This window comes from Coloeus monedula, assembly GCF_965178545.1.
Source record: "Coloeus monedula genome assembly, chromosome: 6".
Classification (NCBI taxonomy): domain Eukaryota; kingdom Metazoa; phylum Chordata; class Aves; order Passeriformes; family Corvidae; genus Coloeus; species Coloeus monedula.
Window position 1 is genome coordinate 54471330 of NC_138786.1, and position 60173 is coordinate 54531502.

The 60173-nt window shown below is 38.5% G+C and overlaps 1 protein-coding gene across 1 annotated transcript; it reads left to right on the forward strand.

Annotated features, from left to right (window-relative positions):
* Positions 1-29073: 29073 nt before the first annotated feature.
* TRAF3 (TNF receptor associated factor 3) lies at positions 29074-56216 on the forward strand (the record flags this gene model as incomplete). The annotated part of the gene is made up of 10 exons (XM_082282780.1): positions 29074-29315; positions 32376-32427; positions 34707-34811; positions 35648-35815; positions 39975-40055; positions 42724-42798; positions 44591-44683; positions 49141-49281; positions 54247-54421; positions 55645-56216. 10 exons carry the CDS (start codon positions 29074-29076, stop codon positions 56214-56216), a joined length of 1704 nt encoding a protein of 567 aa, XP_082138906.1.
* Between the last annotated feature and the right edge of the window lie 3957 nt (positions 56217-60173).

The window sequence follows — 60173 nt, forward strand, 5'->3', positions numbered from 1 at the left end:
ATGTCTATGATTCTACACTTGCTCTTATTCCATCCTTTGCACTGTCCTCTTTTCTGTTTAGCACAACATCCTTGAGAAGATGTTGTGCTTGGGAATGTTTTTATCATTATGTCTGTTGTGGTTGAACTTGATTAGGATACCAGTTCTGTATTCGATAGGTGAAGGTAAAGTGCTTGTGGTTGTAAAATGCCATGTTCTCAAAATGCTACCCTTTAGCTGGCAGTTAGAGTAGGAGGAGGTTGGAGACCTAAAACAATGAATACTACTGAGTTGCATGTGTGCAGTCTCCAGCAGTGTTGGAACCCTTTGATGCAGCAGTATTTTCATTGCATTCTAAAATTCAGTGTATCGGGTAGGGGGGATAAAGCATTTGTGCTAACTTCATTTGAAATGAAAGACATGCAGTATTACTTGAAGTCAGTAATATCCTGTTCTCTGTCAGGAGTTGAATCATGTTTCTATCTACAGAACCTGAGCATGCTATAGTTCAGATTAGCAAATACATCTCACTACTGACCCATGGTGTCAATATGTGATGGAAATGTCAATGAATCCTATGCTGTAGTTCAGCTAGTAGATATTGCCGTTGTGTTGCTTATCCTGTTTGGCAGGTGGTTTTTGTAGCTGTGTGGTTTTGAGCATGAACAGAAGAATTCTCTTGCAATCTTTATGAAGATAAAACAGGTTTATTGTAATTTGTGTATTGAATTTCATCAGATATTTTTCACTAGCTGGCACCATACATTTCCCCTATTTCTCTTTCCTTTTTGCAAATTCTTGAGAACTGCACTTTCATTTTGAAAAGGATTATTTAGACATGCAACCTTCAGTATTTTAGCCAGTAAGATTTTGAGGGAATTTTGGGGGATTTACTCTTTTGGCAGTTGGTGTGGTTTGGTTGGTGTTTGGGCTTTGTTGTTGTTGTTGTGTTGGGGTTTTTTTGTTTGTTTGGTTTTGTGTGTACTTCTATTTGCTTTTTAAAGACAGATTTAGGACAAGCAAATAAATATCTACCCATTGCATTCTATATATTTTTACAGAGGAGACTCTCTCAAAATAAATGAGGAAGAAGCTTGGAATTTTCCTGTTTGTGTAAATAAAGCTTTTAGTACATATAGCCAAAGTATGATGCTGTAATTTTGCAGAATTCATTACTAAGATTTTGGTGGTGCGTTTTGGTTTTGTTGTTTTTTTTTTTTTAATATGAACTCTCAGTATATTAGGTGACTGTTTTGAGATGAGGTAGGGCAGACAGACTTTAAAAGTCTCTGAGCTGTACATAAAAAGGCAGTTATTCCAGAACAAGAGTGTCCATATGCTGAGTTAATTGGAAAAGTTCAAAGTAGTTGAAGCCTTACTTAAAATGTTGTGATTTATATAATGAACGCAGAGAACAAAAGGCAATGAGGAAAAAGCCTACTTGTTATGGATCCATTTATACATAAATTCTGTTGTGTATGTTGGCAAGAGATAAATGGTGGAAGTTTGCAACAGGCATCATGCTACACACTTTATTGATGCTTGCAATAAATGGCTGCCCATCTCCCATAGGGTGTTTTTTAGCAGAATTGCAGCATGATGATGTCTGGGAATGCATGACTTCATCTTAGACTGGGGTTTTTCAGTGTTCTGTACACTTTAGAGGTAGTGACATCTCTGTTTTGCTTTCTGAGGGCAAGTTGAAACATGCCTAAGGTGGCTGGCACTGCTGCACAGTTATTGTTATTTGAGGTTTTTAATAAATTTCTAACTAAAATCTTCCTAAAATCTTATCTCCTGGTTAAACAAATGTCTTGTTGTACTTAATAAATTTCTATGTGAATGTAATGTGGTTGTGTGCAGAAAAAAGGACCCTGCTTGTCTATGAAGAAAGGGTTTGGCTTCTCTTGTAGCTAATCAGATTTTATAGAGTATTAATTAGGCCATGTGCTAAAGTACCAGTTGTTAACACCTCCAGACTCAAATATTTGTCATGTTAAAGAAGGGGGAAAAATGGTGATCTCTCCATTAGGTGGTGCTGCTGGGATTGAAATATTTATATACCTAGTGGAAGCAGGCTTCTGCCTAGAACTATTTCCATGCCTGTATTTTTCTTTTTAAGGTCTTCTCTTTATTAAAAAAACTTTCCAAAGGCAGGAATACTTGCTAAGGTATGTGGTTTTTTTCAGTTTGAAGTGATTAGATAGAATACTAAAAACACAGACTGTAGCCATGGGAAGGTATGGAAGGAATCAATCATATGCTTTTTGTGTGGGTGATTTAGATTTTAGCAGCTGCCTCTGTTGTAGCTCTCATCTGTTCAAGTATTGACTCTGTTATGTTCGTACCCTGCTTCTGTGTAGATAGGGATACTGTAGCATTAAAGAAATGCAGTCTCAAGAAATACTTGATTTTAAAATCCAGAAATTAATTAGACTGACCATTACAGCAAAAACCCTCTTGTGAATCTTTTGAGTTCCTGTGATCTCTTTTACACTGTCTACTAGCATTTAATTTTAAAGAGCCGTGTTGACAAGCACATCATGACGGCATCTTTGCCTAAAGCCTGACTGATTAGTGACTTCAGAAAAACCTCAGGGAACAAAGATGGTGCTACACACAGAAGCACTGAGTACCATCTTAAATGCTGTAGGTCCTCCCCTGTGGTGTGAAGTTGATGCTTGGAAAGTATGTGATCTTCCATATGGCTAAACTCTTTATCTGCCAGTTCTACACTTGACTTGGCATCTGGAGTTGTACTAAACACCTGTGATTAGACCCTTGACTCTCTCTGCAGTAGTTAGAGCTGAGATACGAACTAAATTAAAAGTGAATTTGTTAAGTACTCCTTGCTGGTGGGATTGCTTCAAAGACAGAATGAGGTTGCTGAGCTCTTTGAATTCTCCCACACCACAGGGCTGTAAGTAGAAAAAAACCCAAACCCTCATTTTTAGAAATGGTGTTGGCCAAGAGCAATAGAGCTAGTCACAATGGGTTCTATTTTCATTACAGGTAGAAGTATTTTTAGTGTGATTTACAGAATCAAGGTAGCTATAACCAGCTAGCAAAAAAAATTTAGGGGCATTAATTAGCACTGAGCAAGAAAAGCAAGAGGTGCACTTTTTCATAAGAAGCTGAGGACTAATCTCTTTTTCTTTCTTTTGAAGAAGATGTAGCTTGGCAAAAATCCACTTCTTAGAATTGGGAAGTTTAAATCATTTCAGATCTAGCAGCTGGAAACCTAGCTTAACGGAGTTGACCTGAGTTTACCAGCTGTTGAAGTGTTGTGAGAGCCAGTGGATGTCACGTGCAATTTTCTGTTTTCAAAAAGAGAAATTGAGAAGTTTGCAAAATTCTTTGTTGGCTTACTGTAACCTTGGCCAGGATTTGTGGGATTGTCAGATGCTGTTAGTTCCTCAAAATATAGCAGGTTCAAGTAATAGGCAGGGGGATAATTCTTCTTGGTCTTAATAATCTATTTTGGAATAACTCAGTGTGATAACTGGTAAAATGGACAAGCTGTTGTGTGAGAGAACTTGGCCATTAGTGTTTTTATCAGTTTGCTAATAATAACTTAGAGCTTGCTAATAATAACCCTTAAAGGGGCAATTAAAAGATAGCAGCTATGATGTCATCCAGCCATAGAACTTCAAATCAAATGAGAACTTGTCATTCCTCAGTTACATGATTGGCTTGGTGAGTGAGCCAAAGCCGAAGGTGGAAATGAATCAGGAAGGAAGAAAGTTGTGCTTGGTCACCCTGAATAGGAAGCCTTGAACCTGGCATTGTCCAGGATAGTGCACAGAGAGAAGGCTAATAGTATTCTGCACTCTCTTGGTACATACTTAAATATTAACAAAGCCTAGCCTTACCTCTTCCCTCCTACCTTGACTTTCAGCTGGTTAGGAGACTAACTGTGTTTACAGGCTAAGATTTGGCAATTAACAGCATTTGTCACAACATTTTGCTATGCTTGGATTCCAGACTGAGGAATAACTGTTGATCCTGCAGGCAAAATGACATCCAGCAGCATTATCCCATGCTGATACCATGTTGATCAGAGAGGTTGTAGTCAGGACAGTCAGGGAAGAAGTGATAACATATTATAGTGTATTGAGGATGTGCCTTGTTTATTTTTAGGTGAAGAAGGTAATGAGGGGAGGCCTAGGGAGTGATAAGAGCAGGGCTGTAGTACCCCCACCAAAAATGAGTGGGATGGTGAAACATATTTCTGTTTCTTTAAAAAAAAAGTAGTAAATAAAAGATCAAACGTGAGATTTTGCATAAATGAAGGGTTTTCTTTGCACAGGTATCTTTTGAGAAAGGAATACATGTCCCACACACCTGTGCAAGAATTTACTGATACACTGAAAGCTCTTGATAATACATATAGATGCCTGTCTCAAGTTATTAAATGAAATGGTAGAGCCTGATGTTAAGACTAAATGCAATGTGTCAGGCTTGGTGCTGTTACTGACACCAAAATGAAATCATGTATCTCCACCACTTAGAGTGGGCCCAGAACTGCAGAGTACTGGAACTCACTTAGTACCTTTAAACATAGTGTTTGTCACCACTGAACACGAGTTTTATGTTGTATGACAATGTCAAGTGAACTGTCAAAGCCAAGTCATGATTTTAGGTTTGGGTTTGGTTGGTGGTTTTTTGTTGTTGTTGTTTTTTGGGGTTTTTTTTGTTGCTGCAAGCATAGTAAATTCCAAGGAAGAGGTGTGAAGACCAAATAAAGATGTACCAATATCTTAGTATAGTAGTCAGTTACCAGGGCTCAAGCATCAGAGCCTATTGCCAAGTATTACATACACTAAGTGAAATAGAAACAAGAGCATTTAGTGAGTGTTTTAATAATGTTTATGTATGGCCTTGTTCCCTGTTACAGCTCCCTGAACCCATATGACACATTCCTTAAACTGAAGTCTTTCTGTTCTTCTGGTCTCTACTCATTTTCCTGTAAATAGAAATGTTTTTAAGAAAGCTTTAATGTTTACATACAAGTGACTTCTGAGGTGCTATTTCCTACTGCTACTCTACATATCCAGGTACTTACTGCAAGAGTAAAGAGGCTAATGCATGACAGCTGTAAATTAATAGAGAAGAAGAAGAAGAGTTCAGCTTCTATTGCTCTGAGCTCATGGAGGGTATTAATCTGTTTTCACTAACTGGAATAAGTGGTGACTGGGGTCATTCTTTCTGCAGATACCCAGTGTGGTCAGTCAGTCCTCTTTGACAGTATTACAGCTTTGCTATGACTGTGGCAGAACTAGTTAGAAGATCCAAACTAACGAACTTCGGAAAAGCAGGCAGTATGAGAATTGAAATCAGGCTGATGAATTTTCAGCATTACGTTAACTGGTAAAACTGATCTACTGCCGATACCGAGTGAGGGAGGAATGCATGGGGGAAGTAGATGTTGGAGAGTTACACATTTTAAATCAGTAACCACTGCCTGCAGTTTGCCCATATGTAGTTGTTTCTGGTGGCTGTCTAAACACAGAAGGCTTCAGGGTTGTCTCCAATGTGTACTCAGACTCATGGATAGTTGGACTGGAGGTGTGAAGTCTGGGAAGCCAATATTTGATACAGGGGACTTTGCAGGCAGAGCACTGTAGAAAGACACAAGTCTCCATTACAGTAATAGGAGTCTTTCATGTGTGGAGTGGTGTTCTGCCTGCTTTCATCCTCTCCTTTTTCTCATTCACCAGAGGCCTAGATCAGGGGCTGGACTATAGGCTGGAACATGGCTGTTTGCTGCTGCAAGGATTTCTTTTTCTAATTCATCCTTTATCTCTGGTCTAGGTTTTTTATTAGTATTTTATTTCTTGTGTGATTGTTTTGTTTTGTTTGGAGGTTTTTTTCTAATTTGCAATGTGAGTTTTGTGTTTTGGATTACTGTATTGAGATTCTTCCCTGTACCATGTGGAGATACAGCATTAGAAAAGAATTACTGAAGCTTCTCTGCTGTTATGTTCCTATCTGAATCAAGGCAATGGGTTTTATGGTGTGACCTTAGCTTATGAGAGTAGCTCCAAGGGTTCTGAGCTCTGTAGGGCCATCTTGCAAAGTAGCAGATTAAGCTTGCTCCAGCATGATTTCCAGATGTTTAACATTGTAGGAAGAGCTGTGCTTGCTCTTGAGATTTGAGTGGAAGACCTAAGGCAGACCACAAAGCCAGTATTGTTCTGTTTGTAGTTTTTTGGTAAGGCAAATGAGGGGTGAAGCCTGCCAGTTCATGGAGGGTGAAGGCTTATATCCATGTGTGGATAAACATGGGTGAAGTCTGTGTAAGTACAGCACTGTCAAGACTGACCAGAAGAGTCTAGCTGAAGGTGAGAAGCAGTGTTCAGCTGTCCCAAGGAAACAGAGCTGTGGTGCTGTTTGTTTTCCACGTGAATTGATGGACACCTTGGGAACTGTGCTGAGGACCCAAGAGATTGCGTTGGTAATTACGACATAAAAATGTTGCTTTTTACTTGAGTACTGCAGCTGCATTGCTGGTCTTGGTCTGTATGTTCCAGGCATAGAATTTAGGCCTGCAGAGGAATGAGTGCATTGGCAAGTGACAGAAAGAAACGTGCTTTTTCTTTTCTATTCTGCATGTGCTTTTTTTCTCTTTTTCCATAATTACAGGTTGCTTCTGTTGTGCAGTGGAGGCAGCCCCCATCACTAGGTTTCAGTTTAAAAGAAGCATATAGTTACTTGAGTCAGAAGACCTTTCTCATTCATTCTTCTGTTACCATCAACGTGGCTTTTGCTGGCAAATACATAGGTAAAGTAAATTGTCTATGAGAAGAAAAGTGAGATGGGATGTCGATGGGATTCGTGGGGAATGAGAATGTTTCAGCAGGACAGAATGCTTTAGAAAGGAGTTGCATCACCAAAAGCAGTTAATAAGGACTACAGAAACAGTTGTTCATATATTGTGTTATGGAGCACCAGCACTAAGGGTTGGCTGAATATGAACTTAACTGTCTGAATTTAAGCTTCTGATCATGCATGTCCCCCTGAATGCTTTGTGGCCTTCTAGGATAGTTGTATTGTACTATCATGGTAATAGAATTATACGACTTCAGTACTAAAACAAATGTGGTCTCTGTGCTTTTGACACTTCACATAGTAGGCTTTAGTTTATGATCAGCTTCATAATTTAAAGTGTTTTTTAGTACTCTAATCCTGATATTGGTGCATTTGTGATCCATGACACTAATTGAAAATATTTATTGAATTTCCAACTTTCAGAAAGTTGTGTGATGAAAAAGCTTACTCTTAAGTATCATTACAAATATTTTAAAAGCAGCAACTAAAATATCATCTGCATTTTTAAATTGGTAATTTTTAGCAGATTAAGAGGAATAATATAACGTGTGCAATGTTTTAAACTTACTCTTTGGTTTTTAAATACAATCCTTAAACTATTATCGGTCCTCTGAAAACTGAGGAAAGATTCCTTCATTCAAGCTACTTTACTGTGTTGGAGTAAACTGGATTTTATATTATAGTTGTATTGCAGAATATTTTCCTTGTTAAAAGAAGGAAGGAATACTGTTCAGTTCATTACTGACTAATGATTCTTGGCTCTCTTACTAGCTTTTAAAAGTAAAGTGAAAATGGAAGAACTAAGATGGGATCATGCTTTCTTGTAAATACATTCTGACTGGGTCACTAATTCTCTACAAGAATAAAACTGCTTCCTTTAACTACTTCAGTTCTTAGTGTCACAGCTCAGAAATGGCAACAATGTGCTAATCAAAATTTTATGTTTTAATACCATTTGGTGGTAGTCTAAAAGCTACCTCTGTTTCCAGTGTTCACATTTCCATCCTTTAATACCAGAGTGTAAGTCTTTCCTGTGCTGAGTAGGTTGAAGAACAGTAGCCAGTAAAATTAGAGCCGTGTTGTGAAATGGAGCGTGCGTCTCAGATAGTTTCTTTTCTTGGTTTTGGTTTGGGTTAACAGAAGTATCTTTACATCTGCAGTTTCTGGAAATTTAAGAACACTGTGAATCTCTGGCCAATAAAAATTTTCCCATTATGTAAAACATTCTTGTAGATATGCTTGACTCACTAAGTGATGGTGGTGGTGACTTCCTCCATGAAGTACACAGACTTTTGCAATGAGTTTTCTTGTGAACTAGTAAGTCTCAGTGCAGCTTTTTGATTTGCTATAGTCTGTAAGGGTTTGGTGCAGCCTTTACCTACTATTTCTCTTTTCTGCCTTCAGTCTTGTGAGAACTGTTTCTGTATATTAATAGGAGATGCTTGAAACCGACTTGACTTGTTTGTTTCCCGGCAGGAAAGCCTAAGTGCTTAGGCTTTAACTGAATCAAGACCAGCTCTCAGCAGTGGGAAACAATATATTAATCTGTTGGAAGCACAGACTGCAGTCTTGTGTGTCACTGGGGTTTGTGTTGTGAATTTTTTTCATGTAAACAGGTACGTAGGAACAATCCTTCTGCTGTGTATGCTTTTAATGTGTATGTTGAGAAACCTCATGACAGTTGTGTGAGTTGGGGTTTTTTTCTTGGTGGAGGTTTTTTTTTTTGTTTTGTTTTGTTTTTTTGGTTTTTTTTTTCTTTTTTTTGTAGTATTAGTATCATTGCATGACACTGTGAAGTACCGTGCTCTCCTTTGTGTTTTCACATCTTTAAGTTGATGGTATTAATTTAACAAATCATCTTCAGTGCCTGGGCTCGGTTTAGTTATGAACGAGGGTGATACCTCAAAAGTTAAAACAAGTTTCATTCTCATTTCTATGAATAAAAACCCTCTTGTAGCATTGTTCTATCTCGTGTGTCTTGCACACAATCAGAATGGACTATCTGGCAAGTTCTGCATTCTGCCTGATGGACTTAAGTTGCATGATAGTATATGGAGGCTTGGTTTTTTGTTTCATCAGTTGTATTTGCAAGGAAGGTAAGCAAATTATTATCTCTATTTCACAAAAAAATATTACCCTCAGATGTTTGATTTCAAATAGATTAAAAATATGATTAGAACTCATAGGTGGTAACCAGCTTCCTCAGTCAGCCACAGCCTAATTTGGAAAACTGCATTTAACCTTAGTTGCAAGAGGAGAAAGTGTCCTTAATCCTTTAGAACAGTACCTTAAATATGTTTGGGGTTGTGCTTTCCTTCCTTGTTTCACTTTACTTTTTCTGGAGTTTAAAAAGAAATCATGCTCCTTAAAAAAAAAGTTAGTCCTCTTTGCCTTCAGTTTAAGCTTTAAATTAGGAATGGATAAAAGAAGTGAAACGTGCTCCTTTCAACTTCTTGACATGAACATAGGAAATTCATCAGTCCTTCAGGTGAGTGATGGGGGTTGTGTCTTTGGAGAGGAGCAGCAGGTGATGCTCTGGGACTATTCTGTGGCTTTTTCCTCCGAACAGGTACAGCTTTATAAAGCTGGAAGGTAGAGAGGCTCTTTCAGAATTCTCTGTGGAAAGGGATAAAAATTAAGCTTTTTTGCTAAACTGCTACTAGACCATATGTTAAGCACTGTGACCAAGAACTTCATGTCGGTAATAAATTATGTGAATTAATGATGCTGTTTATATACAGAAGTTCATGTTCGTGTCACAATAAGTTATTTTTGTAGGTTCACATAACAGTATAACAAGTCCTTTTTAGGTTGTGATCTAGAAGCAACATCTGAAGGGTGCAGGAAAAGGAAGTAGTGTGCTGGAATAATTGGACACTCTTTTGGCCTTTTCTCTTTCTCTTTTACCCTCCCACACAGGACCATGAATAATTTATGAAGCAGACTTGCTATCTTTCTGTAAGATGGTTTTTTTTCCTTGGCCACGTCTTCTAAGTTGGTGCTAGGTGTTTGGTGGTGTTTTCCTAAGAAATGCTGTGTGCCTCTGTGCTGGTGAGTAAATGCCTGCCAGAAAGCAACTAGGCTACACATGGTTGTCCTGAAATAATTTTCACTGTCCTGAGAGTGTTAAGGTTAAGTGTTAAGGTGCTAGTCTTAGACTAACTGCAGAAACAAAAAAAATAATTAAAGACCTTATTTTACTATGTATATTAGGTTTTTAGGGGAAAGGGATATTTTTGGTCCTTCTTCTCCACAACTTTGCCAAGATGTAATTGTTTTATTGTTCCTTATTTCTAGTTATTTTTGCATTTTTGACAGTTCCCAGCTTAAGACTGGAGTCCTATTATACAAGGTAATACATATGAAGAGATGGGAACTTGGTAGGTGTCCAGGTAAGATTAGAGAAAGGGGATCTGTTCCCCAACAAAGGAGAATAGAAATATACCGAAGTGCTCTAAGACACGCAGAAAGTCTTTGATAGCTTTTCTGATCTTTTTTTCTGTTTCAAAGCCAACAGGCGTCTCTTTCCCCTTTTCAAATTTGTGATCATGTTTTTAAAATGTTGTATGTCATGTGGTCTGCAAACCAAGGAAGGGATTTGAAGCTGAAGATGACCTTTAGTGGTAAATTATTTTCAAGAGATAAAAGTTTAAAATAAAACTAACTAAAACTTTGCTTGGGAGCCTAAACTGGGTATATATTGTCCACTGCAGAAACTGCAAAGTTAACTAAGCCATGTTAGAAGAAAAATAGTAAAATCACTGTTTTAGTGCATGGGAACTCAGGAGCCCCTGCGAGGAGTAAGCAAAGGACTTGTGCACAGCTTTGAGAATTTAATCTTCCTCCCATCTGTTGGTGGGGGAGCGGGTAGTAGTTGTGTTCATTGTACCTGAGTCTGTACCTTTGTTACCCATTATATTGGCCTTTTAAAGGAGAGGAAAACTTTGAAACATGCCCCTAAAACCAGCCAGCCTTTGCACTGCTTTGAGCCAAACCCCCAAAGGATGCATCTACGTCTTAACTCTCCCATTTCCTTTCTGCTTATCCCCATATAACATGCTCTGATTGCTGGCTGCTGCCCCTCTCCTGGGGGCTGCAGAAGCTGGAGGCGTGTGCTGAAGGGCTGTGGAGGTTTCTGAGCTTTCCATGTCATTGCCAGCATGAGATCAGCTCTGCCTAATGTTTCAGTGAGGCTGAACCAGAGGAGACTGGGCAGGATGCTCCCCCAAGGAAGACCTGGATCTCCAGGAATAATAGATTGCTGATGGTAGGCAGCTGTGATGAGCTAAAAGATCTGGCCTTGAGCCTGGCTCTGCAGGATGCAGAGGGAAGGAGGGGTGGAAAGCAGTGATGAGCCTATTGTTTCAAATGAGCCAACAACTGGCTGATTGACACTGAGGGCTCATGGTTGCTTCCTTTGCTCTTAAATGCAGCTGTGGAGAGTGGAGAGGAATGGAGGTAACTCAAATTATAAATTAGACTTCGTGTCCAGAGAGGCAGTGGGCATAATTTAAGAGAAAAAAAGATAAAATTCCGTCTGAATACAAGAAAAGGTTTTGACTGGGGGTGTGCTCAGACACTGCACCAGGCTGCCCAGGAATGGTGGTAGAGTCACTCTCTGCAAATACTCAAAACCCGATGGGTGGCTGTGCTTGGCAGCTCTGCTTGACACTGCCTGGACAGAGGGGCTGGGCTGGATGGTCTCCAGATGTCCCTTCCAGCCCCACCCCTTCTGTGAAAGCTTCTTTAATATTTGGATGTATTCGTTTGCTGCTGTTGTGGAACACTTGGGGAATAATTACAAATGCCCCTGCTGGGCACTTGTCTCAGAAATGCTGCTGTTGTGTAATCATGGCAGTTTTAATTGTATAGGGAATGCATCCAAGTGCTAAGTAGTTAATTGACTAAACTCCCCAATTTAAGCAACAAAAGCAAAAAAAATCCACCAGTATCTCCCCTTCCCTGAACCGAGAAGACACCAAAACATCCTAAACGTTAGAAGACTTTTTGGTTTTAATCTCTTAAAATATTATGGTTATGAGAATAAAAGGTAGCTTTATTATAACAAAACTGTTTATTATTTTCTCCTCATTCCCTATAGTTCTGCTACAAATTACTCTCCCCAGATTATCCTGTGAAAAATGAAGTAAAAGGTAGGCAGGAACATGAGAGGAGGGGCAGCAGAGAGAATCCTAAGAGATCCCACCAAACTCTGCAGTTTATGCCTTTCAGCCCCCAGCTAGGGGGACATGAGATGATTCGAAGGAACTTTCTTGTAGCTGTGTTTCTTTGCTGGGCTCTTTCAGCCCTCCCCTGATTGCATTTTGCACAGCCCTCAGAAAGACTGCAGTGCAGTAGTTGGCAGGGAGGGAATTACTAGGAGGGAAAATTAAGCTGTGGTGGCTTCTCTTGCAGTGTGGTGTTGCTGAAATCTGCATTTTGAAGGAGGTAATGAACGGCTGCCTTTGGGTTTCCAATTCGGAAGTCTGGAAGCTTGCAAAAAAAAAAGGGATGTGGATAAGTTTTCATTAAATGTCCCTAGAGTGTGCATGGCATGCTGGACAGCCACTAAGCTTATTGATGCAGTGGTTTGGGTTTTTTTCTTGGTACAAAACACCTGCAGTTTCTGCCCAATACTTTGTTTTTAATCCTGTGTGCTCAGAGTGTGGAGAAAAAGGTAAGGTACTTTTTGTTGCCTAACATATAAAGGATAATGGAAGTAATTTCTGTATGTTGTAGCATGCGACAATAACTGTGCTTGTTGGAAAGTAAAAGTTTTGATTGCCTTTTTTTATTGCTTGTAATTCATTGAAATTCTTTGTAATAATTTCCCTGAATTATCTAGTATATTCAAGTTGAGAAACAGTTATGTGTACTTCATTAGTATTAAAAGATGTTTTTTTGTAGTCAGTTTTCACTTTGGTTTTGCAATATGATACGGAATTATTCTCAAGAACAGCGTTTTGAGAATGTTCCTCTTTTTATGTTAATCTTAAGAGTTAAATCCCCAATCCTTTCTATGTCTTACCAATATTTTTGGATTTTTTTTTTCATGCCAGATTTTTAAGGGCATAGCACTGTCATAATGCTGCTGTTCAGCTGTGGAGTGCACTTGTTCAGTAAGAATGAAACTTTGGAGGCGCCATAATTCTTTGTGTCTTGGGAGGGGAAGGAGAGGCTGAAAGTGCAAAACTCCCTCCACTAAATTTGGATTTATACCTAAGTATACGAAGGAGCAGTGGCCCAGGGTCATTGATATAATCGGTGTCTGAGCTCCGGATAGGTGCTAAGAGTTTTAGAACTTCAGTTTTTTGCTGTGTTAATATGTAAATGTTTAGTACAGAAATTTGTACTACTTTCAGCATATCTCTAGTATCATGGGCTGACTTGTAATTAATATACTGTTTTGGTGGGGAAAGTGTACAGTTGCAGATTTCCTTTTTGTATGAGTAAGCATGTATTCCTGGAGTTTTCTATAAATCTCAGTGCTGGGCTACTTTTCCAGGTCCTGTGTTTCTAGAATGAGCCAGATTGGGCTTTCCTTGGCCTGTGTGTATTTTGTCAGAATCTGCAACCACTCATTAGCATATTACTTATTATGACTACGGTCCAAAGTAGCATTGCTGCTACTTTGTTGGTAGCAGTAGCCTTTCCTTTCCACTTCCTGAGGACCAAAGGTGAATTGTAGCACGTGACTAAGATCAAAAAAAATCAGCCACAAAACCCCCTGTTTTATAGCTATGGAAGTTTGTGGCATTCCTCCTGACTGGCTAAATGTTATCTTGGTCTCATGTTACAAAGTCCCACACTTGAGCTGTGGCAATGGGAGTGAAAGCCCAGCGCGTTTAGAGTCAGGTAGGCATTTCTGTGACTGTGTGCCCTTCTGTAGCCAGCTGTGTGTAACTGCTGAGGCTGATCCATGTCCGCAGCACTGTGTGCAGGATGACAGCTGGGAGCACGCTGCCAAGCTGGGCCCTCGGTGCCGGTCTGCTCAGTGCCACCCGGGAACATCGCTGCCCTGGCACCACGGAATAGCCGCCCGGCTTGGTCACAGCTCACGGGCACTGTTGGACTCTGGGGTAGGTGGGTGCAAAGTTCACTGGCAAGAGTTGAGCAGCTGAAATTCCTGTAATGTGCTTTGGCTCTGTGTTGTACATGGCCAGGTGAGGTTACTGCTGTGTGCTCACAAAAAGCTGGCCGTGCCGTGTAAAGATGAGAGAGGCTGTGGGGGCTTCAGACTTCGTGTACTGGTGGCCTGGGCATTGTGGTAGTATTTGTTGCATCTGAACTTTACTGTCATGGTTAGGAATGCACATAGAGATTGATGAAGATTTGTATTAATTATGCTTTTGGACCATTTTCTTATTTTTCTCTGAGCTTGTAAAAATTCCAGTATCAAACAGACTTCCCCAAATGAAGTTGCTTGCTTCTAATGACCTCTTGCAATATTGTGACAGGATGGTTTTTTTTAAGAAACACTCTGCAGAGTGTTTCTTAATTACTTCCCCAGAACTGGGCTGATGTTTTCAAATAGAATTTATCAGACTTTCCAGGAAAATGGTGCTGCTTTGAAGATTTTGTACAGTCTGTAATGACACACAATATATTTGGGTGGAGAAGTTTTTTGTGTGCGTGAAAGCAAAATACGTTAGCTGTGATTTTAACTATGCTTGTCCTCCTTGAATGCTATTTTGTCGAGAGTCCTTTGTGAGCAATAGTGGAGGAGAAGAAAACAATGTCTTAAAATTCATGTTGATATGTTTTGTGTAGTGTTCATTATTTATCATATGTTTAGGTTATTTTTTAAAGTCATCATTAAGAATTAGTTTGATAGTCTAATGAAACTAACGAAGTAACTTGATAGATTCTGAGAAGCCTGTTACAGGGTTTTTGAATTAAGGTGATGTAACTCAAACTTTTTCTTTCTTCAGGGCAAAGAAAGAAACCAGACAAACTGTAGCAAAGCTCGCTTTATTGGCAAGAGTAAAGAGAACCCTATCAGAGCATTGAGAAAGCCTATTCTTCTTTCTTCTCAAGCTGCAGATCAAATGAGATTCAAATAAAACAAAGGAAATGTAAGCAATCAGAGAGTCTTCCAAATTTGGGGGAGGGCAGGGTGTTAGTGTGGGAAGAAGAGAAGTATACAGATTTGATCAAGAAACCTGTTGCATGGACTTTGGAAATCAAGAGCTTTTTTTTTAAGCTAACAATTCCCTTTTTAATATTACAGTCTCTTCAGTTGTCTGTGAAGGAGAATTGTTATGTGGGAAGGAACATAAAATTTCCAGACTGATGCAGAGTTTACCTGTTAGCAAGTAATTAGTGAAGAGGTTAGGAAAAGCAGTGAGTAAGAACAAAGGTTGGGCAAGAACTGTAAAGGGTTTAAACCTTTATGCCATTCAGGCAGCAGCTCTGATACTGAAGAGGTATTTAAATGGGAAAGGGTCCTGTCACCTGTTCTTAAGGTGAACCTTTTCTAAAGGTTAGATCCTAATAAAATACATACATTTCATGGAATCGTGTTACTGTGAGTTTGGACACTCATCTTTAAACTTCCTATGCTTGTAACTTGACTTGTTTGTTGCCTGAAACTGTATTCACATATATGGCATGTTCTTTGGTGGCATTGCCACTGCTTTCTGTGGCTCTCACATGGTAAAATTCTTACTTTTCTTTTTAAGGTAAGGATTTTTTTGGCTGCTGGGACAATTCTCACATTTGTCAAGCATGAAAATTGATAGCATTGGATAAACTCTGAAGGAGATTTATTTGGAATTACAGTCTGATGTACTTTCTCTCAAAGGTTTCTTTTGCCTTGTGTTTGAGTGCATGGCTGAACTGGGCTGTACTCAATCCAAACTTCATAAGCTTGCTAGCTGCTGGTTAGGAGACAAATTGCTGTAACATTTATTAAGGATATTGTAATTTTTTTTCTTTTTTATTGTCTTCTCCTAATATTTGGGTAGAAGAGAACATTTTACCTGAGCAGTCTTATTACTGCCTTGAAGTAGGTGCTTGGAAATGTGTTTTCCTTTGGTTTTAGTTCTAGTCATGCACATAATATTTCCTCCTTACGTCAAAAATGTAATACAACCTATTGTGAGAATGAGCATTTATTTTGATGACCTTGGTCTGAATTTTCATGTGCAGTCCTTCCAGCAATTCAGCATTGCACCGCTGGTATCATGAAAGATAGATTTTTACAATATATACTCCTGGCATCTGTGTTGTTGATTTTTGCGTTGTGCATCGAAGTAAAACTTGATTGTGGTAGTGGAGGGCTTGATTGAAATTACTGGTCAAAACTGAGCAGATGAGAGAAAAAAGGGGGCTATATTAAGGATAGTATATGAGTACAAAAGGTTTGTACTAATAGAGACGATCTCTTATGTGCCTATTACATTCAGCTTAGGCCACTTTTTAAAAAAAATTGTCTGGGGATGGTTTTTAAAAAACTGGGTGATGACATATCACTAAAGAGGTAAAATTTTTTTGTGGGAAGTGAGAAAACGTTAGGATTGTCCTCTCTCAGCTGAACTTAAGATACTGTGGATTTGCCTTAATTACAGCTGTTGTCGGCTCTCTCTCTTGTGTAAGTGCACTGATGAAGTCCCTTTTTTCACTGAGACTCAGAGGCTGTTTGGATTGATAACAAACCTAACCTTGTTCCAAAATGGAATAGCCTTCACTGTACCTAATCACAGCTATCACCAGCGCAGCTGTCAGCAAATAAGTACAACTCTGGTGCAGTCAATACCCAGGAGAATAAATTAGCAAAGTACTAAAACTATATAGATAAAAATGCAGTTGTGAGTATGCAGGTATAAACATATACCTAGTTTAATGATTTCTTTTTTTCTCCTGAATAAGTGTCTTGAAAATTGGAAAATTATTTTTAAAAGCCCCAAAACAAAGAAAACCCACTTTTTGACACCATGGCACTTTTGTAACCCATAGAACTCACTATTCTGAGATAACACTAAGAATTTGCTGCTCTTGGCCTCAAAATAATTGCTTGTAACTTTAGCAGATACATAGAGGAAGCAGGAATCATGCTTAGCAGATGCTTTGGAGTTACCTTTTTTGCCCCCTTTTTTTTCCTCTTGCCTACCCACTAGTGTATTGTAGATGCTGTATAATGATGGAAAAGAATCCCAGGAGCTGTTTTGTGCCTGGCCTGATGGATCCACATTACAATATTTTTATTGTATTTTGTGACTTTATGCTGTATTGTAGGAAGTGCTTTTATATATGTTCTGAATTGAATTAAATTTGACACTCCATTGGGATCTTCTAAAGGCAGTCATAAAAGAACTTCCAAAACAATGTGAAGCAGGCTACAGAAAGGATTCTTCATAGAAGCATTTATAATGTTAAGGTGGTAGTTCTCCTTATATACAGAGATGTAGATTTGTCTTTAATGTTACACCTAGTCTTTTCAGATCCTGAAACTGCTTCCTAAGATAGAAAAACATTGGTGTAAAGTTTAGTTGGAAAGTATCACGGGAAAAAAAAGAGTCTCTTATGACACTTAAGAAGTGTGGGCAAGTGATTTCTTTTTATCCAGGCTTCTAGGAGGGTTTAGAGTGGTAACAAATTTTGTTAGAAGAGTCTAAAAATAATACTTCCTACTAATGTAGAATACTCCAGGCCAGGGATGCTATAAAAGGTAAGCAATGTTCTGCTTATTTTACAGTTTAGGGAGAAACAAAGTGCTAAAATCATGTAGCAATTCTGTGAATTGGTGGGGAAAAATATCCAAACCACTGCTGTAATATTGGAAGCTTCATTGCCTAGATACAAGTTATTTGCAAAAAGTGGGGAATCAGCACTTTCCTCTGAAGTGTCATTAGTAGAGCAACATCCTATAAGCTCTAATCTTAGGATTTAAGCCCCTTGCTCTATCAGTGAGTGTATACTTTTAAGTCTGGCATTTGCTCCAGTTGTAAATTATTCTTTGCATTCTGCATATCTAGACTGTGCCTGTGTGAATCTTTATAATGCAAGCAGATAAGTCTTTATGAGCATAAATTCTCCAAGGAATCTCTGGGTATTCTCATTTAGTTTCTAGTGTAACACCTGGAGGCTTTCAGGTTTGAATTTTCAAAAATAAGAATGCATGTTTAAATGTTTGATTGCCATTAATACATTAAACAGAAATGCTTTATTAAGTATTTTTTTGGTAGAGGTGAACATGATTTCATTAATATTAACTAGAGAAGCCCTCAGACGATAAGCATGCAAGAAGAATTTTCAACTAAAACTGTCAACTTTATATTCCAAATCTGAAGACACATCTCTTTAAGGCCTTGTGGATGGTGTGAAATGCACCAGTTTTAATGTGTTTCTGAAGCAGCAACAGCACCGTACAATTTTATCAGAAGTTTCTTTGAAAGGTTGTTATTGCTTGTGTTAAGTTTTTTTGGCTGGGTAACAGTGATAAATGCTTGGTTCTGTGTAGTGATGTGAAATTCGGTAAAAAATTTTATAAATTACTCTTACAACCTCCACATTAAGTATGTTGTAGAAAGGTAACATCCTCATCTGCTTTTGTTAATTCTCTTAATCCAGTACAAGAGAAACCTTCAAAGGGACCTGGGTTTTTTGGTCCTTAGTAGTATCCAGTCTGACCCAGGGCTGTGGAGGTGGCTTGTTCTCAAGAGGTCAATGATATCTATTGATCTGAATCCTCCAGAACTGCAGTTGGTGTAAACCTGCAGACAGCAAATAAAACACTTAAGGCTGGCAAGACAAAATAATAAAATAGTTTGTTACCTGGCAAAGTAATCAAAAAGAAGAGATAGAAACTAGGGGAGAAACTAGGAAATTGCATGCAGGTTTCAGGTGAAAGAGTCTTTTAATGAGACTTTACAGTTAGAATAATGAATACTGTCATACACCAGCAGGCATTTTTGTCTTACATGGACTTAGCTTTCAGTAGCACATTCCTAAAGTCTGTGTTTACTGCAAGAAGAAGCAACATGCTCCTTCCTTTCTTACATTGCTGGGAAGCGTGTTTTGTGGATCTAAGTCTTCAGCTTGGGAAAACAACTTCTTCCAGGAACACCTTAATAAAAGTAAGAAATGCTTTAGATAGCAGTGAATGTGAAGTTGTGATTATTAATACTGTGACAAGTCTGGATAAAGGGTCTGTGACACTCTCCTGAGAACTCAACTTCAGTAATATTTTTTTTACTAGAGATGTAGAAACTGGAATGTATTTTAGTGTACCTAGAAATTCTAGCACAAGTGGTTTAGAGGGTTTTTAATTTTTTTTTGGTGTTTTTTTTTCTTCCAGATTCTATTTACAAATGTGGTTTGGTTTTTTTTTTTTCACCTAATAGAAAAATCTTAACAAAACACCCACATTTTTCCTGAACTCCAAGATGCTGGTCATAGATAATACAATGTAAACAGTGAAGTGTACAGTGTAGGCATTGAGATCACTGAAGTTAAACCTGCTATTGCTTCATTAAATAAGTGGACAATGTTTTTCTTTCACTCACATTCTGATAAATAATAAAATATAGGCAAATGAAAAGAGAGTTACTGTTACTCTCATTTTTCCTTTTCCTTCCTGAATAAGAAGCAATGGATTCAGACAAAGCTGAAGACATTATGTGAAAGGGTGGAAAATTTCACTTAGGATTAATGAGAGGTTGAATTCTGTGCATGAAAAAATATCTTCCATGCAGTTTAGTGTTAAATAAAATATTCTGATGATGTCACATCTAGAGTTTGATTAGTATTTAGGGTAGTGTAAAGTATTTCTTTCTTACCTGTGTTCATAGTATGCCGTGTTCAATGGGTTAAAATGGAAGAGCAGGAAATGTTTTATGAGAGGGAGTTAAATTCCATCAAAGACAGGACAGATAGGTTTGTTTTTTTTTTTTTAGAGTTTTGTATCTCATTTTAGAAAACTTAATTTAGTTAGAGTGGAAAGAATTTCATGTGGAAGTGAGATACTGTGCTTTTCTAGTTTCACAGCACTTCATTTCAGTGTTGAGTTTAAAAAGTGCTGAGCCATACTTGGAGTTGCATTCTGCTTCATTTATCAGATTCCTCTAAACTCTGCTGTGTTCAGAATTTCCTGGGAGGATTATTTTTGTGAAAGATGAGCTGCATTTTAAAATTAATTAAGTAGCATTTTGTGGGTATTCTTGAGAAGGCAGTTTTGCAGTAATTACTCATAATAAGCTTCTTGAAGTGCTTTGAGTTTTTTCTTTTTTTTTTTTTTTGCTGGTCTCTGACACCTTTGCCTTCACATACTTTCTTCTAATTGTATAATATGAGGTACTACCTGTCATATTTTTTTACCTCTGCTGAGATTTCAAGGATGGATTCATTAAGAGACAGCACAGATGCACTGTCAGGAATTGGCAATGCAGAAATACTCTTCATGTACTTGGCAGACAGCAGTGTAGATAGGTAGACTCTGATTTGAAGAATATCTTCTGCTTTTCTGATAGACTTGAAATTTTGTTAGATTTGAAGCTGAGGATTTCTTAGACTAACAAAAAGGAAAAGAGTAGCATTGATTGATAGGTCGTGGTTTAAGAAACAAAAAAAAAAGTTGACAAAAATACTGCAATAATTTTTTGATTCCTACTTGGTGATTTCAAAGATGCAGTGACTTTGTTAAGTTGCTATAATTTATAAGCAAATTGTTCCTGATAAATCATGCAGCAGATTTTTCTTGAAGGCACACCTTGGGAAGAAAAGGGGACTCCAGACTAGGTCACCAGAGGATGAGACATCATTTTCTAGGACTATATGCTTGGGTCAGAATGACTGGGATATGCCATCTGCCTTAACCTTGTTGATCCTTGTTAGGATTTGTCATGGCTGGTTCAAATGTACTGTTGCCCAGTCAAAACAGAGTATTTGAAATGCAAATGTAAGCTGGTTTTTTTCCTAGTTCTCTCTTCAAAGCACATATAAAACCATTTCGAAAGAGGAAACTACCTTTAGTTTCAAATATTATTATTTTAATGGCATTTCTGGGAATATTTTGTCTGAGTATATTTCTTCTGTGGTAGATAGAGCTTTTCCTTTATAAACAGAGCCAGAAGTTAAAAAAAATTAAAATTTCGTAATGTTCATCCACTTCCTCCACATAGGGCTGTCATATGTACCTCAATCATGGATTTCCCCTAAACAGCGGAAAACGAGATTAAAGTATACTTCGTTCTGTGATCATCTGATCATCTTTTGATCTTTCCTGTTCTTTATCTGCTTCTACTAAAAGCCCTGTCTAGAAATACAGATCGCAGCTGGGGGTTAACTTCATAGGTGAAATGCAATAGCTTTGTCTAGGGGGTGCATGAGAGAAAAGAGAAAATGTACAGGAACCTGAATTGGAATTCGAAATGCAGAATACTCATGGCTAGCTTGGACAGCATTTCTCTTATGTGTTGTCTTGTGACACAGGCTTTCAAAGCTTAAGAGGTCTTTTGATTTCTAAAAGATGCCTTTGATTTCTTGCACTTCAGATGACTTTATACTGTATTTTGGTAGCTCAGTCAGATTAGGAAGTAATTACTGAGAGCTGTAGCTAGCAAGTGTAAGTCAAAATACAAACATTTTATTTTTACTGCTGCCTCAGGCTGAATCTTAAAGCTGTTTTGCCAACCCATATGTCATGGTTCAAAGGAATGCTGTAAACTTTCAAAAAAGTAATAGTTGAACATAGTGTCACATAAAAATCAGCTTTCCTTAATTGCACTGGCTTACTTTCTCTGCTGTCTTTTTTTTACGGATAAAATATACTCCCTTTAAAAGATGTGTTGTTTTTTTTTTTTCTCTCATCTGGTGAAATATGTGTTTGGCTAAATATTAATTGTACTCAGCCTATTATTGGATAGTTACTAAAAGTGTCAGTCCCTGGCTTCTTGGGCATTCTGAACTATGTTAATACTATGTTATTATTTATAAATATTACTATTCTAACCTCTTAATGCTGATGCAATTACTTTCCAAATCTGTCCTTTATTTAGAATCTAGAAGTTTGTTACACTGAGCAGGAGGGAGTATATGTTAGAATGCTTTTCACGACAGCACAGTCCAGCAGACTTGCTAAATTGAGATCCCTCGTATTGGGATGCTGTTTTGTTTAATCGTCTGAGACACTTTGCATGGATGTGCAGACTCAGTTTTGAAAGAAATAGAGCCAAGGAAAGTGATAAGTTAAAAGAATGAAACAATGTAAAATGTAACTTACCTTTCATTTTCAGCTGTTCAGCCATCTTGCAAACTAGAACATGGGAAATACACAGTATTTGTGATTCAAGTGACACACATGGTTGTTCTTTTGCAAGAATATCATGATAGCATCTTTTGATTATACTTCTGATTTTCTAGGTCAGATAGGAAAAGAAGGAATAGCCTGTACCTTCCAAACCAAAAATAGTTTTGCTATTTGTTCAGTAGTTTCTACAGGCTAGAGCCTGTGGAGATTGTGGTGAAATATGACTTAATTGCTTGAGATCGTAGCAGTTCATGTATCAGAACAAGTTTTTTTGCTAGCTAAGAATATTGCATCATAATTGCTACAGTAAAAACTCCTCACAGAGTGGTGTTGAGTGCGGGGAGAGGTTGCAGCTTCTTCACCCAGGTAGTTTTGAAAACTCAGCGGTGAACAACCTGACCTGACCTTGAAGATGGTCTTCTCTGAACAGGAGGTTGGGCTGGATGACCTTCAGAGGTGCCTTCCAAGCTCAGCAGCTGGGATACTGCATTGATGAGTGGCTGTGGAGGGCTTGGAAATGGCAGGCACTCAGTGTGTTTCTTCTGTGTGTTTTCAAATGTTTGTCCTACTTTCTTACATCCAAGCACTGGTTTTTCCTGTTGATCTTCATCTGTTCTATAATATGTGTGATTGCCAGGTCTTCTTCACAGCTGGTTTGCATTATTTTATGCAAGGAAGGTCCATGCTTATGAAATCACAGGTCAAAGTTTAAAGTAGTTAAAATAGCCTATTTATTATAGCACAAAGAAAAGGAAGTTTTAAATATTAATGTTGCTTTCATTTCTGTACAGGAATTAGACTTAGTATTTGAGTATATACAAAGGAAGGTGAGGAGTAGTCTGATATTTTTCACTCTGTAAAGTTGTATCTGTGTTGGTGACTGGCAACCCTTCTCTACCCTCCTCAGAATATTCTCTCAGAGCATGTCCTGGAAATACCTAAACCTCTGGTTAGTTGGTCATATATATATGCTCTGGAGAAATAGTAAATAGCACTTCAAGCATGAAAAATGCATTGAGGTAAAAATAAATAAATCAGTAGCTCCCCTGTACAAACAAGAGGAGTGAAACTACCAAGACCTCTGACCACACACAAACCAAATTTGATGGATGGTTGTCTGCTTTCAAATCTGTCACTCAGTGCTGCCTCAGTCATGGCCTGAGTCTTTTTGTGGAGTGATTCAAGCCATTTGCATTTTATTTATCTGTTGTTCAGTGCCCCTGCCCAGACTCAGCAGTGGGGCTTTGCCAGAAGGCCAGGCTGAGGTGTGGTGGATGTTGTGAGAATGATACTCTGCAGTAGGGCACCTTCACACTTGAGCGCTCCAGAATTGAGATTCCCATGGCAGCCTCCCTGCTCAGCTTTATTTTAGTATTTTTTGACATGTGCCCTGAGTAAACTGATAATATGTTGTCACCAATATACTGCTTTCAGCTTTCATTACTGTTTTAACAAGACATCACGGTGTGACAGTATATGTTGCATATCATGATAGCACTCAGAAGCAGAACCAACTCAGAATACTTGTCTAAAAATGGTGAAAGAAAGGTGGATGTTCTTTTCAGTATGTGCTAGGAATTTATTAGAAGCTATAAAATACTGAAATATAAGACAGAGGAAAAAGTTCAGATTGTTTTAATAATTTAATTTTAAGATAAAGATTTCTATGTGCTAACTCGAAGCAATAATTCTTGATGATAGAAAGCAAGTGAGCTGGAAGGACTGAAGATCTGGAAATACCTCTCCTGGTACCTGGTTATCTGTCTCTCTGAGGATATCCTGGGAAATATGGAAGAAAATTCTGTGAAGAGCACTGAAACTGATGAAATCTGCTTTCCTACTAATCTGTTTTCGACATTCCTTTTTTAACCCCTACTTCTCCCTCCTCAAAAAAAAGCCCAAACAACAACAACAAAAAAAGTAAACAAACAACAAAAACAGCTAAATCTCCAGCCCACCCCTGCCTTTATGGTATAGAGGAGGAGACTAAGGCCATGAAGGTTGGTGGACAAGAGTGTTCTTGGCTGGTTTGGATCTGTCCATGCACTGACTGACTGATGGACCATGTAGAGGTGGTGCACTTTTATAGCCTCTTGCTCACTGGGACACTGCTTCAAGTTTCTCTTTCTGTTCCCCACATAGCTGTTCATTTTCATGAAAACTCTGTCCAGTTGGTTCCAGTGTGGTTTTGGGAGGCTGAGAGGAGAGACAAGCGCAATCACAAGCCCTTATCTCATTAAAAGCTAGACTGAAAAAACACACCCCAGGCTACCCAAAAAATGACCTAGTTAGGATGAGATGCTGAAGTTTGTGTGGTTTTGCACGTTTCAGATACAAAATTTTTTTGAAGAGGAAAGGTCACTTTTCTGCTCTGATCTTAAGCTCTCTGTCCCACTTTAGGTTTCTCTTCCAGAGCTTAATTTAGATATTGTGCATGCAGTGCTGTTCTGTTTGAGGAACTTCTGTTCTCACTGCAAATTGTAATTTGATCAAAAAGCTTTGCTGTCCATTAGTAAGAACCAAATTAAACTGTGTCATGCATTATTCTCCTCTAAGGTACTGTAATGAAAACACTTATTTCTATTAGCCTTTTGCTCTTTTTGAATTTTAGAACTTTGGCAAAAGCTTATTTGCTTCATATTGTCAATATACTGAAATGGTCTTCATGCCGAGCTTTCTGTTCCCAATCCCATGGTACCTAGTGCAGTCAAATTTTTAGGAGTGTTTTGGATTTATATAAGAGTTAATTTTTTCTGTTTTCTTTAGGCTGCAAATTTACCTTGAATTTTTATAGAAGCTTTATTGTATTTTTATGTCACAAACTGGATTTATTCCCAAAGAACAAATAATAAAAGGTATGTGGTAACACAGAACACAAGTGCACATTTTTAGGATGTTTGCTTATTGTGCAGTGAGAACAACATCCTTGCTTAAATAAGGAAAGAGCAAAATGCCTTTTGTTTGGGAATTCCCGTGCTTCCTAATTCTCAGAACAACTTTGTGGGTAAACTCACTTTTGCTTCCAGTTTCTAACCCTCTGTATTAATGTTAGTATGAGTTAAGCACCAAAAACTTGTTCTGACCTTTACTGCAGTATATACAGCCTGAAGTGTCAACTGAGGTCCAGCCTCAGTTGCTTGAAGACCACCTGTATCGAAGAGTAGTGACCAGACTGGAGCAAGCAGTGTCACAGTGTCACCCATCTGATGGCCAGAGCAATGTCCACTGGAGTATTAGCATATGCTGGCTGCAGGAGAGGTGGCTGAAAGAAAGCGAGCAAGTGGACAGAACCAGCCTTGGTGACTGTGCCTCTTTTTTTTATGTGCTTATCTGTCCTGAAAAGTGATTGTTCAAGGTTTAACGGTTTAAAAAGACATCTAAAAGTCATATTCTTTTATTGTGATGATCTTTTCCCACAGATAAGAAACTGGAGCGTACGAACTAGCTAGTGATTAATTAGGCATTAAGATTTAACTCGCTGAACAAGAACCAGAGTCTTTGGCTGGATGGCAGCTTGCCATGCCTTTAGGAATCAGAGGCCCCCACCAGAACTAGCCCATCCTGAATGTCTTAGCCAGGCTCCTCTCCCTGCTCTCTCGAAGTATGTTCACTGCCGTAAGTGCAGAGTACCTTACTGACATGTCACTTCAAGGTTGCTTCTTGTTGGCAGTTTGAAACATGATTGTGGGGGAATAATCTGAGTCCTGCCATTAAAGGTTCCTGAAAAGGAAGAGAAGCCATTGCAGATGACACCCTGTAGTGGTATGAAAACCATAACAGAACGCTGTTTGCAAAAGGGAGGCAGCTGAAATGTTTGTATTATCTGCGCTTGTGTTCACCACTGATCCCACATGCAGGTGTAGGAGCATGTAACTAATATGCATGAGGGCAAAGCTCTGTGCAACTAGATAGACATCGCTTCTCCCTATCCCCTTGGTAAATACAGCTTGTTCATTGTAATAAGGTTGTGGTGGTCTTGTGAGATCAGTGCTCTGCTGTATTTTATGACTATACTTCATGAATGGCTTCCTAGTTTTGCTGCGCAAGAAAATGCTGGCATTGAGTACTGTGGAAGAGAATTCCTCCTCACCAGTCTGGCTACTCTGGGGCTGAGCTTGTTTAGCTTTTCTGGTCTGACATACTTCTTCATAAAATAAATACAAAACCCAAGGCATACAAATCTGACTGTTAGGTATATCACATAGTATGTTTCATTTGTCAGTGTGCTTTCTGCTTGTTTTCTGTGACAAGATATCCAACATGTCAATTTCAAAAGCGGAGTCCTGTGGAGCCCTGTGCAGTTTATTTTGGTGTGAAATCTCTCTTGACAGCTGACAGTCCAGCCCCAAGCAGTTTCGTATCTCTGTGAAACTCTCACCTGCTGTTCATTTGGCATTCGGTGCTGTCTGTGTCAAACCGTAAATATTCTCCTGTCACCCCTGCCTGCCTCCTTTTGACTAATTATTCAATTTCCTTGAATAAATCATGCTTTTGGAAGACTTCACATCTCTAACAATCTTTAGCTGCTTTTTGTTTGGAAGAAGCTTAATGGGGAAGCAGACATTCAGTAGTTGTGGCCTGTGACTTGCAAGTTTGGGAACTTTGTGCTCTTTCGACTTGCTAATTCTCCTGTCAGCATCTCTTCTAGTGCCTCTTTTTCTGTATTTCTTTTGTGGGTCAGAAGCAGGTCATGCCTTGTTTTTTCTGTCATTTTAAGGAAAGTAATGTTGCCTGTGTTGTTCCTACAAATCAACGTGCTTGAAGTTGGCTTTTGACTTCAAGAATTGACAGACTAGTGGAGGTCTTGAATGTGATTTAAAAAAATACACAGCTGCAGAGGGAAAAGAGGTATTAGTATCTGTAAATCAAGGAACTGAAACCTTTACCGATTCCTAAACTACAAGTACCAAATGAAGATTTTCCAGTTGCACTCAAGAAGCAAGTCCATAGGTAGCTGAGTTTCAGCAGCCTGGATACTTCAGGAGTTGCACTTTTTTCCATGTCTTGCTAATCTTTTCTCTTACAACCACAGAAAAGTGTCAGGTCCTAAGCTCATGGCTGCATTTACCCATGTCCAGCCCCTGATGTTCAGCAGCAGCAGTCATGACTTGGGCATTCTCTAAATCTGGACTACTTTTGTAAGCTGCTTTCCTTTCTCATTCATGGCACTTCCCTGAACCTCCTTGTGAGTCATGTTCTCAGCATCAATGTCATTTCTTGTGTGCTGGTTACAATCTCGAGTTGCCTCTTCAGTGTCATTATTACCTGCTGGGTTTTTATGCTTGCTGGTGAAACTCTAGCTCAGGTCTGAAATAATCTGAATTTCCTCATTAATGAGAAGTATGAGTTACTTTCAGTTCAACACTGACTTTTTGGTTCTTTCATGTGCTGTTCTATCAAGACATAAGTCTCTGCAGTCTTTGAAGAGCAGACAAGGAATAGACTAACATTAATTCAAATTGTGGATCAAAATTTATTGTAGCTTTTCAGTTCATAGAACCTGTTGGTTTTTTTTCTTTTTTGGGGAGTGTGTGTTGTTTTATTGGCTTGGAATAAGACACAGTCGCTGGGTCTGCATGCCAACTTACGGGAATGGTTTCCTTGGGCTCTCTCTGTGTTTGATGGAGATACAGAGAGGCTTTCCCCTGGACAAGGGGGCAATGAAGTGAAGATTCTTCACTCGACACCTTTACCCTTGCTCAGCTGGTGTTGTAAAAACATGAAATGGTCTCAGCATGGAGTCACAGTGATTTTGTCTTTTGTTTCCGTAAATAACGGCATCAGAAATCAAAGAAAATTCTGTACCTGTTTAGTGTTCATGGAGAACTCTGTACCAAAATTAAGACGCAGTAATTATCTACAGGAAAATATGTTTCATTACAAGTGCATCGTTTTGGGCTTAGTGAGGGAAGATAAGATATCACAAAAACTGTGTACAAGAGGGTTTGTGTATTTGGAATATGAAGCATTTGACTCCCTTTGTGGCATTTATGGACATACTTTTATAACAGATGTGAACTGGGCCTCATTTCTTCATTCTACTTCTTAAAAATTGAATTATAACTATATCAGTGGAGGCAACTGCAGAGTGATAGAATAGGTTTATATCTAAAATATCAGTTAACATGGAGGGAGAATTGAAGTTTGCCTTTCTCTTTTAGATAGCCAGGCATTTCCCATAGGTAAATAGGTGTTGTATCCTTCAGCTCTGCTTTCTCCTCTATATGCTGAGGCTTTTTAAGGGCACTTATGCTTGTTTGACTACAAGATTAGCTAGGAAATGATTGAAAACACATTTTTAAATGTAGCCTGGGATATTATTCCTCTGTTGCTCTGCTAATGCTTTGCATGACTTAGAAGATGCATTGTCCAAGATAATAGGTACTGTAATTTACTCTTCAGCTGGATTAATTATTTTCTCAACTGCCTGTCAGGTGTGCTTAGTCCTGGTAAATTAATCAAATGGCCACATTACATAAGCCCTTCTCTGCTGTCAGACTTTGCTCAGCTGTTCTCTTCAGGTGAAGATGTGCAATGAAAAAGTTGGAAAGTATCTAACAAGTAAAACCCTTTTGTGGTGGTGTAAAGCAGACTTAAAGCAGTGTGTCTGACACTTTGCTGTTGCATGGAATAGACAGGAAAAGTTGGCAGGGGAGCTGGGTAGGCTCTGGATACCCTGTGTAGGACGCGGGTGGTTGTGTGCTTTTGCAGTAGCATTTGAGCAGAGTCACATGTAGTACTGTACCAGTGCACCTTCTTCAGCACGCCTCTTGGTGCTTCCTCTAATGGTTGGAGCCTTTGAATATGTAGAATATTTTACAGATTTGATGTGCTTAAAATACTTAGACAGTAATATATGTATTATGTTCACATGATGTGTGGACACACATCTGTTCTTGATGCTTTCTGATTTTATGTAGTCTCTCAGATGCTGTATTTGTTTTTATTCAAATGGTGAAAGAGGTCCTAATTTCTCAGTTTTTCTCACTTTTGATTCACAGAAACTATCTTAGAGCATGGACACCAGTAAGAAGTCAGAACCCCCTTTATCTGTAGAAATGGTACAACAAAGGGCCAATCCTGACCGCAGTCCATCAGCATCGATCTATGTTCCAGAGCAAGGAGGCTACAAAGAGAAATTTGTGAATGCTGTGGAAGATAAGTACAAATGTGAAAAATGTCACCTCATCTTATGCAATCCTAAACAGACTGAATGTGGACACAGATTCTGTGAAACCTGCATGAATGCCTTGCTGAGGTATGTTGTTTGTTCTGGTAGAGCATGTTGATACCTTTAAATGTTGTGAACTGTTGACATTAGTGTGAACACTGTTGTAGCTTTAGGAATTTGTTGAGACTTCCACTGTTGCTTGCTTGAGTATTTGTTATCCATGTGGTGGTGCAAATATTTGTGCTCTACTCTGGGTCAGGGTACGACAACTGAGCTTTCCATCAGCAGGTGTTTTCCATCTGTTAAGGTGTAGCAATGTATAAAGTAAGAATTTCATTCCCTGTGGAGGCCAAATGGAGTAGCTGTTTCACAAGACTTCTAACTTGGGTAGTTTGGTGTCAAATACACACAGTAAATTGTGTCTGTCTGAGGAAGCAAGCTTGCACATGTTCCTTAGAGGGGTGATACCTAACCTGGCTGCAGACCCAGTCTTACAGATGGGTGGCAGGACCCTTGGATAAATGTAACTGCTTGTGGAGCAGTTTCCCTGTAGCCCTTCCAGCTGTTTGTTATGGGTCTTGTATGTTCTGTAGGTTGCAGGAGGGTCAGAAAGGCTGTTTCTATTACTGAGATATTTGGGCCAGAGTGTGAAGAAGGTGAGTGAGTGATATAGATGTAAAATGAATGCTGAGAGGTGCAATCTTTCACAGTCTAGATAAGAGTAAAAGGGCAATCATTCATGGAGCATGTAGATTTTAAGAAGTACCCGTGCATCAGTAGAAGTACATTTCTTTGCCTCTCAACTTTGGTGTAATGCTACTGGTTGTATTCAGTGGTGTGATTTCAAAACTTGGTATAATGTTTGGAGACCTTTCAGCAAACCTTAATCTCCTGGGGTACATAAGCAGTGAATACTTTGATTTACTACTGGAAAAGCAGAAATACAGAAGATACTCGGCTCTATGAATGTTGTATACTGGACTGCTCACAGAGAGAGCATTTGACTTTGGATGTCTTGGTGATCTCCTGTTTACTTTTTGTGACCTCTCTGACTCTAGATAGTGATTTATATCTCACTTGGAAATACTGTAATCTGATATCTAATACTTAGATGTGTAAGTCAAGACTACATGCAGCATGGCAAAAGAGTATGAAGGTTATTAAAATACTCTGTCTCCTGATAAAGAGTAATGTCTGTACTGGGCAAACACAAGGGTCCATAGTTCACTCATGCATTCCTGCAGGTTTTGTGCCCACAGCATTTCAAATTTCAAGCAACAACAAAAAAACCCACCAACTTTTCTTTTGATACACAGTGTCAAGTGAGGTGTGTTTTTTATTTAAGAAGTGCAGTTATTTCTTTCTCAGTACGTATTTTTGGAAGACGCTTACATGGTTACTAACAGTGACTGTGAAAAACCAAACACCCGCCATGCTTGGATGTGCACAGGTGGACAGAGCAGATCCCTGACAATCTAAGCAGTAACAATTCTGACATTGCTAGAGTCTGGGCAATTTTCCTTCCCTGCTGTGAGACATGCACATGTGCTTATTACAGTGCAGCTAGAATATGTGTAATTTTATCTTCCTGACTTTCCAACCAGTCTGTTACTGAAAAGGACACATGCTTAAGGCCATTGAGTTATTTCACTATATTTAAGTGCTTGTTGCAAACAAATGCTTTATTAAAATCGAATTTACACCTACTTTTTTTTTTTTAATAAAAAGCGTGCCATAAAATTGAAAGCAAAATTGGTTTATGTTGGTCCTGTATTTGGCACAGAATTTTTTCATTCAGTGTTGATACCCTGCTGCATATACAAACACAGTGATTATATGCTAGCAACTTCTGTTCCAGGGTTGTTTGAGGACAAGGAATTGGGGAGTTATTGGAGATAAAGCAGTAAAGATGTCTGCTCAGTATGCAAGAGTAGTTTGAAAAAGCAAGTTGGATGCTTGAGTGAATTCAGTAAGAGCAAGGAAAGCATGACATTGTATTAAACACTATATGCCCTCATGTAGTTTAGGTTCCTTTTTTTTTACCTGAGTTATGAAAAGCATTACAGATATTGAAGCTTCAAGGTAGTTAAGATGCTCAGAAATATGATGAGGCACGGAATGGTTGGTTCAAGGAGCAGAAACCAGTGAGATGATTTGAAATAACCATACAGATTATATAACATAATTGAACTTTTTTAGCCTTTTATACTGATTTGCACTGCTACTAGAAGCCACAGCTTAGGTAGCCTGTCACTGAGTTGCTTTATGGAAGAATTCATGCAGCTTTTACCTGGTGCTTTTAGTCTTGGTGCTTTACAAAGGGGATCATTTTGACTGTCCCCATTTTACATGGGGAAAAGGAGCTAAAAAGGAACGAAGCAGCCTGGTCTGGTGGAAGGTGTTCCTCTCCATGGCAGGGGAGTGGAACCAGATGATCTTTGTTCTCTTCCAGCCCAATCCATTCTGTGATTCTGAGGGGTTTACCCTACAGCACTGGGCAGGCCAGAGCCAGAAACTGCTGTAGAAACTCAGGTTTTCTGCACTCCGGTTTCTGTTCACAGTCTGCATTGCTCCTGATCCTTCCTGTTGTCCAAGAGGTCACAAGTTTGGTAATTAGTTTACCAAGACAGCTACAAGGCAGTAGTTCAGATAAAGGAGGCAGCAAGCATCTGTAGCATTTGCTAAAACCAGAATAGGCTTGAAAGACATGGACATAAATACTTTCTCACCCTAAAAGGATGAATAATTGACTATCAGAGAAAGTAAATTTTCATTAGGTTTTGTTTGAAAAAGGACTGGATAATTGAAGAGACAATATTTTGCCTGTTTGCACAGATTGAGAAGTGACAACAATTGTGGATCAGGTGCAGACTGAAGTATAGGGAATGAATTTTGCCAATTTGAAAACCCCTGAGCAGTTGTCTGGAGACATTGTGGTGGTCCTATATCTTTGGGAATGACAGATAACTCAAACATTCAAATTTAATGAAATAACCTTGTATTTTCTCCTTATAATGAACTATGTCCACTTTTAATGGTTTTAGAATATATTGAATAATCAAAACTAAGTGCCTCATAAATGGAAATTTTTGTACTGCAAAAATTCAGATGAGCTAAAATAGTTTTTCTGTTTTCTTTTCTCTTCAGTTCTTCTAGTCCAAAATGTACAGCGTGTCAAGAAAGCATAGTAAAAGATAAGGTATTGTTAAAATTGTTTCTTATTCAAGAGTATTGAATTGTGTGGAGTACATAAATTATGTTACTGTTATGTGATAATTATTTTATAAACCTGATAAGCCACTTAAAAAGGTAGGTTTGTCATAAACCCTTAAACCATGTATTTTATAGAGGTAGGTGGCTTATTTTTCCTGTTAACCTCATGGTAGAAAACATGTCAGCTTCATCCCAAAAAGTCCAGACAGGTGTCACAGCTCATATTCATAGTTGGGAGCTGCACGAATACATTGCAATTGTCCTCCCATCAACCAAGAGGATGATAAGAAATACTCTATCTGCTGTAGATTCAGGGATGCGACAGGTCTTAGATGAACACTGTTCCTGATTTGGCTCTGGACCAGGGGCTTCTGTTTGACTCATCTCTTTTACAGTGTGATGTTCAGTGAACCACACTGGAGCTAGGACAGTGGGGAGTTACAGTAACGGTAATAGATTCTTTTTTGTATGAATAAGTTATTTCAGTGATACACTTTTCAGTGTTTTTCACATCAAAATGTTTTGCTGCCTTTGAAAGGTTGAGGGTAGAAAAACTTCTTGGCTTAGTACATGGTTTATGTGGTTTTTCATTATTACTTAAGTGTTTAGTAAATTATTTGTGCTAGTATCTTTCTTGCCTAAATGAATGCTTGTGTTCATAACCATTTTCAAGAAAATGTTGATGGGTACATTAATCTCTCCTTGTTTGAACCCAGAACAGTTCTCTGAACAGTGCTCAGCGTAATTCAGTTTTGACACAGATGGACTCTCCAGGAGCTCAGACCAATAATCACAATGCCTAATTTATTTGTTCTTTTAGCTCTGACTTTCTGGCTCTCAGTATACATAAATAGGCACATTTGTACATGCATAAACTTCAAGTATCTCTTGAAGATACTGTTCAGAACAGGAGGACAAGAAGGCCAGTATATGCTAAATACCTGTTAGGCTAACTGTGCAAATCACCGGTTTTCATGAAACTGGAAACCTCTCTTCCCACAGAATGCTGAAGTCCAAAGTCACAGAAATGCTTTTAGATAGTCTTTGAAAAACTTTAAAAGTTGTCTTCTTACCTTAACTTCAGTCAGCAAAACTCTGCATACTAACCCTGTGAATTACTTTGGAAAAGATACTGCAGCATAGGCAATTGATTATTTAAATGAGACTTGTTGATTCATTAAACTTCCCATATGCTTCTGAAAAGTAAATAGAAATCAGTGACCTGTGTCAGATGGGATCAGATGAGAATGATTGCAGTGTTTCCTTCTTCACTGATACTGGGGATAGGTTCATAGTCACTGTGGGCAGGTGGATCATAATTCTTGGTTAAGTGTTAGCATGCAGAACCATTCTGTAATTACTGGAGTGCTGCAGTGTACACAGTATCACAGGAGTCTGTTTATCAGAGAAGCAGTCATAGGTTGTGCTTGGTTTCTTAATGGCCATTAAAGCAGTTGAAAAATAATTAGAAGTTTTTATCTCTTTGGTTTTGGACTTTAAAATAGCAGTAATGGTCTTCAGTTCTTACCTCTCTTTAGTTCCTGCCCTTCCCAATTTGGCTTCTTGAGAGTTCAGTTGTGTTGTCTCTTATGGGGTATCTCACATAAAAGGTGTAAAGCTCAAACCCGAAGCTCTCTATTTGTAACTTCTTCCAGTTTTACTGTGGACAAAAAATGCTGAAAGTGCTTATAAACATTAATATGGAGAGATAAAGCCTGCTTATCTGTGAAATAAAAAGCCTCCTTCAGTCCAAAACCTTAGAAAATATCTGTAATTATGTGTTACCCCTGAAGTGCAAGTAGGTATTCCAGCCAACCAATCTTGTAATTTTGGGTCCACCATCCATGAAATGCTTCCCCTCTGAACCACTGTGTTCTGAGTGTCTTTTGTCTTACGGTATTGTGCCTAATACAGCAGCTCCCCAAACAATGTAGAGTTCTCGCTTGTGCAGGCCTAATGTTGGCAAGCAAATAGCAGCAAATTTGGTCCTTTCTTGCACCTTTCCCTTTACTGTATTTATAGTAAAACTGAAACAGTAGTAGAGTATCTGTCCAAATACTCTTTCATTGAGCTGCTTCACAGTGGAGGAGCCTCAGTGTTGCACACATTCCAGGAAAATCGAATAGCAGGATTTTATTTTTGGCACATAACGCTAGAATTGAATGACACTGCTGTAGCTGAATTGCATAGCTTCTGCTTTATTTGAACTTGCATATCCTTGAGTGGCTTTCAGTTTCTAAAATAAAGCAATTTTTGATGTTTCAGGTATTTAAAGATAATTGTTGCAGGAGAGAACTACTTGCCCTTCAAATATACTGCAGAAATGAAAACAAGGGCTGTAAGGAACAGCTATCTTTGGGTCAATTACTGGTAAGTTAATCTAACAGTCATAAACTTTCTTTTGAGTTGAAGAATGACGAAAAAATTCTTACAAATTAAAATCCCAGTCAGTTTTTTAACTTGCTCACACTGGTGGTTATTTGATTTATAAATGTTACGATAGATTTAAATTGTTTTGAAACTCAGCTTTTTTGATAAACTGTAAGGAATTGTAAAAATCATGTGATTGGCACTAAAGCTTGGAAATGTAAATGGATGAACCTAATGAGAACTGGAGGGAGAAATAAAGTAGTGAAGAATCTTAATGTGTACTTGACAAATGTGAGAAATTTGATTTCTATTTTGGTGTGGTTTTATTTTTATTTATCTTAATCCTCTCATGTAAGTGGTGTTTATGCATGAAATTAAACCTTTGGCTTCTCCAGAGTTGTGCAAAATGACCTGTAGCTGTTTTGGTGAAGGCATGAAACAGAAGTAATTCAGTAATTTACAGTTGTATGGTATGGCTGCACAGCAGTTTGCACTCAAAGCAACATCTATGTTTATGTGGAATAATATACCTTGAAAAAGAATGCTTACTGTTTGTTTAAATAGCCTGTGTGGAATTTTGTGCTGTGTTAGAATGCTTTTAGCGTAGCTCATGTACATCTGTAATACAGTGAAATCAGCTGTCCAGGTCAAGGGACTGTACAGTCAGAAATGTATTCCTGAGTAGATTTGTTAGTGTTTGCTCCTGTGTGATGCAGTTCACAAAATAACTTTGCTTACTTTGGTTCTGAACTTATTTAATGTTGGATGTCTTCAAAGGATGGAGGACATGTACGCAATTTAATTGGATTGACCTTTTTTTTTCTTTTATCTTTCAGATGCATTTGAAAACTGATTGTCAGTTTGAAGAACTCCCATGTCCTCGTGCTGATTGCAAAGAAAAAATACTGAGAAAGGATTTGCCAGACCATGTAGAGAAGACCTGTAAATACCGGGAGACAACCTGTAAATACTGTAAAAGCCAAGTCCCAATGATTATGTTGCAGGTGCAGTATTTTCTTGTGTATATACATCAAGATTCCCTATATTAATGTGGAAAAATAACTCTTCCTGTCCTTTTCCATAGCTGCCAAAATAGCTTTGGCCTCTCAGCCAGAATTAATAATTCAGAAAACAAAGCAGGCTGACCTTCAAAACACGTCTTTTTCCTGTGAAAAAATTTGTATTTAATAGGCAATATTTTCTTTATTCTGATGTTCAGATACTGCATTTAAAAAAGTTCAGATCCACTGCATAGTATTGATACTGAAGTTAATTTTGCTATGCTTTTTAGATTTTTACAATTTAGGTAATAAATGCAACTACCATAATAACATTCAGATGTTGTGCAGGAAAAAGCAAAAGCTTTTTTTTTTTTTTTTTTACATCTTCTTGGGTACTGTGTGATCTGTTTTGAGAGGAGGGGAAGAATGTAAAACCAATTGTGTCTTGCTATAACCAGCAATGGTACATGACAGGCCTAAGATGAGTTACTGCTGTTCTTGGCATCAGAGTAGCTTGTCTGATAGGCAGCATATTGAGGGTTAGAATTATGGAGCAGAGGTTTACTTTACACACAGAATTGTAACTTGACTGTGTTTGGGTTATTTCACATTGAAAGGTATTATGCTGAATCTGCATTGCTATAATTTTATCTCCTTTTTTTTTAAACTCTGTCTACATAGTTTCCGTAGTTCGATGGTCTTGGATCTCACACCTTCTTAGTATAGTAAGAGTGATGAGAATTTCATTTTCATTTGTGTTCCTTGTGTGTTGTTTGTTAAGTGAGGTCTGACAATGATGAGAAGTGTTCTTTGCTTGGAGACGTTGTTACAAAAAGGCATAGGGAGAACCTCACCAAGTTCTGGTTTAGATTTGGCTCTCAGTTATTTGAGTGCACACTAGCAGGGGCTGGTAGTTGAATAATTGTGCCTTACCTAGAACGATGAGACATGAAAATACACAGAAAAAATTTCTGCCCTGTATTTATTCTTGTACATTCTGATACAGAGGTGAAAGTGTATTTGGGTAGATTATGGATGCCGTTCTCCCAGAATTATCATTAGGCTGGGGGTTGGCATGAGGCAAAAAGTGATACCAGAAAATGTGTGGTGTCTTAACAGACAGAATCAGTGAGCATTAAATATGTTCTGCAAACTGGATTGGCTGATATTTTTGGGGTCTTTTGCCTACATTTTTAAAAGTTCAGTGGTTATAGAAATGCAGATGGGCTTATTTGTTGTGGCCTGATTAAAATGTTACCTCACTACACCTTAGTAATAAGAATCAGAAGCTTAATGAAACATTTGAATCTTAGAACCACAGAATTTCATTTGGTTTGGGAGGGACCTTAAAGATCATCTCATTCCACCCCTCCTGCTGTGGGCAGGGACACCTTCTACTCAACCAGGTTGTTCAAAGCCACATCCAGCATGGCCTTGGATGCTTCCAGGGATAAAGCATTCACAATTTCTCTGGAAAATCTATTCTAGTGCCTCACCGTCCTCACAGTCTAGAACTTCCTAATATCTCACTTAAACCTGCCCTCTTTCAGCTTAAAGCCCTTTCCCCTTGTCCTGTCTCTACATGCCCTTGTAAAAAGTCCCTCTCTGGCTTTCCGTAGGCCCCTTTAGGTACTATAAGGTTTCTATTGACTTCTCATTTGAGTTTTGCCACCCCGTTGACAAAACTGGGTTTTTAGAGATGAACTGGAGTTCATCTCTTAAGTTCTGTAGCCTAGAATTTTCTCTAATGAAATAATGACTGAAGCTGGCCTCAGTGACTTGAACTGAAAATGGAGATAGAGGGAGCAGACTGAGAAAAAAGGTATGCAAATGGAAACAAAAAATTTTACTGGAGAACATGTGGTTCACATCTTCATAGAATCCCGTGGCCCGTGGGGTAGGAAATCCCCGTTGTTGGAGGCAGACTCCAACAAGTTAACAACGTTAGTTGAACATTTTTTTAGATTGCATTTGTCTTGCCTGCATGCTCACCCAGTGACTTAGCCTCTTAACGTCTTTTGTTCAAACCATCTGAAAATTCAGGGTTTCTTTTTGTCACAAACCTACCTGTTCCCTCCTGTACCTCCTGACAGATAAAGATGGTACATTGTTAAAATGGAAACTGGTAGTCTGAAATGCTTCTGGATTACTGTATTTTTTGGTGTATAATCCACAAAGCCACATGGGAGTGCTTGTCCTGTGAAATTGATCCTTAGGCAGCAGTAGCATGACATGGATCTGGAAGGACAGCACTTCATGGTGCCTCGGCCCCTCCCTGGAACCCTGGCCACAAACCAGACCCTGCCAGGGCAGTCTGGGCTCTGCCCAGTGGTCTGAAATACAGCTGAGCTGACTGGGACAGCCACTGGGAAGACCCCAAACACTCTCCCTTGCTCCCTGTCACTGCATGGAGCCAGACTTGTTCCTAATGTGGCACTGGATTTTCTGGAAGCCATGTTAACATCCTGCCTTGCCTTGCTGGGAGCCCTACATGTGGTATCACCTGTGGTTTGTACTGGATTTGGCGTTTGGCTTTATGTGCTCAACTGGGTGAATTTTGATTGGGAGGAAGAGAGTTCTGCTATTGAACTGGGATTACTCTGGTATATCCTGAAGTTATTGGAAAGGCTTGCCTTGGCTTCAGTGGGTGGACACTGGGATGTGGAGTGAGGAGGAAAGAATGCTGAGAAGTTGCATGATGCCTTTTTATCATGAACCAAGACTCAGTATCACAGCCTTTTTCCAATGGTTTGGGTAGGTTAGAGAACAGAGGGAATTAAAATTAGGGAATGAATATTAGAAGGGAATACTTTTCTGAGTTTGTAGTTGATAAATAAGGAAGTGTGTGGGCCATTAGGCTCCTAAAACCACGTGGTTGTATATGTCTCCCTTCAACACAATTCCAGGTGTGTTCATGATGAGGGGTCCAGGTCCAGCTCTTCACTATGGGCAGGAGTGGTGCTTTGGGACTCTGCTTATCAGAAGAGCATCACTGTCACCCTTACAGGCTGCTCTGAGGAGAGTGGTTGGCATGGCTCCTGGCTGGGTACCCTGGTGGGCACAGACTGAAGGTGGCTCAGGAGCTGTCCCAGCTCTCTGGTGAAGAGCAGCTGGGGTTCCCTGGTTCCTGTCACTGGGACTGTCTCTGTGTGCCACGCCAAGTGAGCAGGTGTGAATGGGGAGCATGCCAGGGTGGATGGGTCAGGACAGCACCTGCTTCAAAAGGAGGAGATAAAATTTCAAATAGTGGCTGATTTACGCCAGAATTCTGACCAAGGCCTTTCACATCTAGGAGATCAGATCTCCTTTATGTCCTGGTTTTGTTTCAAAAACCTGGTTACTGAGCAAAAAGGACATGCTGTTTGTTCTTCCTTTTCTAACAGGCTTACAGATCCAGAGCTTTGTTTCCTTTGCTTTGCTTAAGTACCAGAAATGAAGCAGTGTGTTTCAGGTTGAATGGGACGTGTCACTTGACGAGAAACACATTTTTCATTTTGTTGAGAAAACTGAGAGGAAATGTAAATTCAGTTATCTTGGGCCTGACTTCCTTCCCTCACTGGGGTGATAGGGTTTGACAGCTATGCTGAGATACCTGTCATCTGCGTTCAGGTTAAAATCCCTGCCCAGCATCCTGATGTGTAACAGTGAGACTTAGTATCAGATAGCTGGGCATCAAAACTAGAAAAGAACTGGAAAGGAATATCTATACATAGGAAAGAGAATCTCTGGGAGTGGGCAGCGTGCATTTCTGAAGAACTTTTCCAAGCACTATATACCTTACTAGAAAGGACGTCTGCACTGGTTCTGCTTGCTCTTAAAGATGCCCAGTTTTGTGAGTAACTGTTGGGTAAAGAAACTTGACTTTTTTTGACTTTTACTACTGTTTCATTGTTTGAAGTAAAACCAATAAAATGTGGAGCAAATAGATTTGCTTTGCATGGGAAAACACAAGGAAACCCTTCTTCAGAATATCAACACCTCCATCAAAAGTATAAACTCATGTTTGAGCAATTGCAGTTCTGTAACTGCACAATTGGGAATAACATTGAAAAAATCTTGTGTGATTTTTAATTATTGTAGGATGCTTTTCTTTGTAGGTAAGTTCTCTCTTAATTAAAGAGTAAGATCTGATTTGTGGTTTGTTTGCTTTTTTCCTCTGTAGAAACATGAAGATACAGACTGCCCATGTGTCATGGTTTCATGTCCTCATAAATGTAGTGTTAAAACACTCATGAGGAGCGAGGTAAGAAGTCAATACCCAGTGTTGTGCTGAAAAATTAAATAATGTCTTTAGTAAGATCTCGCAAGAATTTTGCCAGAAGCCACTTCCTTGTTAAAATGTGAGATCTAAGGAAAAGCTTTTTCTACCACGCAGTTAAGTGTGATAACACTCAAATATTTTTAATGATTTCTTGAAAAACTATTTTAAAAGAAACAGTTTCTTAATTTTGAGTCATTATTACACTTGGCTTGTCCAAGATTAGCGCATGTCCTTCCTGCTTTCATTTTTACTAGCTCTCCCCCTGCCCTTCCCTCATTTCAGCACCACAGAGCAGCATCTTGGGGTAGTTAGCTTATATTGAAATAAAAATACACAATTAAAATTCAGTGCACATTGACAAGAGTTAGTAAAGCCTACAAAAATCATATAGACATGTAATTTCATGGAAAAACTTAAATTACGATTAAATCTGGGGGAAAAAATAGTAACTGATACTTAGAGAAATTGTGTAAGATAAAGGTTGAGTACAACACTCCAACAGCAGATGAACGAATGCATAAAAATTTCTCTTAATGTATAGAAGCTTCCAGTAATATGTAGATGAAAAAAAATTAAAGCCTGGCTTTGAAGAGATCCATGTTCTTGTACATGAAAAGATAAAAGTAGCATCTGTCAAAATCGAGGTACCTAATTTTTCCCTAAAAGGAGAACTTACTTACCAAGGATAGAGAAGATCTTACTGAAGTCTTCATCACTCAGTAAGCCACTTTTAAGGAAAGTGAAGTTTCTGATCTGAGGATGAGCTTTCCTCTTTCCTCTGCTACTTATGTCCCAAGTTGGATTTGTACCATTTTTCAGTTGGCACTTATAAATTATTAATCATGGCAGAGTGCACAAGGCACATAAGGCTCCTGCCAAAGTTTAATGCAGTCTTTTCCTCCAAGATAATGAAATACAAAATATATGATAGATACTGTATTTATTAAGAGAAATTGAGCTGTTAAGAGAAAATACGTATTCTGGCCAACCCTGCCAGTGCTTACTTCAGAGATTCGATCCTGGTTCTGGAGCACTTTGGCTTATTCTTATACCCTGACTTCAGCAGTTACTTTTAGAAGAGGTGTGTCTGAGTGCTTGTAAGAACTGAACCATTAAAGCCTGGATTGTTACACACGCAGTCAGAATTGGGTTTGAAACCATGGGTAGAAACAGAACTTTAAACAGCCCTTTGCCCTGCATCATCTGTTGCTGTATGTTGCTTAATTTTTTTTCTAATACTGTGAAAATGTATATATTACTTGGTTGCATGGTTAGGGACAATAAGTCTAATGCAGAAAATGGGAAAATGCCTGCCTAACAGTTTGAGAAAATTCTGTACTGTACAAGTGGGTATCTTACTGTAGAACAAAAGGCAATTTTCATGTTTAATTCATAACTCTTTGGCAGACTTCTGGTTTCTAGGAGTTGAAAAACATGGCATTCTTGTAAAACCTGTTAGATCACATGTCCCTTTCTTACTTGTTCTTATTTTTTTCTCGACTACATGTCTTTTGAAACGATACTGTGGATTTCTACAGGTAGTGTTTAGAACACAGTAGTTGTGAATCAGAGATGAGTGACTGATGGCATCTCAGTGTATGTGATTTTAAAGACATTCTTGTCTGTTCCAGAGCTACACATTCAAAGCAGTGTTGATTCACCACTTCTTTCCAGGGAGGTGGATGAGCTGAGTCATGTGGGGCTTAGGGTATGGGAATTTCAAATGAAATTCTGAAACCCAAAAGAGTGATGCCAGCTGAGGAGCCAGGCTCTAGCTCCTGTCTGCATTGTGGGAAATACAAACGGCAGACCCTGTTTTCGAAAAGAGTGTTTGTTGCGCTGTCCTTTCCAAAAATGTCTCTCTGCTCCAACTTTTAGGCAGTTTGCATCCAGCTGCTGCCATCTGTGCTGCTGCTGTCCATATATATGTATATGCTTCTGTGAATTGGTTTATTTTTAAATGAAAAATGGTCTGTGCTCGTAGTAATCCAAGATATTGGACTAAATCTCAATCTGTGAAAAATGCAGGCATTTTGCTAATCAGTTTTAATCCCGTGTACTGCATTTTTTTTTAAAGTTACTTAATTGTACCTATTCTAAAACTTTGTCTGTTTCATGCAGTACTTGTTTAGTCTTTTTTGTGTAATGTTAAATTTAGGCACGGAGAACTGCATGTTTTGTTTTGAAAAGTTGGTTCTTCATGAAATTAGGATTAGAAAAAAATGTACTTTGCTACAGTGAAACTGATCTTAAGACTTGCTCAGAGCACCAGTAAAAAAAAAAAAAATCACTTTTTGCAAAAAGACTAGTCATTCACTGAAGTCAAATGAAATCAAATAATTGTAGAGTATGTTCTTTCTGTTTGTTTTGGGTTTTTTTAATTGGGTTGCCTATTGAAATAGTCTTTAGTAGAAGTTTCACTGTATATTAAATGTATCACACTGTATACTGTATTGGCATGTGCGTGTGGTTTACATATGTGTATATACAGAATTTGCACTTGAGATCAGACTGGAGAAAATATACACATGTGTGTTGTATGTTCTGCAAATGGCACACAATACAAACCTGATACTCTCTGCCCTTTATGTTTTGAGCATTATCATGCAAAAGTCTTTTTGCCAAAACTCACATTTTTTTCCTATTGCAGTTGAATGCACATTTGTCAGAATGTATTAATGCCCCAAGTACCTGTAGTTTTAAGCGTTATGGCTGCACTTTTCAGGTCAGTATATAACAATTATACTTCCCAATTGCTGAAAGTCTGCAAATAGAACCTGATTCTTTGACATGAAAGTTCTGGACTTCTGTAGTTTTGGTTAAGAAAATCATCCAGTTGCACCAAGTGATTTATACAGGAGATGTTTGATTTTGCATTTTAAAAATAAAACACGGAAAGCCCACACATTCCTGCAGTGGTTTGGGAGTTCAGTTATTAGATACATCTTGTTGAAATAGGAATATGACACATTTGAAGAACTTGTTAACTTAGGATAAGAGGAAAGTCTCTTTGGTTCTTAAGAAGATAGACGAGTAACTTCAGTTATTTCTATGAAAGCATTTTCCTGAACTAAGTATGTTTATATTTTCTCTCATTTGTGTGTCTTAATATTTCTAATTGAGGCTAAACATAGGTTAGCACACTTAAAACGTGTATTTCTATGTGCATTTATATGTCCGTGTGCACACAGGTGTATAATCAAAGCATGAAATTTATATTAAAAAAAAAAGTTTTCAATTTTAATCCTGGCAATCCCTGCAATATTTAAAAAAATAAAAAAAGTCAAACCTCAAAGTTTCGTTTTAGTAGTATTATTCCAGTCTCTTTCAATATTCTGCTTCCCCTACCATATATCCTGGGGAATTTGGATGCTTATATAATGAAAATATTAGTCAGGACATTTCAGAAACTGCTGACAGGAAAAAATGGCGTTTATCTGATAGAATGATTCATTTGTTAGCCCATGGCTATTTAAAGAGACAAGGACTGTAAGGAGCAACACTTCTCAATAGATGATGTCCTGCAGGTATTTCCAGGTTCTTAAATAATGAGCATTCATCTTTTTAAGTGTTAACAGTAATGCTCTTAGTGCTAGAACTGATCAGTGCTGTAACCCTGCCCACTGTTATGTCATATGTATTGCCATTCATTTTATGTATGTATATGTGTGCATATATGTACATATATCCACATATATATTTTTAGTATTTTATATAGAGTACATACCTTGAGGATCATTGAAACCCTTTCAGTTGCTTTGCAGCATATCTACCATCAAAGCTAATATTCTCTGCATTGCAAAGCACTTACTGCAGTAGGTGCAATGCAACACGATACAAATCAAGTAAGTAACGTGGTCTGCATCTTATGTACTCTGTATATAATCTATGTGTGTTCTGTAAACTCTTTATATAGTGGTTACTTGTAACAACACTTATAGGTTGTGCAGAGGCAGCATATCACAGAACAATCATGGTAACATCTTAAAGGTGACAAAATAAGCATTGTAATAACTCTGTGTAGTTTATAAAGCTGGCAGTTTCCAGTGATCATCAATTTATCTTTAAATATTTGTCTTTAATATTCAGCTGAAGAAAAATACAGTGCTTATGAAGCTGTTCATGAAATAGAACAGAAGTTTTAAATTACAGTTAGTGGAATTGGAAGTTCTAGATTTTACATGACTCAAAGGTTTTATTGTGCCTTGTTTAGTTCAAAGCTACACAAAAGGCTCTAAAATACAATTCATTTTGTAAATCTTGTTCATCTTTACTGTTTCTGAGTTATCAAGCACACTGGATGGAGATACATGGCAGTTGTATAAAACACTTGCTATATTAAATGTATTTCTGATTTTTGTAAATTCCCAAGTAGATTTCCCTTCTCTCTACAGTTCTGCAACATGCACCAGTGAACCAAAATATGTAGTGTTGGTTCGATGTCTTTATATACTCTTTCTTTGTAGGTTTAAAAGAAGTGGAATTGGCTAAAATGTATAAATTCTTTGTTGTCACAGGGAACAAACCAACAAATTAAAGCACATGAAGCCAGCTCAGCAGTGCAGCATGTTAACTTATTGAAAGAGTGGAGCAATGCTCTAGAAAATAAGGTATATCTTCTACTCACTTCTAATTTTCATTGACTTCTTTAAATCATCTAAAAGTACTGGAAGAAGCGCTTTTTTCCTGTTTCACAGCTGTTCAACATTACAGCTAAAGCCCTAGTAGATTTCAAAAGCTATCAAGCCATTTAGCATATCTTTGTACCTTTGTTACAGAATAAAATGCTGTGAGAAACTTGGCTTCGCAACTCCATGGACAATTTTCCTCATTGATTACTTAATTAAAACACTTTTTTCACCTAGATAAACAGTCCAGGATTGTATTTCCTCTCTGAGCTGCCTTCTTACAGAACAGAGAGTGTAGAAAGCCATGGCAGCACTATGAGCTGTATCTTTGCTACCTCATCATTTTTCCTGACTTAACTTTAGAAATGTGTAATAAACTGGTTATATATTTCATTTATTTTTGTTCTTGCTCTCCAAACTTAAAGACCTGCACAGGTTAATTAAATTAAAGATACTGTAACTCATGGGTATGATGATGTCTGCTTTAGTGCTAGACCAGAGTGAAGTTCATGTTGCAGTGCTTCCTTGGGACTCCAGGTTTTTAATTGTTTGGGATTTGGGAGATGCTGGGAGTTGTACCAGCTATGATCTTGTGAATAAATTTGAATGACTTAACCACCTGTTCTGAAAATAAAATTCAAGGCTTTGATTTAAAAATACAAAACTTCAGAACAAATGACTGTTTTCTTAAATTTTTTTGAAAAAGTCTTACATAGACATCAAAATAATGTTTCTGTATTTTTAGGGGAAAGAAGATCCTAGAATTACCAGACTATTTTACGAATGCAGGCAGAAGAGTCAGGAGCCCCTTCAGACTTTACTCAAATGAGTTTATAAGTAGCAATTCCAGTGTAAGCTCAGTGGCACTTAGGGATAGGACTTCTGTCATCTCAGAGCAGACCACAAGGTAGAGTTTAGCCAACTCTGTCTAGAAAGCATTGTCCCTTCTTGGCCTGCAGAGATCTCGTGTGCCTGGGTCTCCAGCAAGGTCCTGCAGCTGCAGGAGGTGTAGTTTTAAAGCAGACAGTAACTGGAACAGTGTAATACGTTTTTTGCCCCCAGCATGTTTGTTCCTGACCTACTTGGTTTTGAACTTGAAGCCCCTTAAGGACTTCCTTAAGGAAGCCATTGAACCTGGGAGAGGTCTAATACAGGCTTTTTTTAGATAGAATTTTTCTACATGTGTAGGTAGGTCTTAGTTTGACAATCCATAACATTACTTCAGTTTGCTTTTGCATGTGAAACTTCGTCAGTGTAGGAACTTTACATTTTTCAGTTTTGAAAGATACAGATTCATATCCTTAGTTCATTTTTCATTAGTCTGATTAAAACTACACAATTTATTTTACATCGTAGGAAAAAACCCACGTTCCCTGTGACTTCCAGAACAGATCATGTTCTGCCTTTTGTCAGTGTCCTGAGAGGTGCTCTGTCATTTGAAAAATGCCCAGCGGTTCTATGTTTGTCTCCTACAGACCTTAGAGACTCTACACTTTACTACTGTTTTATGTTCAACTTTTGTTTCAACTTTCATTTAGGACATAACTGCTTATCATTGTATGTCCATTTTTTTTTTCTTTTTACTTCCTGCTTTGTAGGCTTCTTCCTATTCATAATAAAGAGTTGAATCACTGGAAATCCCACGCCTGTGCCAAGTTACCAGAATAGCTAACCGCATGTCATATGTCAGTGACTTTATTCTAGGGAAGGGTAACAAAATGATTTGTAACTTTATTGCTGTGCTCTTCTTTGAGGAAAAAATTAATGAATGTGCTGAAGAACAGCAGTGCAAGGTCAACTTGGCCGATGGGTATCTCAGAAATCTTAGCCCTGCTGAAGTCAGGGGAAGTCTTCTTAGTTTGTGTAGGGTCAAGATTTCATTTGGGGTTCTCTCTGTGATACGTCTGGAGGGGAAAGGAGAAGTTGCCTTCTCCCACTCACCACGTTCTTTAACAGTGCATGTGGAGTAGGCAAACTGAAAGTCTTCAGAGCTGCAGAGCTAAGTTAGGAGTTTGGTATTGAATGGTGCTGGTGGCACAGAGTAGTAAGAGGTCAGATGTAAAATCTTGAACCAAAACTTTGTGGGGCAAATTAAAATTCAGTGCTTTTTGCACTCTGTGATGGGATAGAATTGCAGACTGAACTCCCACAGTTCTGTAATGCTGGAAATAATCAGTTGAATGTAGTTTTGTGGCTGCATCATGTTCTTAATGAAAATGGGTATAAATTGTTTTTTCTTTTTTAATACAAGACTTAAATATGGGACCTGTTTGAATAGTTTCTTGTGGCATAAGGTTTTTTCCATTCTTCTTTAGTAAGCAACAGCTTAATTTGCAAAATTGCTGAATAAGAGCATGCTTTTTCATAGGAATATTTCAAATATGCCAGTGAAGTAAAGGAAGCTGATGCAGTTTGTAATTAGATGCTGTGTTTCCTTTACCCTTATTAAAACTGAAGTTCTGAAGACATGCTGAAACTATAGTTGGAAAACTATTTAGTGTTAAATATTTTTTTTTAATTCACAAATCACAAAAACTACAATTGCTGACTTAGCAATGACAGTTCTGTATGATTAGGGACTGCAGGACATAATTTTACTTTTCTTGTATTCTGTAAAACTGTGTGGAAAATCTTGGTACAAGACAGGCCCACATTTTATAACTTGTACAAAAATGGAAATGTAATGCTTAGTGACCCAGAGCGTAACTGCCTTGTGATTGGGAGGCCTGGGGAGGAGACAGTGAGAAAAGGGAAATGTAAAGATCACAATTAACTAAAGAACTCTGATTCATTAAGGAAATGGAGGATGCAAAAAAATGAAGTGTCTACCCAGCAGATCTTAAATATCTGGGAGGCAGAGGTACTGGTTTAAATGTAAGCTTGTTCTTGAAAATTTTTTCTAGTACCTAGGCATGCATTCCTTCAGCCTCAATATTGCTTCTCTCTCTGCTCTGACAAACTTAGCTTTGTCTCACTTCTGTTGAGCTTCTTTTGCCAGTATTTCTGTGTATAAAGTGCAGAACCAACCTATGTGTGTATATGCACATGTACTGTACTATACTGAAAAGTAGATACCCACGCATATATTATTGGCATCTCTGTGTTTTTGGGCCCCTGTCTAATGAACTTGCTGAATGCCTGTGGACTTTGACAGTCCTTTGTCTAGTTTAGGCTGGTTCAGAGGTTTGAGATTAATTACCTTTTCAAACAGGCTAGATTCTGCTAGGAATGCAGTGACACATAAGGGATTTGGTGATGGTGTCTGATTAGAGGGGAGTTAGGGGGATGGAATTCTGCAGTGGCACCCACATCACAGGTGAAGATGGCTTAACCTCAAACTAGCACCTGTAACAGAGGCCAGGGAGTAGGTTTTTTTTGACAACATGAAACATCTAAGTAATTGGTCTTGATGTGAAACATTTATCAAGATTCTTCTGGGCCTGAAATGGTGCTGCTTCATATCTGTATAAAGATCTAACTGTGGAATAGTCAGGGCAAGTCCAAACATCATTTTGTGCCAAGTGTGTGTTTTCTGCATTTTTGCTGCTGAATAATCTTGCCTGGGGGATAACTAGATTTGTCAAAAAAGCAATGCACCACCACCAAGCAGCCCCTTCTCCAAACCACATTAATGAACAAGCACTAAGAAGTGTGACAGAAAATATTTACTGTATTACTTTCATCCCAAAGGAGATATATAATATGATATTCTTTTAATAAGGCTCATGTTTTAAAAACAGAATGAGTCACTAAATGAATAAATTCATAAAATGTCAGTACAGAGAGAGAATATAATTCACAGCCTGTAGCTCTTCGGTCTTTTCTACCAGTAGGCACCATTGGATTGTCCTTCAAATGCATGGATTCCTTCTGTATTCACTCATTTTCAAGAGTTTTCATCACCATCACATTCTTTTAAGTCAAGTCAATCCCATGCAGATGTTTTTCCTTAAATTTGCTATAGATCAGGATAGATCTATAATGGAGTAGGTGAAGAAGATTAGTGTTCCCTGATCCAACCAGCTCAGCTTGTCTCTGGTGTCCCTTCTGTGCAGGGCTCAAGTTCTTAACACCAATCTAGAGTGAATTAGGTTGTTTCTTCCAAACTCCAAGCAACTCCCAAGTCAGTTGGTGGAAACCCGGAAATCAAGCCATTAAACAACAAGTGAATAAAGAAAATGTTACATTTAGGCACAAGTTCTTTGCTGGTTTTGTGTCCCACTGTGCTTTCTTAAGCCAAAGTTGTACCAATGCCATACATTGGAAGTGCTCAAGTAGTTGTCAGAAGGTTGGGGTTTTTTTATTTATTTATTTGCAAGACATGGAGAGAGATTTTATTAGGATCTTATCCCTTTCATGTGTTTAAGATAGTTTAAAACTAACAAAGTTATAGGTATTTTGATAAACTTTGGCAGGAGTAATTGTAGAATTTTTTCCAGGTGGCCTTGCTCCAGAATGAAAGTTTGGAAAAGAACAAGAGTATACAAACTTTACATAATCAGATTTGTAGCTTTGAAATAGAAATTGAAAGACAGAAGGAAATGCTGCGGAATAATGAATCTAAAATACTTCATTTACAGGTAAGAAATTTAGAATCTCCCCATTAAAGCAGAAATGGTAGTAGCTTCTGTTCTGTGCCTTTACACTTGTGAAGTGAGGTGGTCTAATTGAAAAGGGGGGGAGAGATTTTACATTATTAGAGAGCCCTTCTGATTTTCTTTTTTTCTGGTTTGTTGTGTTTAATGGGGTAAGATACTTCACTAAAACATGGCAATTGCCTAGCCTATATTAAAACAAACAAAAGAACTGTTTAAAAAGGGAAAAGATTGAAAACAAAATAGGTATCTTATATGAAGAATAATCATAATTATTTTTACTTAAAAAGAATACTTAAGGCAGTACTGTCACACTGAAGGGTAAGATTAGCACCTTAAAATTTTCAAGTATTATGTATATTTCTTTTCTACTTGCTGGTATTTAAAAAAAAGTACGAATCCTGAGTGAGATCAGTCTGGTGTGGATTTAATTCAAACATAGCATAACGCATTTGAATACTTTTTAAAAATCCACATTTCTCTTGTCCTTCTGGGGAAAATGTATCTAGTTATTCCTTTGGTCATAGGTCTGAGTTTCATGTTCTCTATTTCGAATGATCTGGCCACAAGGCAGCATCAAACTAGAAATCCTCTGGATGCTCTGGCATGGTGGTTAGCCCAGGCTGAAATTCCTTGCTCTGTATTCAGAGCTGATTTGGAACGTGGGTGCTGGGAATTTGTATTAGCTTGCATGTTACTAACTACAATTAGGGAAACCTCAGGAGATATTTAGGAAGCAATTGTGGAGGTATCATTTACACATTAATGTAGTATGTCTGCTGCTAGAATATCAGATACCTGTTGTAGCATCCACCTTAAAGGAACGTAAATAAAATTATCTTTTTCACTGTCTGTTCACTTCACATATAAACTGCAAATGTTGATACTCAAGAAAGATAAAAGTATCCAAACCAGAGTGTGGCTAAAATTCAGAGGGTGGCACATTCAGGAGCTCAGAGCCTGGAGAGCCTTGATGATGGTTTATAAGGAAACCTTCAAGTTTGGCAGCTGCAACCTTTTTCCTTATAGCAGTAATTTCTTTCCATGACCTGCCCATGTAGTGACCAGCTTAGCCTGCCTTAGTCATTGTTACTTGTCTGATGATAGTCTGGGATATGGCTGCCTGCTTGCAGTATTGTGTTCTGACACTGGGGAGCTAATCCTTCTATGTACTGATATCGCTGATTGAATCTACCAGGAGGTAAGTTAATTTGTAAGCCTGGAGTTTCTACACATGCTGGCTCTATGGCCAGCAATGAGAGTGGAAATGGAAAAAACATAGAGCAGAGTTTTTCATTATTGTCTTAAATGACAAATGGCCAGCCATATCTTTGATTTCCTTGAGCTGTAAGTGCTAGCAAAATCAATTTTCACATAGTTGGTTTAGGAAAAAAAAACCTCAAACCACTACAAAGCAGCAGATTCCAACAGGTGGCTTTGTGGTGGTAATAAGTACTGGAGAAAATGTTTTGCTCTGTTTTTTTTCTCTTTTTTTTTTCTTTTTTTTTTCTTTTCTTTTTTTTTCTTTTCTTTTTTTTTTTCCTCTCCTGCTCTTTACTTCCTCTCGCCAGCTATTTCAATTTGGTTATTTTAAGCCAAACTGTATTTCAAAGCTATTTCAACCTGATTCCTTCCACTCAGTGGAATTTCCTGGTTCAGTCTGATTGTTAAGGGTATCCTGGAAACACACCTCAATTTGTTTTTTCCTGGACAACATGATTAGCCTCTTCTGTTGCCCACCAGGAGTGGAGCAAATTAGTTACCTTTTGTGAGCCATTCTTTTCCTGGGTTGCGTTGAGCAGCCATGGTTACATGGGAGCTACAGATACTGCACTAACCAGTTCAGGTCTGGGCAAGGGGTATTTGCTTAGTCCCCCAAGACCTACTAATGCTACTGATGTCTAGTACAGTTCCAGTGTTGGCTGTCAGGTGACCTTTTTTGTCTGGGGAGCAGCAGCAGCATCATTGAGCATCATCTGCACTGTGAGGTGTCTGACACAACCAGTGTAAATGCATGAAGGGAGTCTGGGCACTGGCAGGAACCTCAGCCTAGAGATGCTTTGTTTTCAGATGAGTTTTCTATATACTGGTCTCCGGGGAAAGTGTTTTTACCAAGGGTGCGTGATACTTTTTTTGGCTGCTGTCACGTGGAGAGAAACTTTCGCATGCAGTATCCAGCCTTTCATATGGAAATGGAAGCATATGAGTAAGCCTGCTGTAATCGGAGTGGGGACGTGAGGTGCTGAGGGACGAAAGAAACAGAAGCCTCATGAACATAAAGTGATTTGATGAGTAATACCTTCCTTCAGAGGAGAAGGACACATGATTTCTTTTCCAAGTCAAGTAGTACCTTATCTAGTCTGTTTTTTTAGCTTTCCAGTTTTGCCCTATCAGTAGCAATGGAAAGGTCCATTACAACTCTTCAATTCCTCATGACATTTTCTGAAATTCTTTTAGCAAGTATAGTGCTAAAATTCTGGAAGTTGTTAGAAATGTCAAACAAAACCCTATATGAAAACCAACATCAAAAGGAGCCCACAATGGTTTGTCAAGCACATAACTCGAGATTAATGAGCTGGAGAGGTCAGTTACTAGAATAAAAAGTGCATGTAGAAAATTTATATCTACTTGAAAATTTATGAGTACAGTGTGACACATCTGTGTGCTTTCTAATGGAATAATTAGACTGAAAATCTCCACTGCTGCATTAAATTCAGATTTAGTACATCAGGACCTCCCAGCAGGAGGAGGTTGACTACCCTGTAGGGTAAAAAGATAGAGATCCCACTGCTTTTTAAAAATTAAATAGAAGTCTTATTTCTGATTATTTTGTATCCCTTGAATTCTCATGTCAAGGTACAGGAGGTAAAAATGCTATACATTTGCCGGTGTGAAGCAGAAGCAGCTAAACCAGAATTGGTTTTGCATGTACAAAGGTAGACTGTTGCACAGGTTGATGGAGGGAAGTTGGTCCCTGATAACAACTTTGGGTAAACTTCTCCCAAAAAAATAGCTTACAATTCTTCTGCATGTTTAGCACTTCCCCAGTTCATGTAAAAATGTGATCATTTATTTTATTTGATGCTGTGTTAGTCCAAAGAGATGCAAGCTGTGAGGCACTGGGCAGACCCCCAGCCATGTTACTATTCTTGCCTTGGAGAGTTCATGTTTGGTATGAGTAAAGGAAAAATATCAGACGTGGGCATATTTTGAGTTTACTTTTGCATGTTAGCTGTGAACTACTGGCCTAATCTTTTGGTTCTGGTCTCACAACATGCATCCAGGCCATTGTGTGGTGTGTTTACTTTTATATATGGCTGTCAGCCCTTCCCAGCTTTATTGTCTGATTACCATCAGTCCAAGTGGGAGGGTGTGACTGTGTTGGTAGGTTATGTTTAGTAAGTCCAGGCAAGCTGCTTCATACATTTACTGGGCCCATCCCCCTTGTATTTATGATTCAGGAAATTCGTGATTTCTTTCACAAAGCCCTTATTCTGGAAGTGAGAGATACATAACTTGTTTTTAAACATTAATATAGAAATAAATAGTTAATCCTGAAATATGTTAGATTGCTCAGTGGTTTTGAGACAAAAAATAAAGACTCCTAGAACCTTATTTTGCTAGCTGGCTCATCAAATTGACAACCTTCAATTAATGGTTACAGACTTTCAGTATAACTGAAACCACCTGATTAAAAGCAAATGGCTAAAAGGGGAAATGGAGGTTGCATGAGGTAGAAGGGTTTTCCCCATCAGTGGGGAACACTGAATCCACATGGCTAACCAGAAGGCAAAATAAATTTATTTTCTTGTTTTGTACTCAACCGCCACTTTATTTTTGTGAAGAAATGAAAAATAATTTTTACATATGTTGGCTCTATATAATGATAAACTATAAAGTTGGATTTGGAATTTAACTGTAGGTGGTAGCAAAAGTAGTTTCTTATCTCAGATACTTTTGTTATCATTTGAACTTCACAACTGATTATGAGGTTCTGGCTAAAATTCCTGCTAGTCCAAATCAGCTTGATAATGTGAAGTGCTGTGTATTTCTTGCATCAGATTTGAAGTAGACTGGGAAATACGTTCTTTATATTTTTACTGTTCTCAAGTGCTTGCAATGTCCCTCTTTCAGAGAATACTGGCCTTTCTGTGTATTTCTTTCTTGAGTGTTATATTTCATGCCTTTCCAAAACCAGCTGGGCTGTTTTTTCCTTTGTTTTCATAAAAAGACTCAACAGCAAGTACCTTCAAAATGCATGGGTTATTCAGTTTAGGAAGTAAAGAGCAGGAGTTTTAGAGGTACTTAAGGGGACAGAGGTGGTAGTTTTGCTTACGTTCTTGAGGGCTTCTGATATAGTTATGGGCATATAATAACTTAGGGTTTGATGACTGATTTATATGAGCTGGGAGCTTGCATGTGTGTGTACTCATGTTCTGTGTGTGCAAGAGTAATGATGTTTTCCTGGAGGGATAAGTTACTTTGCTGTAAACCAATATAAACTTGTGCACATGGGCAGCCCCTTAATCCACACCACAGTAAGCTGTGCCCATACTTCATTGCTTGAGTACTCTCACATGAAACCCAGGAAGTATCAGCCTGTAATACCAATATAGAGACATTCAGAAAAATGTTCCTACATTGAAAGGTTTAAAAAAACCCAAAAATCAAACTACTTTAGACAAGAGCACACTAACAAGTTCCTTTTTAAAAATAAGTCTGTTGCTAATTCTGAGGGTGTTCTACCTATGCAGCACTAAATATTTTGTGTTTCATAAATACCTGGGCTAATCCTTTAAATTTTCAAGGTTTGTGTTATTAAAATACATGACATGAGCAAAACTTGTTTATATTGGAATTCAGTCTTATTACCAACGTATAATCTTTGTTTCATTTGCATAAATTAATGTCTTTGTGTTATTTTAACTCATATGCTATTATTTTATAAAGCGAGTGATAGACAGTCAAGCAGAGAAACTCAAAGAACTGGACAAAGAAATCCGTCCCTTCCGACAGAACTGGGAGGAGGCTGACAGCATGAAGAGCAGCGTGGAATCCCTCCAGAACAGAGTGACTGAGCTGGAAAGTGTTGATAAAACTGCAGGACAAGGAGCTCGGAATACAAGTGAGTGTAAGCACAATGGGCTGAGATGCTGTTGAGAGGAAAACAGTGTCCCTTGAGTGGCACTCCCATGGGGCTTCTATATGGAAACATCAATAATGCTGATTCTTCTGATTTTTGAATATGAGATTGTGTATTTCGTTTGTTGATGGTGTGGCGTTGCTTCCGTGCTGTTTTTTAGGCTTGATTTTTGTCTTCTATTTTATTTTATTGACTCTTGTCTTGACTGCATTGTTAGTTCATTATAAACAGTTTCTCAATTGATCTTTGATAGCTAATAGCTTTCAGCAGCTTCTTTAAATATAGTCTTGGTGTATTGACATCTTTTACTACTCTTCTCCCCTGTGAGTAGATCAGTATGGTTATCCACCTGAAACCACCCATCCTGATTCTGTTACACAGGGGTATTGGATCCTAAGAAAACTGAGATCTGCTTAAGAATAAGGTTATTGTGCTTTTGAATAGATTGGAATTCAGCAACATAGTGTAGATCGTATGCAAGTGTTCAAATGATTGTGACAAAGTATTTAACATTGAAATAGATCTATATAAGATAAACCTGCCTTATGAATTCATCTGCTTCTCAGTATTGTATGTTGGCCAATTTTGCCAGTGTGCAAAACCAAATAGTAACATGAAAGGGAAAGGGGACACAGAAAACACAGCCCTCCCTCCAATATAAATAAATGACCACATAATACAGATCTAAGCTTCAGTTTTTGTTCTTTTACAATGAACTTTAGACACTGTAACAGCACTGTGCTTCTGAGACAAGTAGTGTCTAAAAGGAATGTTTTGAGTCATCAGTGGTGCCTCTGTATTTCAGAGGGATTACATACGTTGTATGACTGCTTCCAAGGTCTTCCCTGCTAAATAGCAACCTGCACATAATGCTGCCAAGTCTCCTTTCAAAAAATGGAAGCCTCTGTAGTTACATTGTTTAGTGACCAGGAAAAATCTGTTAGGTGATTTGAATATTTGACTTTTACTGCATGTACAGTTAACACCCATGTTTGTAGAAATCCCAGCTAACCTAGATACCAGCCAGCAAATTAGAGCCTGTAGACACTGCTTCATCAGTGGCCAAATGCACTTTGGTTCTCAAGGAGGAAAGTGTTTTCATACACAACAGCAGCACTGGCGATTTTTTTTTTTTTCTTTTTTTTTTTAAATAGTCTTTAGTAAACAGCACATTTCTCACCCCCATCCTTTCTGTTTCCTGACAGGCCTGCTGGAGACCCAGCTGAGCAGGCACGATCAGATGCTGAGTGTTCACGACATTCGGCTGGCTGACATGGACCTCCGCTTCCAGGTTCTAGAAACTGCGAGTTACAACGGAGTGTTAATTTGGAAAATCCGAGATTATAAACGTCGGAAGCAAGAAGCAGTCATGGGGAAGACTCTGTCCTTGTACAGCCAACCCTTTTATACTGGATACTTCGGCTACAAGATGTGTGCTAGAGTTTACCTGAACGGAGATGGCATGGGAAAGGGGACGCACTTGTCTCTGTTTTTTGTCATAATGCGTGGAGAATACGATGCTTTGCTTCCTTGGCCCTTCAAACAGAAAGTGACTCTCATGCTCATGGATCAGGGACCATCTCGACGCCACTTGGGAGATGCTTTCAAGCCAGATCCAAACAGCAGCAGTTTCAAGAAGCCAACTGGAGAAATGAACATTGCATCTGGCTGCCCAGTCTTTGTGGCTCAAACTGTTCTAGAGAATGGAACGTATATTAAAGATGATACTATTTTTATTAAAGTCATAGTGGATACATCGGATCTACCAGACCCCTGACATACACTGGGGGAGGCGGATTAAACAGAAGGCAACTCCGTTTGGGGGTTTTATATCAGTTTGTCTTCAATCAGAGGTCCTAAAGCTCACAGAACCACCTTGTGGAACAGATGGAAGAGTTTGAAGGCATAACTGCATAGGGTCCAATTGCGAAAGTAGCAACACATTAAGAAATCATACCATGGTATATTTTTTAATAGAACTAGCAACACTTGAGCTCTGAAGAATCACTTATCCCTCACTGGGGTAGTGATTATGGTCAGAGAGGATTTTTTTTTAACTTATTAATGATCTAGTCAATTGGAGGTGAAAAGACATACAGTATGTGCTGAATCAATTACTGACTTTTATTTCTTTTAAGCTAGAATACAAAAAAAACCCTTCACACGTGGGCTAGCTGGAAATTGTCAGCATGTTAGAAGAAGATGAAGTCATGTTGCAATTATGATATTCTTTGAAAAACTGAGGTGCAATCTTGTCTGAAATATAGTATATTGTCTTTTTAAGGCCTCATCTGGTCTCTGTTTTAATAATTACTTTGTCAGAAGATCTTGGAAAAGTATCCATGTCTTCTCAAAAGTATCTGAATCAAAATCATATTTTTATTTAAAGTTCTATTGTTACAGAAAACATTTTATTTTAAAACTGTTGATAGACTGATATTTCTTGGAAGAAAAAATAGAAGATATCAAACACTGGTTATCACTTGTGATAGGAAAAAAAAACTATTCAATTCTGTTATTTCTCTTTAGAAATGTAAACCTACAATATATGTCGTAGTTAATGACACTATTTCAAAATTAAGGAAAAATCACTCATGGATGCTGTGCATCATTATCAGATTTATAATTGTTTTCACCCTAAAATAGGGCATTTGTTGAACTTTGGAGTTCTAAACGGAATCCTGTACATTTTTTAAAGTTCTGCCCCATGCTTTCCAATCAAGCTATATATGTTGCACATTATGCTGTCAGCAGTATATAGTATTTTCAGTATTGGGGAGGAGGTTTAGTGCTGAAAAAAGCCTCTATGTTTGTTCTGTACTAGCAGCCATTGCTTCAAGACAAACCAGCAATGTCTTAATACAGTGATGGTGGCTTGCATGCATACATGTGCCTTAGATGTGCTGTGCTGCTTATAAACCATAGCTTTTATTCAGATTAATTCTGATATCTGAAATGGTAGTTTAATTGGACTTCAGGCATAATGTTTAGCCTTGTCTTCAGAGCCCTTAGGTACCTTGCAATGTACAAAACAGAAGCCAAAGCCCATTCCTTTGGCTTCTTGCAGCTTCTATGACTTTGCCATGGTGGAATCCATCCTACTGAGGTGCCAAAACGTTATGCTCAGTGCTCCTGTGGAGCTTGAACTAGACAGTCTCCATGGCCACTGTGAAGGCAGACGACATTTTTCCTCTAATGCCTGTGGCTGTAAGGTGGCATCACTTGAAACGAATCCATCTGAGAACTCTGGGGCTGTGAATATGGATGCTCGTGGCAGCTTCTCATAGCAGACAAGCATCCTAATGGGGAATGCATGGGCTTCTTTCTTGTAACAGCTTGAACTGTAGTGGAAAGCATTTGCTAGCCCTGAAACATGCTGATTGCAACCTGCTGTTTTCATCTGCTTCTATTTAATAGCCTGTGACAAGCAAGTCCAGAGACACAGCCTGACTGTGGTGCTCTCTAAAGTCCTGCTTAAGCAGAGCGGACTTGCACCACTGTGTTTTCAGCCTTCGTGGGCTTGAAAAAACTATTGCATCTCAGCCTTTAATGTCAGGCTGTATCAGTTTTCTGCTTTTTTGAGGCATAGTCAAAATTTTTGTCTAAGGTGCAGTTGAATTCATGCCTTTGTATTTCAGCTTGTCTTTGCCGTTGTCTTTTTTGGCTGTGCCTTCACACACAGTGCCTGCAAGAAGTATTTATGGATATACAATGCATGCTAAGTGGTCTTCATGGGTTTTCCAGGCACCTGCTAGAATACTGCCTGCTGCTGACCGTCCCGACTGCCAGCAGCAACTTGTCTTCCTTTTCCTGCCTTCCATTGTCCGGGTACTGTACTCCCTCTGTGGTACGTGGCTGTCAACAGGTGCAAGCTCAAATATGGAGGCATGTGCTAGCATTTAATTTCTAGCACGGAAGGAGGATGTTCTGCACAGGAGAAATATCTATAGATATACCTGCATCTATATCTCTAGATATAATTGTATGGCACTTGCAGTTTTATGCAGGCTGCATAAGTAAACCCATCACTTACGCTTTAGGGCGAAGGTTCGCTCAACTTGTCATTTTAATAATTGTGAATGTAGGCAGCTGAGCTTTTGTGTTTGTGCATCACAGAATTTTACTGAAAACAGGATTCCCAAGTGGAAATGTCCAAAGGACTCTCCTCCCATTGCTAATGCATGTCTTGTAAAATTAAACCGTTTGGCCATCTCAAAACAGTTTATATCCTGTTTCAATCTGGGACTTGGAGGAGATTTGTAGTATAAGCAGGGCCCAGCATATTCTGCAGATTTGTGACTACAGTTTCCAACTTCTGTGACAGAATTGCGCTTCTAAATCCAAGCTCTTTAAAAGAGGAGGAAAAAAAGCATTTCCAGCCTTGGTGATTGAAAGAGGACTTTGAAACATGCAAATGTGTAAACCAATAGGGAAGTCTTCCTGAGTCTGCACACAGCCTAAACTAGTAGCTTTAAGAGATCTCTGAATATCTCGTCTTGGTGGGATACTGACTCAGAAACTTCACAGAGAAGTTTAAATATGAACACTGCTAACTGTCTAAATGCCGATCACTGTAGCAGAAACATCAGTCACTGTTGTATTTCACAGATCTCTATGCTGCTTTCCACATCTCCCAAGTGCCAAAAGCACCAGCTGCCAGAATCTTCAGCTTCACTTGGGCAGCTTTTATAATGCAGTAATGTGCTATCGATATAAAAATATTTTTGCATATGTGCTTTTTATCACAGTTAATAAAACGGAGGCCTACTGCACTTATTTTTTAAAACTACATGAAGCTGCCAGAGAATTTCCAATTTGCCAACCCTGCGTACTGTGAAATCCAGGATCTTGCTACACAAATGTAGACACCGCCTGCTGTGGAATACCTGAAGCCTTGACTGTAACACCCCTTTCTCCGCAGAACTCACGGGCCATCTCTGTAGAGTTCTTACTGTGTACATAGAAATCGGTTTCCTCTGCTTTCCAGCAAGGAGTATGTAGCATTTTGTGAAAACAAGGCCACTGTATATTCTCTGAGTTGAAAGGAAAAGATACCTGGTGCTTTACTCAACACTTTTAAGTTATTTAACTGTTTCTCTCATCGCTGAAATGCCCTTTATCCTTTTTCTCTTTGTTCCTGACTGAGATATCCAAAGTTTTCTAGGGACTGTCTGTTTAAAGTGATTCATGGGACAACACCCTGCCCTCAGGTATACTCTTGAATCCCGGCAAATGCCTGGGGGGTGCCATTATTGCAAGGGGGTCCCAGAGTATTTGCATTACTTTGAACAGAGTTTGTTCAACAGAACCATATTGTCCTCTGCTTAGTAATTCTTAGCAGCACACAGCTGAAGTCTCTTGCTGGTATTCTTTCTTCATGGTGACACTCCAAGTTATGTACAAACCTCTTCCGTTTCCAGCTTCCTCTAGGGAGATTCCAGTGTGTGACAATCTGGATGTTGCCCTTTGTGTACACTCTACAGCACAGAGTGAGTGCACCTGTTACCCAGAAAGTCTTGAATCCTAAACAGGATGAAGCTGTTTGGGTGTTTAAAGACCACCCTGCGATTATGATGCATGACCATGTCTGCATTTATTCTCTGAGCTAATTAATTGGGGTCTTGTTTCACTTACTGTCTACACGGTACACCTTCAACTGCTGATTTACAATATGCAATGTTGATTTCAGCCTTGTACTGTAAATGTTGTTCTTCACAAAGAGAATGTGCAATAG